This window comes from Mustela putorius, unplaced genomic scaffold (genome assembly GCF_011764305.1).
Source record: "Mustela putorius furo isolate JIRA1106 unplaced genomic scaffold, ASM1176430v1.1 tig00003987_pilon_pilon_pilon, whole genome shotgun sequence".
Taxonomy (NCBI): Eukaryota; Metazoa; Chordata; class Mammalia; order Carnivora; family Mustelidae; genus Mustela; species Mustela putorius.
In genome coordinates, this window is record NW_025422126.1 from 1,688,420 (window position 1) to 1,760,508 (window position 72,089).

General features: G+C 37.9%; 4 protein-coding genes and 1 pseudogene across 4 annotated transcripts; all 5 read left to right on the forward strand.

Annotated features, from left to right (window-relative positions):
- The first annotated feature begins 17,179 nt into the window (after positions 1-17,179).
- LOC101694444 lies at positions 17,180-18,111 on the forward strand (annotated as a pseudogene).
- Positions 18,112-24,203: 6,092 nt separating this feature from the next.
- LOC101694170 (olfactory receptor 51A7-like) lies at positions 24,204-25,132 on the forward strand (the record flags this gene model as incomplete). Its single annotated transcript, XM_013064264.2, is given in 2 exon segments — positions 24,204-24,696; positions 24,699-25,132. Coding segments are annotated over 2 exon segments (927 nt in total), but the record flags the coding sequence as incomplete, so codon positions are not given.
- Positions 25,133-32,649: 7,517 nt separating this feature from the next.
- Positions 32,650-33,597, forward strand: LOC101693897 (olfactory receptor 51A4). Its single transcript, XM_004768240.1, has one exon. The coding sequence runs from the start codon at positions 32,650-32,652 to the stop codon at positions 33,595-33,597; it is 948 nt and encodes a 315-aa protein (XP_004768297.1).
- Positions 33,598-54,042: 20,445 nt separating this feature from the next.
- On the forward strand, positions 54,043-54,930 carry LOC101693623 (olfactory receptor 51L1-like). The gene has a single exon (XM_004768239.1). The coding sequence runs from the start codon at positions 54,043-54,045 to the stop codon at positions 54,928-54,930; it is 888 nt and encodes a 295-aa protein (XP_004768296.1).
- An 8,425-nt stretch (positions 54,931-63,355) lies between these two features.
- Positions 63,356-64,294, forward strand: LOC101680125 (olfactory receptor 52J3-like). Its single transcript, XM_004768207.1, has one exon. The coding sequence runs from the start codon at positions 63,356-63,358 to the stop codon at positions 64,292-64,294; it is 939 nt and encodes a 312-aa protein (XP_004768264.1).
- Positions 64,295-72,089: the final 7,795 nt, after the last annotated feature.

Below are 72,089 nucleotides of genomic sequence, written 5' to 3' on the forward strand. Positions count from 1 at the left end.
GAACTTTAGATGTGTACCGCAATAGACGGTTTCCTCCCTATGTTGATGTTTGTCCAAGGCTTTCACAGCTGAGCCATTGATATACACCCTGCCTCCTGCAAAGGTAATTCCTTCTCGTTCTTACTTCTCTCCTATGTACTTAGTTTCTCCAGATAGCTTCCCATTTTCTATTAACCTGTATCCTGTTTTCCTGCAATTCATTACTATCTAGTTTAATCCTAAAGCTTCTCATTTTCCATTAACCTATATCCTTTTTTTCCTGCAGACCCCAGAATAAGTTACCAAAAAGCACGTATCTGTGCTACCTCCCATGGCTTTCTGAGGGACTTGATTACTCATGAAGCAAGACTCTGTCCCCCATCCCTTGTTCCAGTCTGTACCATTATAGCTTAACTAGAATAACATGTGCTGAACAAAGAGAAATTGTCTGATGAGTGCTTGAGTCTTTTGATGTCCTTTGCCTGAATGTAGCCCTCTATCACAAATAAACTGCTTATATAAGAAGCTCACTGAATAGTAATAAACCTGAGATGCCTGACTACTGACCAAAACTCACTGTGTGGCTCTCTCATTTCTCTCGCCAATGCCACCCTTTCTTCAGGGACACCTGGACATGTCGAGGCTGGACCCTGGCAATCTGTGGTTAAATGAGCATATATATAATTAAGTTGTATTTTTTTAATGTGAAAATACTATAAACTAGTTAACATTCTTAGAGAAGGAAGTTATAACCTAAAGATACGTGTAAATAAATAATGAATGATCCAACAGAAGAATTAATAAGATTGGAAGTATTTGTGGTAAACTTGGAGAAGAGAATATTCTAAATCTGGAAAAGAGAAGGTGGAGTTAAGATTGCATATAGACCAGAGGTGTGTATTGTTAGGCAGGTATAAAGGTATAATATAAAGACAGTTTATTTCCTTTTTTTTTTTTAGATTTTATTTATTTATTTGACAGACGGAGATCACAAGCACACAGAGAATCAGGCAGAGAGAGAGGAGGAAGCAGGCTCCATGCTGAGCAGAGAGCCCGATGAGGGGCTCAATCCCAGGACACTGGGATCATGACCTGAGCCAAAGGCAGAGGCTTTAACCCACTGAGCCACCCAGGTACCCTAAGACAGTTTATTTATTTATTTATTTTTTAATATATAAACATATAATTTATTTTTATTCCCAGGGGTAAGGTCTGTGAATCACCAGGTTTATATACTTCATAGCACTCACCATAGCACATACCCTCCCCAATGTCCATAACCCCACCCCCTTTCCCAAATCCCTCCCCCAAGCAACCCTCAGTTTGTTTTGTGAGATTAAGAGTCACTTATGGTTTGTCTCCCTTCCGATCCCATCTTGTTTCATTTATTCTTTTCCTACCCCTCAAACCTCCCATGTTGCATCTCTACTTCCTCATATCAGGGAGATCATATGATAGTTTTCTTTCTCCGATTGACTTATTTCACTAAGCATGATACCCTTTAGTTCCATCCATGTAGTCACAAATGGCAAGGTTTCATTTCTATTGATGGCTGCATAGTATTCCATTCTTCTTTATCTATTTATCTGTTGATGGACATCTAGGTTCTTTCCATAGTTTGGCTATTGAGGACATTGCTGCTATAAAAATTCTGGTGCACGTGCACCTGCAGATCAATACATTTGTGTCTTTAGGGTAAATATCCAGTATTGTGATTGCTGGGTCATAGGGTAGTTCTATTTTTAACTTTTTTAGGAACTTCTATGCTGTTTTCCAGAGTGGTTGCACAAGCTTGCATTCCCACCAACAGTGTAGGAAGGTTCTCCTTTCTCCGCATACTCCAGCATCTGTCATTTACTGACTTGTTAATTTTAGCCATTCTGACTGATGTGAGATGATATCTCATTGTGGTTTTGATTTGTATTTCCCTGATGCTGAGTGATGTGGAGCACTTTTTCATGTGTCTGTTGGCCATCTGGATGTCTTCCTTACAGAAATGTCTGTTCATGTCCTCTGCCCATTTCTTGATTGGATTATTTGTTCTTTGGGTGTTGAGTTTGCTAAGTTCTTGATAGATTTTGGACACTAGTCCTTTATCTGATAGGTCGTTTGCAAATATCTTATCCTATTCTGTCAGTTGTCTTTTGGTTTTGTTAACTGTTTTCTTTGTTGTGTAAAAGCTTTTGATCTTGATAAAATCCCAATAGTTCATTTTTGCCCTTGTTTCCCTTGCCTTTGGTGATGTTCTTAGGAAGATGTTGCTGCGGCTGAGGTCGAAGAGGTTGCTGCCTGTGTTCTCCTCAAGGATTTTGATGGATTCTTTTCTCACATTGAGGTCCTTCATCCATTTTGAGTATATTTTCATGTGTGGTGTAAGGAAATGGTCCAATTTCATTTTTCTGCATGTGGCTGTCCAATTTTCCCAGCACCATTTATTGAAGAGGCTGTCTTTTTTCCATTGGACATTCTTTCCTGCTTTGTTGAAAATTAGTTGACCATCGAGTTGAGGGTCTATTTCTGGGCTCTCTATTCTGTTCCATTGATCTATGTGTCTGTTTTTGTGCCAGTAGCATACTGTCTTGATGATGACAGCTTTGTAATAGAGCTTGAAGTCTGGAACTGTGATGCCACCAACTTTGGCTTTCTTTTTCAATATTCTTTTGGCTATTCGAGGTCTTTTTTGGTTCCATATAAATTTTAGCATTATTTGTTCAATTTCTTTGAAAAAAAAATGGGTGGGATTTTGATAGGGAATGCTTTAAATGTGTAGATTGCTTAAGGTAGCATAGACATTTTCACAATATTTATTCTTCCAATCCAGGAGCATGGAACATTTTTCCATTTCTTTGTGTCTTCCTCAATTTCTTTCATGAGTACTTTATAGTTTTCTGAGTATAGATTCTTAGCCTCTTTGGTTAGGTTTATTTTTATATATCTTATAGTTTGGGGTGCAATTGTAAATGGGATTGACTTCTTAATTTCTCTTTCTTCTGTGTTGCTGTTGGTGTAGAGAAATGCAACTGATTTCTGTGTATTGATTTTATATCCTGACACTTTACTAAATTCCTGTACGAGTTTTAGCAGTTTTGGTGTGGAGTCTTTTGGGTTTTCCACATGTAGTATCGTATCATCTGCAAAGAGTGATAGTTTGACTTCTTCTTTGCCGATTTGGATGCCTTTAATTTCTTTTTGTTGTCTGATTGCTGAGGCTAGGGTTTCTAATACTATGTTGAATAGCAGTGGTGATAATGGACATCCCTGTCGTGTTCCTGACCTTAGCAGAAAAGCTTTCAGTTTTTCTCCATTGAGAATATTTGCGGTGGGTTTTTCATAGATGGCTTTGATAATATTGAGGTATGTGCCCTCTATCCCTACGCTTTGAAGAGTTTTGATCAGGAAGGGGTGTGGTACTTTGTCAAATGCTTTTTCAGCATCTATGGAGAGTATCATATGGTTCTTGTTCTTTCTTTTAATAATGTGTTGTATCACAATGATTGATTTGTGGATGTTAAACCAACTTTGAAGCCCTGGAATAAATCCCATTTGGTTGTGGTGAACAATCCTTTTAATGTACTGTTGAATCCTATTGGCTAGTATTTTGGTGAGAATTTTTGCATCTGTGTTCATCAGGAATATTGGTCTGTAATTCTCTTTTTTGATGGGATCCTTGTCTGGTTTTGGGATCAAGGTGAGGCTGGCCTCATAAAATGAGTTTGGAAGTTTTCTTTCTGTTTCTATTTTTTGGAACAGTTTCAGGAGAATAGGAATTAATTCTTCTTTAAATGTTTGGTAGAATTCCTCTGGGAAGCTGGCTGACCCTGGACTCCTGGACTTTTGTTTGTTTGGAGATTTTTGATGACTGTTTCAATCTCCTTACTGGTTATGGGTCTGTTCAGGCTTTCTATTTCTTCCTGGTTCAGTTGTGGTCATTTATATGCCTCTAGGAATGCATCCATTTCTTCCAGATTGTCAAATTTGTTGGCATAGAGTTCTCATAGTATGTTCTTATAATTGTTTGTATTTCTTTGGTGTTGGTTGTGATCTCTCCTCTTTCATTCATGATTTTATTTATTTGGGTCCTTTTTCTTTTCTTTTTGATAAGTCTGGTCAGGAGTTTATCAATCTTATTAATTCCTTCAAAGAACCAGCTCCTAGTTTTGTTGATTTGTTCTATAGGTTTTTATTTGTTTGTTTGTTTGTTTTGTTTCTATTTAATTGATTTCTGCTCTGATATTTACTATTTCTCTTCTCCTTCTGGTTTTAGGCTTTCTTTCTTGTTTAATCTCCAGCTCCTTTATGTGTAGGGTTAGGTTGTGTATTTGAAACCTTTCTTGTTTCTTGAGAAAGGCTTTTACCACTATATACTTTCCTCTCAAGATTGCTTTTGCTGTGTCCCACAGATTTTTGCTCTGTAGCCAGCAGTCACCAAATAGGACTACCAGGTGATCAGGGCAAACTGAGAGGATAATCTAGGTCATGTAGCACTGACATATACTATATTGATTTTTTAGTTAACCTCATAAATAAAAGCAAAAATTTTAATTTTGAAGAGAAATAACAGAAGCTCTAGGTTCTTGGAATCCATTGAGGCATGTTACCCTACACCACACCTTCCTTAGCATCTACCTCATACCTCAATAAAGTATTTCATTGTTTCCTATTTATCTGTGCCTCAAGTGTCAGTAACTCGAGAGCCATAAGTCCTATGGTTCTAGGATTTTCTGGTAGCATCCAATGAAACCACACCAATGTCATCAATTATAATTGGCCAGTTGTTTCCTTGCTTCTGAGGTGGCTGACAGATTAAGTTTTCCTGAATATTTACTGCTTTCAAGTCTGCCCCAGCTAGTTCACTGGGTTAAAGAAGATATTCTTTTTATTATTACTACCATGCCTAGGAAATGGGTTCAGTTCTGTTTGACTCGCCCCAGGTACTGCTCCAGTCAGACCATGTCACCTGAGCACTCACACTTCCTTTCATTCAACTAGAGTGCTTAGCTAGAAAATGGAACTGGATTTAAAATAGGGAAGATCTGGAGTTACCTGGTTGGCTCTGGCAGTTGAGCGGCAGAGTATGGGTTTCAGCTCAAGTCAGGATCTCAGGGTGGAGAGATTGAACCCCACACTTGGCTCTGCACTCAGTGGGAAGTTTTCTTTAGATGCTCTCCCTCTCCTTCTTCCTCTGCCCCTTCAGCCTTTCTCTCTCTTGTTTGACCTTCACTGGGAATATGTGCATTAGGCAACTTAGTTTTTTGCTGTCCTGTTCAAGTCCATGAATTATCATGAAAGTGCTGTGGATATTGGTTTCTTGAACTGGTCGTAGGCCGGATGAGCTCAGAGCACAGCCAAAGACCAGGGAGATGGGAATGATTGGGTGCTTTTCTCTGAGGGTGCACAAGGAGTGGGGTCCTGAGCTCTCGGCTCTTCTGGGCCGGAGATTGGGAGGTTGCCATTTTCATTCCCCAAGACAGTTTATTTCTTATAGCCTCTTTCAAATGTGTAAAATATGACTTTGTTCACTGAAAGCTCACAGTGATATAGGCCTTAATCTTCATTTCCAAGATGAATAAACAAAGGTTTACGAAGTAATACAAACCTCTCCATAGAAATGGTAAATTCCACAAGAGTTACATCTCTATCTGGTTAACTCTAAAGCAAATTCTGTTAAATGGCATGATGTCTATCTTTTCTGGCAGATATCCATCATTATACCATCAACACATCCTTGTACTTTCAACCAGAATAAAGTCACAAACCATGGGGCCTATGCTCAGGGGAGTCACAATGTTAGAAATAATGCCTAACTGTGAAAAGTCACTAGAAGTTTTCCAAAATGCATGGCAACACTGAAAAGAGAAGCACAACATTTTTGAACCTCTTATGTCTCCCCGGTTGCTCTGAAATACCCCTTTTTTTAACCCATCGCACTCATCAATCCCTGAAGTGCTCCTGCACACACTCCTTGTCAGTTCTTCATCCCTAGTTTCTTCCTTACTTTCCTGCCCTTCAGAAGTGGCCAGTTTGAGGTTGGCTTCTCCATCTAAGTTAGATGTCTCCAGGAAGTGAGAAGTTGGGTCCTCCCTGAACCTTGACACAACATGATCAGAGTCCCCCATAAAGGGAAGTTATTCAGTTACTTTGAATTGTTCTTCAAATTCTGGCACAGGATTGTTAATAAATGAAATCCCCATATGTTTCCAGGTCTATAAACTACTCTGTAGACTCATTAAGGATAGACAGGGACTTTTCCAATTTGCACTGATAGATAGATGTACAGTGGTCTTTGGAACTGAGAAGGAACTCATTACTTATTAGATGAATAAATGTGCTCAGCGATAGAATATCATAGCTACTAATGAGACTAAGTTGTTTGTATCTATTTTTCTAGTGGCAAATGGGAGCACATAACTCAAGTTTCTCAACTCAGAGCAGATAAAAATTATAATAATTTATTATTATTTATATATGCCAAGTGTGTACTATCTTGTTTCATTGACAAAACCATTTGTGAAGTAGGAGTTTTATTACTTTCCTCTTAGAGTTAATGAAATGAGGTCTTCACATTATTTGGCCATCATTTGACAGCCATAATGCTCAAAAGTGATACATCAAGGTTATTAAAAAAAAAGAGTGTCTTGCTCTGATGGCAGAACAGTTCATCACTGAAGAGGATTGCCAATTTCATAGCTTCCTTACTTGTGGTGCTACACGTCACTACAAGATTTTCTGGTGACCTGGGGTACACCACGCAGTGTGGTAGGGTGGACTCAGATCAGTAGCCACCTGTAAGACTGATCCTGTACTCAAGTAAATGAGTGCTGGGTGCTGAGGCCTTGCTTACCTAAGAAAGTAAATGAGTGTCCTATTAACAATTCTGCCACAGTTTGAATTACAGCAGTGTTTCTCAAAATGTGATATAAATATGAATCATTTGAGGATGCTTATAAAGAGATAGATTCTGATTCACTAATCTTAGATGATCCTAATGTATTTAAAGTTCATATTTAAATCCAGTTAGGTAACATACAGTGTTATATTAGTTTCACGTGTACAGTATAGTGATTCAACAATTCAATGCAATACCCAGTGCTCATCACAAGTGCCTTCCTTAACCCCCATCACCTGTTTCATTCACCACCCCTCCACCTGTCCTCTGGTAGCCATCAGTTTGTTCTCTATAGTTAAGTGTCTGTTTCTTGATTTGTCTCTCTCTTTCTCCCTTTGCTCATTTGTTGCATTTTTTAAATTCCACATATGAGTGATATCATATGGAGTTTTCCCTTCTTTGACTGACTAATTTCACTTAGGATTATACTCTCTAGCCCCATCCATATTGTTACAAGAGGCAAGACTTCTTTTTTTATGGATGAATAATAGTCATATATATCTATATCCATATCTACATTTATATCTCTCTATCAATATAATGGTCACATATAGTATACCTTTATATATACATATATAAAATACATCTCCTTCATCCATTCATCAATTGATGAAGTCCCAATATTTTTCATTTCTAACAAGCTCTTAGGTAATGCCAATGCTGCTTATCTAAGGATCATACTTTCTGAGCAGTTAGAAGGCAAGAGGTTTTGAAAATATAGAGAGTATAGAGGCTGTGAATTCAATCAAAAATCTTTGAGAATGAATATTAGATTTTACATTTTATTTTAAAAATGAGAAGCTAAGAGAAACAGGAACCCCATTTCTCCTCCCTCCCTACCCATATTTTCACCCTCTTCATCATTCCAATTTTTTAGACTGGGGCTAAAAAATCTGGCTTATTCCCAAAACCTTTAGCAGACTATGGATTGTTTCCCAGCTCCTTCTGGGTAAACTATCTGTGTGGCAAGAGAAAAACCATTTTCAAGGTATAGGAATGCATGACCTCCATTTCTGTGATTAAGGTAATGAGGTGGTGGAGGGTAGAGCATTTTCCCAAGCTGGGAAATTGTCTTTGTTATGACACTGGCAACTCTCCTGGGAAAGAATGACTCAGTATCTCATTCATCTGGAGGTAGAAGAAATGTTTCCAGAACAAAACTAGACTTTGGCCTTAGACTGAGAAAAGAATTACTGGTAGAGAACATAGGGGACAATCAGAGGTGGGAACAAGGGAATTGTACAGGCTGTGAAGAGTCATCAGTATCCCTATGGCAGTACAGAGCAACAAAAATGTTTATTATCATGTTTAATTATTTAATAGTTATCACTGTATATTTTCTCTCCCATTTCTGTCCAAAGAATACCATGTCATTTGTGATGCAAATGTTATTAAGATACAGAGCCTTCCTTAAATTAGTTTCCCATCTCATAGGATGTTTTGTTAATTAAAAATATAATTGTGAAGCAGTGCTCAGCCTTGTAATAAATATACACAAGTTAAACTAGGGACAAACTGGAATGAGATGTTGACCTGGGTTATAACCTGGTTTGGTAAGAGGAAATAAACAGAGGTATAACCTAACTGTTGTATTTAAAATGTATTGTAGGAATAAAATAAAATATAAAATAGAATAAAATAAAGTAAACAAGATAAAATAATTAAATTACATTAAAATAATAAAGTAAAATGAATAAAATAAAATGAATAAAAGAAAATATTAAAAGTATTAAAGGAACTCAGGGGGAAAATCCTGGAACTTTATGTCAGTCCTTTTGGTTGGAGTATAGGTTTATACTGAGCAAATATCTTCATGGATATAAATATGTAGAGCAAGTGGGAAACAGACTATTCAGGGCTTTAAAAATGATATAAAATAATTTATATTATTTACATTTTATAAATGTACATTTATATTATGTGTTTATTCAAATAAATATTGTTGGGTCCCCCAATAATGGGTCCGTGATTAAAGGAGAAAGACTGATACAAAGCGAAAGTCAAGCAAAGCTTTATTTCATGCCAAACATCAAGAATGAAACCAACCATTTGGGGCCACACCTCTTACAGAGAGGGCGACCTCTCTCTGCTTCACAGACTAGCTTTTAAGGGCAAAGGCCATGTGGTTGGACCTAGCCACACTCAGGTGGCCAATGAAATTGTAACACACAGAGAAAGCTGCACAATCATATTAGGTCACACATAAGTGACCAATTGAATTACAACTTACCCTAGTAAATATTTGAACCAGCCTATCACCTTGGTCAGAATTGGAACTCAAAAGGTGCCCTAAGGGGTGGGGCCCATACTCCTTAGTAACTAGGGAGACAGTACGCACCCCCCTACTGATCAGATGTCTCCACCTGGCCTGACCAACCCTTATATTTGCTCTTTGTTACTTGGGACTGGTTTCCGGGACTTGTTTTTAAGTAAGTCCCCTGGGGAAAGGGGGCAGGGACAGTTTAAGGGTTAAACAACAAAATGGCAGTTCAACCGGGGTGCTGCTCTGGCTGAATAGGCCCTTACACAATAGGCCCTTATAATGATCAAAAAATAACCACAATAATAAGAGCAGCCAACTTATACTAATTGTTAAATGTCACAAGCTATTTATATGAATTAGATCATTTAACCCTATTTTATGGATTAGGGAATTAAAACTCAGAGAGTTAAACAATTTTCCCAGATTTGGAGAGCTTTAAGTGCCAAAACCTGCAATTTTTACCTATAAATATATACACACATACGTTCGTGCAAGCACATATACATCCATATACACAAACACACACATCTTTGTGTTATAAAAATTGTACATGCTTCACCAAACATACTGACCACAGACCCTGAGACAGCTCAGTGATGTGGCTCCAACCCTGTTCATCCATGGTTTCGGGCACTCCTGGCTGGCTGGGGATCTAGTAGGAATTATGACTGTCCACAACCCTAGTAAAAGGGCCATGAACCATAAACATGACTGGACTCAGAAGCAGTTTTATAACCTGGCTCTAGCCCCACTCAACCAAAGTCCCAGAGGCAGTCCTAAATGTCCAGGGACCTGGCAGAAAACCTTTACCTACAAAACCAGTCTATAAAGACCAGAGGAGGCGACAGCTTCTTAAAATACACAGACACTAATGTAAGGCTACATGAATCATGAAGAATCAAGCAAACAGGGGCGCCTGGGTGGCTCAGTGGGTTAGGCTGCTGCCTTCGGCTTGGGTCATGGTCCTGGGATCGAGCCCTGCATTGGGCTTTCTGCTCAGCGGGGAGCCTGCTTCCTCCTCTCTCTCTGCCTGCCTCTCTGCCTACTTGTGATCTCTCTCTCTGTCAAATAAATAAATAAAATCTTAAAAAAAAAAAAAGAATCAAGCAAACATGACACCAGCATAGGAAACCAGTAAAGCACTAGTAGCTAACCATAAAGAAATGAAGATCCATGAACTGCTTGAAAAAAAATTAAAAATAATTATCTTAAAGAAACTCAATTAGGTATAAAAGAAAACAGATAATTAAACAAAATCAGTAAAATAATACAAGAACAAAAAGAAATTCACTAAATAAATAGAAGCCATAAGAAAAGAATCAAAGAGAAATCCTGTGGCTGAAGAATACAATTACTGAGCTGAAAATTCAATAAAGAGCTTCAACAGCAGACTGTTTCTGACTCTCTGACAAGTGAAGACTTTGAGACCATTGATGTAAGATATTATATTTGCACTGCTCACAATCTCCAAGGGGAGACCACCGTTGCTACCACTGTTGAGTCTTCCTGACTTAGCAAATGAAGTACAAAGAATTGATGCAAAGTTCATTTGTGTCTATAACCCGCTTTGGGGTTCTTTTGACTAATGCTTTGCCAGAGGCTGATGTCAAGTTCCAGACCCCACCCCCTGCCCTGTGAGTCAGACCTAGACATCCAAACTAAAAGGAAGTCATCCGGTCTAATTATAGAAGTGTTAACTCCTCTGACAGAGAGCATGTTTTTTGATTGCTTACCTATCTCCATGCATTTCTACTTTTTATAATAAAAATAGCATCGATATTTAAAAAAAAAAACTCAAAGAGAACTCAAAGAGAAGTTATTTGAAATTATGCAATTAGAGGAACAAAAAGAAAAAGAAAAGTATGAAAATAGTGAAAAAGTCCTGAAAGAGTTATACACCACAAAGAAGCAAAATAGATACTATAAAAGTCCTAGGAGAGAAAGGGGCAGAAAGCTTTTTTAGATATAATGGCTGAACTTCTCAAATCTAAAAAAGTTACTGACATTCAGATTCATGAATCCCAAAGAACCATAATTACATTAAACCCAAAGAAGTTTACACTGAGATACGTTAATTATTGTTGGGGTCGGTGGTTCCGGGAATGCAGGAGGAACAATAGAAGTGACCGTTGGGGCCGCCATTTTCCAGTCCCCTCCCCACCCCTTTCCTTAACCCTAGACTCTCTTGCCAAAAGGGTGTACTTCCAGGTCACGTCTCCATAGGTAACCTGATACCTATGCAAGAAACAGGAGTATCAGGAGCCCTCACCCCATACCTTCTGATCACCAAATATGGATGTGAGCCCAAGCCCTGCCTTGACCTGATAAAAGATCCCCGCCAACTCCTTCTCAGTGCGACTTCCCCCACTCCTCTTTCCGGAGTTGAGGAACATCATCTGAGGGTGCCCACCTCCTCCCGGTGCGACTTTCCTGGCTCCCCTTCTCCTGAGCCCTGAAACTTCGCCGAAGAGTGCCTTTAATAAATCTTGCCTTGCGCCCACCTTGGCTGGTGTTATGTTTACCTCACCTGAGAAACTTTATAATTATCAAAAGTCAAAGACAAAGAGAAAATTTTAAAACAGCAGGAAAAAATGAATTATTGGTTTTTTTTTTGAATTATTATTATACAAGACAGCCCCCATAAGATTATCAGCAGATTTCTCACCTTACAGGCTAGGAGAGAGTAGGAGCTTATATTCTAAGAGAATATAATAATAATAATAATAATTCTGAGAGAGAGAGACAAGAGAATATAATAACAATAATAATTCTGAGAGAGAGAGACAAGACAAAACTTCAAGCTAGAATGCTTTGTCCAGAAAATCTGTCCATTAAGAATGAAAGAGAGATAAAGACTTTCCCAGGGGTGCCTGGGAGCCTCAGTGGGTTAAAGCCTCTGCCTTCGGCTCAGGTCATGATCCCAGGGTCCTGGGATCGAGCTCCACATCAGGCTCTCTGCTCAGCAGGGAGCCTGCTTCCTCCTTTCTCTCTGCTTGCCTCTCTGCCTACCTGCGATCTCTGTCTGTCAAATAAATAAATAAAATCTTTAAAAAAAAAAAAGACTTTCCCAAACAAGAACTAAGAGTTTGTCACCACTAAATCTGCCTTATAAGAATTGTTTCAAGTTGTTAAAAGTTGAAGAACTTCAAGTTGAAGAACAAGTTTTCCAAGTTGAAATTCAAGTAGAAGTGAAGAAGTTCTAGAATATATGTGAGGTTTGGTGGGGTGAGGTCCGGAGCCAATGACCAAGAAAGAATTCTTGAGACATCCTTGGTGCAAAATGGTGGTTTATTAAAGCATGGGGACAGGATTCCTGGGCAGGAAGAGCTGCTGCCCCTGGTTGTGAGGAATAGCAGGTTATGTTACATGGGGTGGGGGAAGTAAGGAAAAGGGAGGTTTCAATAGAATTTTCATATGCTAAAGAGGACCTAAAAAGATACTGGATACCAGAGGCCTAGCTACCAGAGGCCTTGCTCTAGGGTCAAGGTTGTTTTTCCCTTTTAGCAAGCCATTACCATTAAGATACTTGGGACATTCTTAAAAAATGCCACATTTGTCCCACCCAGGAGTGGTGGGGGTGAGGGGGAGATTGTGAGGTGTCTGTCTTTTGCTTTGTCCTCAGCCAGGCTTCTGCTCCCTCATCAGGAGGACTTCAAAGAGTTCCTCAATTTGAAGAAGGGGACATTAAACAAGTAAAAAAGTTAAGTAAAATACTTCAGTAATCTTACATATAAATAAACTCACTGCTGAAGATAAATATGAAGAGAAACAGAATACAGTAATGGTAGTGTATAAATCACTTTTAACACCAGAATACAAATTTAAGGACAAAAATAGTAAGAATAACTAATTCCACATTAGTTCTATTTCATTCTTTCCCCACAGGCTTTTAACCTCCTAGTGATGAGGGAGCAGGAGGTTGGCTGAAGACCAAGCAAAAGCTGGCGCCTTGCACCCCCTCTCCACCCGCTCTCCTCCATAATATGTGTAGCATTCCTCAGGCACCCCTGACTGCCATAAAACGATAAATAGTTAACTTGCAGAGATCACAATCCTGCAGGACAGGAATCTCCCTTGCTCTACAGATGTCCTAGAGATCACCAAACAGGGAAGTTACCTTATCAATAGCACAAATTTCCAGAGGCAAGTAACTTTCAGTTCCTCAAGCCCTAATGTCTCCCTCCCCATCATAAATGAATGTAATGATAGCAGGATCAGAACACCCCACCAAGAATCTCCCAACTATCTTGATGTTAATGCCTGACCTAAAGACGACATTGATCAGGCTATAAGGGCAAGGCCTCCCCCAGGCACCTTGTAGGCCCTCTTTAACATACGAAAGCTCCCCTTGAAACCTCCCTTCTCCTCACCTTCCCTCAACCACAAGGTATATAACATGCCTACCCTCACAACCCAGGGCAGCAGCTCTTCCTGCCCATGGGTCCTGTCCCATGCTTTAATAAACCTCCATTTTGCACCAAAGATGTCTCAAGAATTCTTTCTTGGTCATCGGCTCTGGACCTCAGCCCACCGAACCTCACCTAGGTTCTAGAACTTCATCACTAGCACTCTCCAAATAAACTCTGCCCCCAAATATTTACCTCAGTGTTTGATTCAGAGGACCCAGCCTACAACACTGTCACCAACAAAGACAAGTACCTGTGACCTAAGGGGAAAAACTATTTGCATACACATCACAATAGATGACTATATTCTTTAATATAAAAGGCACTGCCACAAAATAATATAACTTTTTTAAAGAGCATACTTGACTGGCTTCTAAAAACAAACAAGAATGCCAATATTATTTCCTTTACAAGGTACAAATTGCATTTATCTGCAGTAGCAAAACTGAATATGAAAACCCAATTATAGACACAAATATAAGGACATTGGGAAACAAAATGTGACACTCCTCCCAAAGAGGAGTCTGTATGTCTCCAACATATAGACTCTGTAATTGCAGGTGACAGAGGAATCAATTTTGCTTGATGCAATGGGAGAGGTCTCCTAGGGCAAGTCTCCTAGGGCATTAAACATAAATGGCTAATTCATATGCATAATGGGAATTCAGCTGAACACTGCTTGAATTAATTCATTTAAGGACTTTTATTCCTTCTGGGTAGTTTCCTGAGTTCTCTCCCCAGAGGCCTTTGTTATGCTAAAAGGGCAGCCCCTTAGAAGGACTAGAATCAGACAGTCCTGAATAACCTTGTGCCTAACAACTAGGACTGGGGTGGCTTCATCCTGCATTCATTTCCTTTTTAACCTTTAAGTATAAATGCAGTGGCCAACACCTTGGTAAGTACCTAAAAACCCTGTGATCTTATCAATCAATAACATTAAGATACATACCATTTTCCCCTGGCAAGCTATCATGATTTTCCTGTTTAATGCCTGCTTCAGTTTTAGAATATGCTTAGCATCTGAAGCTGTCCCAAGGACACCATCCGGACTACATTAACCATCGCTGCTCTACCTTTAACTTAAATAACATGACAAACAAGCTTATTTAACAACTTCCATATAAATAGTAAACTTTATTTAAACTCCATCCTTTAAGGACATTCTGTGTCTGTTCCTTAAATTGTATTCTTTACATTTTTGCAAAGCACAGAATTGGGTTGGGTAGGCCCTTCTGAGATGGAAACAACTTACTGGAAATGTTCCTGCACAGTGTTTTACTTACCTGCAGACTCTAAAAATGCTACAATTTAAGGTAAATATAATAGCCCTTCCAGAGAGGTATGTATTTTTTTTTTAAATATATCATCTCATTGAATTTTTTTTAATTTTATTTATTTATTTGACAGAAAGAGAGAGCATGCATATAAGCAGGGCTGTGGGAGAGGGAAAAGCAGGCTCCCCACTAAGCAGGGAGCCCAATGTGGGGCTGGGTCCCAGGACCCCTGAGTTCATGACCTGAGCCGAAGGCAGATGCTTCCCACTGAAACACCCAGGAGCCCCAGTATATTATATATATATATATATATATATATATATATATATATAAAGTAGAGGTTGATAGTGAAGAATAAATAAGGTGCTCATTGAAAAAGTTATTACTCCATTTTTCTTGATTTATCAATAAATATTTTTTATTACAGATTTTTAAACTGTATTGAAGTTTTAATGGAGAATTTTATTCAACATGTGGTAAGCTGAATCAGGTATGTCAATTTGTTTATGCCAAACATGCAGTAATAATAAATAAAATACAAAGATAATAAAAAGACGCTTGTCATGCTCCTTAGATAGACAAATAGATAGAAAATACATGATAGATAGATAACAGATACATAGACGATGAGGATAGATAGATAGATGATAGACAGATAATGAGATGCCATGTAAAAACATATAATTGTGTTGAAGTTGAATCCACAGACCTATGTGGCTGCTGGTCTAGAAGCATATTGGTGATTGGCAACTCAGCACCTGCATGGGACTCAGCATGATAGTGTTCTGTATTTGACAAGGGACCAATATAAGTTACCCTGCTTGGTACATGAAGCTGTTAATCCACGTGGGGAGTGGAAGTAGGTGTTGTCACAGCCCAAGTCTACTCCCCATAACAAGCCAAGCCTTGAGATAGTTGGTGAGTGTTGGTGGGTGGGAATGGGAAAGGCAAAACTGTACTCAGCTCTCATTTGGAACAATATCCTTTTACCATTTTACAAAGAACGGTTGACAAACAAGGAAGGAAGAGTCAACCACTACATCTAATCATGGAGCATAAACAAAATAAATCATTTAATGAACAAGGAAATTTTCACTCAAGTTGAGATTACAAGTAAAATTCTAAAACATATATGAAGACTAACACTGATAAAGAAACTACAATTTCAATACTCACTGATGAAAAGAGAAAAACTAAAACAATTTAAAAGGAGTTTTGAAGCAGGCATGCTTAAGATCCTCAAAACTTGAAGGCAGCATAATAACAATAAAATTAATGAAAAATTATGAGGGCATAGGTAGATATAAATTTAAAATAAAAATATAAATTGGAAAAGAAAAATAGAGTAATGAAATAAAACTCAATAGTAGAATACATTTCAGACCAGCCACAAATGAAAACAGAATTAGTAAATAAGAGAGTACTAGTGAAGAATGCATCAAAATGCAACAAAAACAAATAAGAGTTTGAAGTTATGAAGTAATCTAACTAGGAAGTTAGATTGAGAAGGTTCAACATGTTCCAGCTAGATAAATTGCCTAGTAGACAATGTTGAAAGTAATAATGGCAGAAGATATTCAAAATTGAAAAAAAAATACATAACTTTTCAGATTTAAAATGTTACAAGCAGAGTAAGTTCATTATGATCTCCACCCCTTTATTGCATGTGGCACTGCAGTACATCAGTGATAATAAGAACAGCCTAAAGACAAAAGAAGAACATGCTAAGAAAAGGGAATGAGAGAACATGTGCCAGCAAGATATAGATGCACATGAGGAAGTCAGTTGAGGAGTGTCTACTGAAGGATTTCTTTACAGAAATGCATACATGGTTAAGGGGGCAAAAGAAGATGATGAGGCACTCAGGGGTCATGGTAGGAAAGGAGGATACAAAAAGAGAATGGCCGGCACAGACAGGATCGTATGGGCTTCTATAACAAAAATCTACAGTATTCCTCTATTGTCTCTGAATTTTATGTAAATTAATTGAAATTTTAACAGTATGTCAGTTATAATATTTACATTAAAATATTTACATTAAAAAGTGAAAGTATCAAGTTATCAAATTGGAAGAGACACATGTATAATTATCTTAATTGACAAATCAGTCCTTGTATAGAGCTTATACCTATTATAACTTGTATCTGTTATAAGATTCAATTTTGATATAAATTTGTTTTCCTTTTCTCTCGGCTTTTGTTTTCAGTTGGATATTGATGACTTCTTTCCCTATCTTTTTCCATTTAGGCTTATACTTAAGAATTAATGTGCATATCACTTAGATTCACAAAGATCTCTATGACTGCAACTGGATAGTCAGGCGTCTGAGCCTCTCCCAAGCCTTTCATCTTGATTCCCTCATCTACCAGGCATGCACACCTTCAACACCTCTGAAACTGAAATCTCTACCTCCTACTTGATTGGGATCCCAGGGATGGCACGTGCCAACATTTGGGTCCCCATCCCTATTTGCTTCATGTACCTCGTTGCCATCCTGGGGAACTGTACCATTCTGATTTTCATAAAATCAAAGCCATCTCTGCATGAACCCATGTACTACTTTCTTTCCATGTTGGCTCTCTCTGACCTAGGACTGTCCCTCTCTTCTCTCCCTACCATTATTCTTGTTCAATGCTCCAGGAATTTCCCCCAATGCCTGCTTTGCCCAAAGATTTTCATTCATGAATTCTCAGTTATAGAGTCATCAATTCTTCTCATCACGTCCTTTGATCACTTTATTGCCATTGCCACCCTCAGAGATACACCTCCATCCTAACCAGTGCCAGAGTCACCAAAATTGGACTTGCTTTTTCTTTGAAAAATGTTTTGTTGATCCTCCCTTGCCCTTTTACTCTAAAACATCTAAGATACTGTAAGAAGAACTTCCTTTCCCATTCCTACTGCCTCCATCAAGATGTCATGAAGCTGGCCTGCTCTGACAATAAGATCAATGTGATCTATGGCTTATTTGTAACTGTCATAGGCATCCTAGACTTCACATTTATTTTCATGTCCTACGTGCTGTTACTGAAAGCTGTATTGAGCATAGCATCACAGAAGCAAAGGCTCAAGGTCCTCTACATCTGTGTTTCCCCCATCTGTGCTGAGCTCATTTTCTATGTTCCCATTATCTCCCTAGCTGTTATCTATCACTTTGCCAAACATAGGCTCCCAATCATTAAGATCCTCATGACTGCTGTTTTCCTGTTGGTACCACCATTGATGAACCCCATTGTATATGGCATGAAAAGCCAACAGATAAGAAATATAGTTTTAGGGAAGCTGTGTCAGAAATATAGCTGACAAGGATGCTTGACCACATTGAAAACTCAATAAGTACATGACACAGAACAAGCAGAACAAATCAGCAAGGAATCACACCATATATTAATTGCTTTACAATATCATCTTTCAACACACTAAGATTGAAGAATCAGTGTTACAAATATTTTGGTTTAGGATTTTGGATTAGGGCTCATATATAAACATAAAATGTATTCTAATGTTCCATTTCATCCAGCTTGCTTTAACCAGCCTTATGATCATAGTATATGCTTGCCATTGTCATACTTAAAGTTATTCTATACATTTACTTGAGAATTAACAGTGTACATTTACATGGATATTGATCAGAAATGATAGAGGATTTCCTCTTCATTTAAAATAGCCCTCTTCAACTCATAGTTTTCACTTTTATGAAATATGCTTACACTCTCAGGAATGAAAATTGAAATGGGCAGGAATATGTACATGCATGAGACCAATAAAAGAAATAAATATACACATATGCAGAATTTACAAAAACATAAGAGAATTTAAGTCATTTTTCCATTTCATTTATTTCAATATTTCCATCTTGAGCATTAAAATATCACTGTCTGTGTTATGCAGGATAGAAAGTTTCCTGTCTTCCAGGAGTTCTACCTAATGCCATTAACTCATTACACTATATATGATTTGTCTCTCTCCCATGGAAGAATATAAACCCTGATTAAGACTAATTTTCAAAAAAGTAAAATTACAACTCTCTCAAAGACATAAAATGAATATCTATTAGAGATCTAATTGAATTCATCATTTTTTGTAGTCTCAACACCCAGCATGGTACCCAGAGTGAGGCTTGAACTCATGAACCTGAGATCATGACCTTAACTGAGATCAAGAGTCAGACACTTAACCAACTGAGCCACCCAGAGGCCACAGATTTAACTCACTTTTAATGAAAAAACCAGGCAAATGACACAACCAGTTCAAAGGAGACCCCATATAAAAGATACCTTTATAGACAGGAATATTGACATTAATTTGCAAATGAGTACAGTCTCTTCTACTTCATGGGACACATGCCTATTGACAGTCTATCAGATAGAATTTATTTACAGGTCTACCTACATGAAATACTTTGGTTGCTACTAGTATCTAAAACTTTCAGAGTTGGAAAATAGCTCAAAGGGATTGAAAATGCCAAGTCTCAATACTCAGAATCAAATAACCCATAAGAATGTGTTCTAAACAATGTAGTTTTCCACTGAAACACAGATTTTCCCCTATAGTCTCCCCCATTTTAAATAAAGTACAATTTCAAAGAAAGATTATTCTTGATCACAAAATAAGGTTTTCACTCAATTTTACCTCATTATTTACACGGATGCAAAAAGAATGGTAATATACCAAATGAGCCTTCTGAAGTTTTCAGTGCTGGAGATTTCTATACAAAATCAGATTGGATATTCAAAAGCTGCTACCACATGCTATATCCAGGATAGGGAGTTGCAACTAAGAAATTGTCTTCATCAAATTATTCCATCAGGTATATATACATTTGGGCAATGTATTCTTTTGTCAGACTCCCCAAAACATTCCAGGATCCTGGTCTGTCATGGATGTGAACTCCCTTGCCAGCTTTAAGAGCTATGCCTATATGCTAACAAACAGGCTAATTTACCTCACAGGGCTTTGACAGCACATATTTTATACAGTCAGTTATAGTTCCCTAAAAGTCACTAGTCATACCTGATTAAATGAGCAAGATTTTCAAGTTTGACATTCTAGAAAAGGCCTTGGTTACAACCAGTTCTTCAAAGTATATCCTAGGTAAAGAGAAGACAGGTTCTTTTGGACCTAGGCAAGTACACATTGTCATGAAAAGAAACACATTTAGGGTGCCTGGGTGGCTCAGTCTATTGAGTGTCTGCCTTTTGCTCAGGTCATGATCTCAGGGTCCTGGGACCCAGCTCCACATCCAGCTCCCTGCTCGGCAGGGAGCCTGCTTCTCCCTTTTCCTCTGTCTGTCATTCCCCTTGCTTGTGCGCTCTCTCTCTCTCTCTCTCTCTCTGTTGAAATGCATAAATTAAAAAAAAAAAAAGAAAGAAAGAAACACACTAAATGGGAATTGTTGGACTCTGAGGATTCAATGACAATCAGCTACAACATCAAAATGTTTCATTTTACAAAAACAGAATCTACTGGATTAGATTGATTGGAAATATCTTAAGAGAAAAATCCCCTTTATTCAGAAAATAGAACATAAGACAACATCAACAATATTCTAAACAAACATAATAGGATGTTAACCATCAGTTCATTCAGTCCTATGCAATTAATTTTTGTTTCTTTGGATCTTGGGCTAACTGTCTCATGAAGATATCATCTATTGACTGAAAAGAGTCCTGAAAATCACCACTGGAATAGTCTGGAAGTTACCTAATAGTCTATTCTTTGAAGTTTGAAGTACTCGGTGCAGGCCTTTTCCACAAGCTCTGGCTGGGTCCTTTTCTACTAAAGACAAAATTCTGGCCTGTTGCTAATTGCACAGCTTTCATGAATGCATCAAACAAAAAACTTTAAGGACCTATTTAGCAAGAGGCTTCCATTAAGGTTAAACAATAACCTTGTTGTTTAACCCTTAAACTGTCCCTGCTCCCCTTCCCCCAGGGGACTTACTTAAAAACAAGTCCCGGAAACCAGCCCCAGGTAACAAAGCTCAGATACAAGGGTGGGTCAGGACAGGTGGAGACATCTGATCAGTAGGGGAATGCATACTGTCTCCCTAGTTACCAAGGAGTATGGGCCCCATCCTTTGGGCACCTTTTGGGTTCCAATTCTGACCAAGGTGATAGGCTGGTTCAAATATCTACTAGAGTAAATTGTAATTCAGTTGGTCACCTAGCATGATTGTGCAGCTTTCTCTGTGTGTTACAGTTTCATTGCAATTATAGTTTCATTGAAATTACAGTTTCATTGGCCACCTGTGCGTGTCCAGGCCCAACCGCATGGCCTTTGCCCTTAAAAGCTAGTCTGTGAAACAGAGAAAGGTCACCCTCTCTTGTAAGAGGTGCGTCCTCAAATGTTTGGTCTGATTTTTGATGCACAGAATAAAGCTTTGCTTGACCTTCGCTTTATATCAGTCTTGCTCCTTTAATCACGGACCCATTTTGGGGGGTACCTAACAAAACATCTATCATTTTAAGATCTTGAAGCTAAAGTAAAAGTGTTACATTAATCTTAAAATGGCCATTGTTAATTTTACTTACACTATTCAAATATAAAAATTCTAATGAAAGTTCATAATACATATAATGCAACTGACAAGTAAATTTGGTTGTTTCCATAATATGCAAAACAAGATAATAAAACTATTACCAAAAAAAAGTTTAAAAAAAATCTTTAAGGATGGTGATATATCCTTATACATAAGGAAAGTGCATGTTATAGCTATTGTATACAAATCAATAACTATAATTTTTATAGTGAAAACAATGCTGACATATAACATTGTAATCATGGGAAATAACTTATCCTTATACCATGAATATCAAGTAAAGAGATTCAGTGAATCTAGAGTAGGCCTAGAAATCTCTATGCTTATAAAATTCTACAGTGAAGCCTGAGTGCAGTTGAAACCTACCATCTTTCTGCAACCCTCAGTTTGTTGCAGCAAAAGAGATAGGTGGGGGGATGAGATAACTTGGCAATAGTCATTGAGGAGGGCAAGTGAATTGATGAGCACTGGGTATAACATGCAGCCAAAGAATCATTGAGCATAATATAAAAGACTGATGATGTACTATACACTAATTGAATTTAAATAAATAAATAAAATGAATATTCACTTTCTTAAAGAAAAACTACTATCTTTGTAAATGCTAGATGAAAATTAAATTTTAAAAAATTTGTCAATTTGTAGGGCGCCTGGGTGGCTCAGTGGGTTGGGCCGCTGCCTTCAGCTCAGGTCATGATCTCAGAGTCCTGGGATCGAGTCCCGCATCAGGCTCTCTGCTCAGCAGAGAGCCTGCTTCCCTCTCTCTCTCTCTGCCTGCCTCTCCATCTACTTGTGATTTCTCTCTGTCAAATAAATAAATAAAATCTTAAAAAAAAAATTTGTCAATTTGTAGAAGGAAACAAGTATAAGTTTAAGGGAGTAAAGTTCACTGGAAGAGACAGACACATAAAGGCATGGTTATCACACACTGTGAAATTGTTCTGATGATTCACATAATTCTCCTGATCTTTGAAGATAAGAGCATATTTTGCCAGAGGAAGCAAAGAAGGCTTAAGGGGTGTTTTGCTTAGAGGATTAGTTCTTCTCATTTATAAGGGCCTGAATGACTCTCCTGGGCTACAGTCCCCTTTGAGATTTCACCTACAGGGAGTTTTCTTTTTCTCTGGGTATAGCCTGTTGAGCTGAAACCCTCAACATTCTCTGGGCCAATAGGAAAGAAACAGAGAGGCAGGACTAGACTCTGCAGGTCAAGATAGACTGTTGTGCCTACCTAGGGGTGAAATTCTGGGGACTGCATGCCATCCCCATTTCCTACTTACCCTGACATGTGGCTCCAACAACTTACCAACTTACTGGTAAGCTTCCAGATGTTCATAGCTACCAGTTGCCTTTGCATCAGTTCAAGCAAAAAAGTTCACACAGTACTGGCCTGGTTGTGGTTGCTAAATGATTAGGATGGATGCCATTAGTCCTACCTTCTAAAAAGCCAAGCAATTTCATAAATGCATGGTATTAGTCCAGAGTCCTGCTAAATGATAACAGTCAAGTGCTAGGCCAGAATCAAGGACCAAGCACAGAGAAATTCAAAGCCAGGTGTTTGAACCTGGCTGGCCCTGGGGTGGTATATTTGCTGAATGGTTGAGTTATTGGTGTGCAGACATGAGAGACCTCTGAGTTTTCAGAGGGCATTGGTAAGGAGGCAAGAAGGATCACAGGGAGTTACTTTCTCCATAGTCTGTCCTAACTCCATATCCTTCTTCATAGTTTTAAATATCTACTTTACATTTTCACTCTCATGATGAATCGGAAGCAGTCTTATGATTCTAACAAAAAAACTATGAGTCCATGGATTTTAAGTAATAGTGTGAAGATGAGTTTTTATATAAATTTCATTTAATCATTTAATTTGTAAATAGTGGCCTCCATATTGAGGGTATAACTTTTCACTCATTTAGTTGTGCCAGTGTACATCAAATGATATCTGCTTATATACAATACTATGAAGCAGAAAAGAGGACAAAGAACATCAATGATATCTCAGAGCATACAACCTCAATTAACAAAAACTTATTACCTAAGTTTCCTTCTAAGACTTTCATTGTTTTAGCTATTTTTTGTTTCAGCTCTATAATATATTTTTTTGATAATTTTTATGCGAAATATGATACAAGTCTACCTTCATTCTTTCACGATGTGGATATTAAGCCTCGCTAGCCCCATATTTTGAAAAAATGTTGTTTTTAAAAACTAATACTCTTAGATAACTACAAATGCAATTGTATTAAGTGATGTCCTTCTTGGATCCTGTATTCTTCCAAACAGTCTTCAAACTAAAAGGCTGGACTATCTTTTAAAAAGTTGCTATAAGAAATAGAGGTTTTGAAATTTACTGCTTCCTTCATGCACGATGAGCTCAGAAAAAGCATTTAAAATATCTATTTGCTGGCAATTAATTGTGTAGATTAACATGCATTCATGTTTCTCTTGATATCCTATCTATATGGGTCATGCTATTACTCCTAATGATATAGTTTAAATATATTGCTTTAATCTAAGAATTCTTTTTTTTTTTAATTTTATTTTCTTATTTGACAGAGAGAGCGAGATCACAAATAGGCAGAGAAGCAGGCAGAGAGAGAGGGGGAAGCAGGCTCGCTGCTGAGCAGAGAGTCCAATGCGGGGTTTGATCCCAGGACCCTGAGATCATGACCTGAGCTGAAGGCAGAGGCTTAACACAATGTGCCCTTAGTCTAAGAATACTTATACAAAAAGCTGCAATCCCAAGATTTATACCAATGTTTAAAGCATACACTGAACTAATCCATTCATGCCATATTCTGATGCCCTCACATTCCTATACACAAATTAAATTATCTCCTCACATTCATTCCTTTATACCTTGGAATTGGAAATCTCTACCTTCTTTCTCATTGGGATTCCAAGGATGGAGCATGCTCACATTTGGGTCTCCATCCCCATTTGCTTCATGTACCTCCTTGCTATCTTGGGGAACTGCACCATCCTCTTTTTCATAAAAACAGAGACCTCTCTGCATGAGCCTATGTATTATTTTCTCTCCATGCTGGCCTTTTCTGACCTGGGGTTGTCCATCTCCTCCCTTCCAACCATGCTGAGAATCTTCTTGTTCAATGCCACTGGAATTTCTCCTGATGCCTGCTTTGCCCAAGAGTTCTTCATTCATGGATTCTCAGCTATGGAGTCATCAGTACTTTTCATCATGTCCATCGATTGCTTGATAGCCATCTACAGTCCTCTCAGATACACCTCCATCCTGACCAGTGCCAGAGTCACTAAAATTGGCCTCATATTTGCTGCTTTATGTATTATGTTTGTTCTCCCTTTCCCCTTTCTTCTAAAGAGACTGAAATTTGTAGGAAAAGCCTTCTATCCCACTCCTATTGCCTCCACCAGGATGTCATGAAGCTGGCCTGTTCTGACAACAAGGTCAATGTCATCTATGGACTGTCTGTAGCTCTTACATCTTTATTGTACTTATTATGCATTTCTGTGTCTTACATGTTGATCTTAAAAATTGTTCTGGGCATTGCCTCACACAAGGGCCACCTCAAGGTCCTCAACACTTGCATCTCCCATATCTGTGCTGTGTTCATCTTCTATGTGCCTATTGTCATCTTGGCCACCCTTCACCGCTTTGCCAAAAATGTTTCGCCAGTTGTTAGAGTTGTCATAGCTGATATCTTCCTTCTTGTTCCCCCTCTAATGAATCCCATTGTGTACTCTCTGAAGAGTCAGCAGATTAGAAATCTGATCCAGGCAAAACTATGTGAGAAACAATATTGACGAGCAATTTCTGTCACAATGAAAGCTCAACTCGGCAGTTTTGGAACAGCTATAGAAACCTGAAGATGGTAATGACAGGAAAGAGACCGAACACAAAGAGACACACTGCTTGTACTCAGTGGACCCAGCAAATATCTAGCTATTGATTTAATTAAACAGCAACACAATCTAGAGTAGATGTTTTAGGAGTCAGGATTGGGGTTCTTATCTTCCTGTAGCTAAGTGTCCCATCTCCTTTCTGATTTTTATCTCTCTGTACAACCAGCTGACTATCAATCTTAGCCATACAGGAGAAGTCCTAATTAGATTGAAAAGATTTTTAAAATATAGTTCTAAACAAAAATAGAAAAGAATAAAATAACATGTTCATGGCTTTCATTATCTTAGGCATGATTATGACTAAAATGTGCTAAGCACACATACTCACCCATACACAGACTCAGCATCTCCTGAACATCTAGTGTGTATATGTGTGTGTTCCTATCACCAACAATTTATGTAAACTATTAAAAATTCTTCTGTCTTATAGTAGTGTGAGATATGTTTGGAGATACAAGGTTCACACACATAAAATGATTTAAATTAAATGTAAAAATAGATATGTAAATATTTAATATTTTACTAATTTATATATTTTTTAAAGATTTTACTTTTTTATTTGACAGACAGATCACAAGTAGGCAGAGAGACGGGCAGAGAGAGAGGAGGAAGCAGGCTCCCCACAGAGCCGAGAGCCTGATTCCAGGCTCTATCCCAGATAGGATCATGACCTGAACTGAAGGCAGAGGCTTTAACCCACTGAGCCACCCAGGTGCCCCTACTCATTTATATTTTAAATGCTTTGCACAAATTACCTCCTTTGAATGTATATTGGGTTAGCTATTCTTTATCCAAATCTGTATAACATTATTTACTACTGCTGTGATGTTAAGCAACAGTATTTTTTTGTCTATATGCTTAATCAATGTGCAAGTGATTTAAGAAGCAATTTAACTTTTGTCTTTGTCAGTACTGAGCAAAGTACCTGGAATATCCTATTCATGTTCATGTAAGTATTTCATAATTATGAACAAATTTTCTATTTGACAAGGCTCTGCTGTGGGATCTAGATGGTTTATCTGCCCTAGATTGTTTTCATACGAATATATATGTTAGAAAAATATGCACACATTTTCAAGTAGAAGAGGGAGTATTTTTTAGCCTTAGAAACCACTATAATAAGAGATGTATGATAAATCATTAAAAAGCCAATGTAGATTTTTTTTATGTTTATCAGGGTTCTTATTTGGAAGTGTGTTTTCACCATTTCTAGGTATTTACAAAGGATATGCATGCTTGCTCTAGAGGTTCTAGTTCCATCCATGTCATTGCAAATGGCAAGATTTCATTCTTTTTGATGGCTAAGTAATATTCCATTATATATATATACATATATACCACATCCTCTAACAGACACATGAAAAAATGCTGAATACCATTCAGGATGAGGAAAATAAAAATCAAAACCACAGTGAGATATCTCACACCAATCAGAATGGCTAAAATTAACAACTCAGTAAATGACAGATGTTGGCGAGGATGTAGAGAAAGGAGAATCCTCTTACACTGTTGGTGGGAATGAAAAATGGTGCAGCCATTCTGGAAAACACTATGGAGGTTCCTCAGAATGTTGAAAACAGAGCTAATCTACAACCCAGCAATTGTTTATAGAAGCAATGTCCATGATAGCCATACCATGGAAACAGCTAGATGACCATAGAAGGGTAAATGGAAAAAGATGTGGTATATGTATGCAATCCATTTTTTTTAAACATTTTTCTTATTGAGAGAGAGACAGTGAGAGCATGAACGAGGAGAAGGTCAGAGGGAGAAGCAGAATCCCCGTGGATCTGGGAGCCCGATGTTGGACTCGATTCCGGGACTCCAGAATCATGACCTGAGCTGAAGGCAGTTGCTTAACCAACTGAACCACCCAGGCACCCCTATATGCAATCTATTTTTAATAAACTTTGTAAGTATATAAAAATATTCCATGATTTTAATCAGCCTTGGAAGATATGAATAAAATGTATGATAGTAAATCCAAAGAATTAACCTATGTCTGGGAAATCCTACTAATGTAGAGCTAGAAAAGAAAAAAAAAGCAAAGTAAATAGCTCTTGGAAATCATTTTAAAAATGAAGTAATCTAAAAAAAAAAGGGGGGGGGGAAGTAATCTAGGTATCACAATCCTAGATTCCAAGATATACTACAAAGCTCTGTGATAATCAGAACAGTATGGTACTGGCACACAAAAACATACACTTAAGTTAATGGAATGGAATAAAGAGCCCAGAAATAAACCCATGCTTCTATGGTCAGTTAATACAATAACAGGCAAGAATATGCAATGAGAAAAAGATAGTCTCTTCAACAAGTGGATGCTGGGAAAACCAAAAAGTGACATGCAAAAGAATGAAATTGGGCCATTTTCTTACACCAGGCACAAAAATAAACCCCAAATGCGTTAAAGACCTAAATGTCAGATGTGAAACCAAAAAATTCCAAGAAGAAAACATAGGCTGTAACTTCTTTGATATCAGTTGTAGAAACATTTTTCTAGATATGTCTTCTAGCAAGGGAAATAAAAGAAAATTAAACTAGTAGATCCTACTCCAAAATAAGAAGAGCTTTTACAGTGAAAGAAAATACCAATAAAATTAAAAGGAAATGTACTGAATAGGAGAAGATATTTGTAAATGACATATATTATAACAGCTTAATAGATAAAATCTATAAAGAACTCATACAACACAACTCCTAAAAAACAAGCAACCTAATTAAAAATGGCCAGAAAACCTGAAGAGACATTTTTCTAAAGAAGGCATACAAATGGTCAAGAAACATGCAAGAAGTGCAACATTACTAATAATCAGGAAAATGCAAATCAAAACCACCATCAGGCATCACCTTACATCCATCAAAATAACTAAAATCAAAAAGACAAGAAATGATAAGTGTTATGAGGATGTGGAGAAAAAGGAACCCTCAGGCACTATTAGTAGGAATGCAAACTGATGCAGCCACTGTGGAAACAGTACAAAGGTTCTTCAAGAAATTAAAAAATACAATTACCATATAACTCAGTAGTTCTGCTGCTGGATATTTATCCAAAGTAAACAAAAATACCAATGTGAAAAGATATATGTAACCCTATGTTTATTGCAGCATCATTTACAATATGATAAGCAAGAAATAGTGTGTATTTATATTTGCAACAAATACAATGCTATGTGAAATAAATCAGAGAAAGACAAATACCATATGATTCCATTCATAAGTGGAATTTAGGAAACAAAACAAATGAATAAATATTTTTTTAAAGAGATAAAACCAAAACAACACAACAACAGCATCAACAAAACCCCCAGATTCTTAAACACACAGAACAAACTGGTCATTACCAGAGGGGAGGTTGATAGGGGAATGACTAAAATAGAGAAAGGGCATTAAGAGTACACTTAGTTTGATGAGCATGGTTTTTTTTAGAATTTAGTTGTAAAAACGAGAGTAATCTCATGTGTATATAGGACTCTCATCAGATCTATGGGATCTCAGTGAAAGTTCCCTACTGAATTTAAACCTAATTCTAACGCTAATACCATTACTCCACACTCAACCAACCTTGAAAATCAAAAAGCTTGCTTTGATGAGATACACACTCCATTACAAGTGACAACAAACCAAATAATATTATTAAAACATTCTTAGATAAGATATTATAACATCCTACAGATACAGAGTGAAACCTGTTAGACTTTCGGGAGCTACAGCATATCTTAGGGCAGGAAAGAGGTTGTTAGCACCACCAACTCTCACTGTCTTCACTTCTCTTTTCTACTTTGTCAGTGTTCTCAATGGAGCTAACCCATATGCTATGGTAAATTGTCATGAGCTGAACGAACAGGCAGTGGGGACACTTCTTACATCTCATCTAACAGAGGAGAGAGAACTTTCACTATCAGCTCCATTTAAAGATACAGGGAGAGGATTGTATACAGCTTTCTTATTCTCCTAAAGTGCATGGACACTATATCCAAGGAGATGAGTTTAATGCCAATGGCAAAATTAATCATGGCAAATGTACTTAATAGTAATTGTGAATCATTATGGAAAAATAAAGTCATCTTTGGAAAGTTATGCTTTAGAGACAGGCAGCCAGGTATGTGCTATCTTAACTGACAGCACCTACACAAGACCCATGAAAGCACACTTCCTGAATATAACTGAAGTTATATTTGTTTTCAAATATTCTTTCCTAATAAATGAACTATACCTGTATGTTTCTGTTGAGCAATTGCTTAACCTGCAGTCCATCTGTTTGATATGCATATTTTTATTCACATTTGATGCATAGAACCAAGAGGAACTTCAACTAATCTGTCATGCCTTTTTATATACATATATATAAGAAAAAATGTTTCAGGGACACCTGGGTGGTTCAGTCAGTTAATCCTCTGCCTTCAACTCAGGTCATGATCCTAGAATCCTGGGATCAAGTGCCGCATTAAGCTCCTTGCTCAGCAGGAAGACTGCTTCTCCCTCCGGTTGCAGCTCCCTCTGCTTATGCTCTCTCTCTCTCTCAAATAAATAAAATGAAATCTTAAAAAAATGCTTCAAATCTGCATGATCAAATATTAATAATTATGATATATACACATAATTCACCCTATTGTGTCATAATATTCCATATTTGACATATTTTTATATGCAACTAAAACTTTCAAAATAATATATAAATGACACATGCAAAAATATAAATAATGCCAACTTACACAGTAAAAATTCATATGAATAGATGTTACATTTACCAAAGCACTATCCTTTTACTCCATAGCAAGCATAGCCAAATGGGAAAGATACTAAAGATACTAAAGTTAAAAATAGATTATGATTTAAGATGCCATTTTTTTTTACAATTCAATTCATTCATTCATTTATTCCACATTTATTAACCTATCACATGCCATTCAATGTGTTAGAGACTGCTCATACAAAAATAGCCATTATAGATATGACAACTGCCCTGTTGTAGCTTGTTAACATTGTCATAGGACAAATGGAATCTGTCTCCAAAGTTGGGCAATAATCCAAAAACACAGAACACCACCATTGCAATTCTGACACACACACATACACATACAATAATAATAAAAACCCAAATACATTCTACCATTTCCTTTATGAGAAGGAATCAGAAAGTGCAGAGAAAAAAGCAAGAGTCAAAGGTAGAGATTCTGACAACATAGCCAAGAGAACTTATTTCCAAGGAGGATGAAAACAATAGGACATGGGTAAAATTTAAAAAATCATAAAGTTCAAGAAAGATTATGATAGTGGATTATGGTAATATTCTGTTATACTTTCTCTCTTTGATCAACTCAGTATTACCTCCCATCCAAGACTATATATTAATGTATACATTATATATATTTATAATGGAGGTAAATAAATATATACATATGTGCGTGCGTGTGTGTGTGTGTGTGTGTTGCTTCAAGAACATTTTCTCTGGAATCCTTAAATATTTTTCCTTTTCTTTGATATAAAGGTCAATAAATGTGAGGTTACATGTTCATATAATTCCCCAGAATTGACGAATAGTTTAGAATGAATAAAAAACTGTAAGATTCTATCATCCATTCAAACCATAACTCCACAAATATTGATTGACCATCTTCATTGCATGAAATGTGTTCAGTTATCAGGCATCCAACATACCTGAGTTCCTACCTTACCTCTACCATACAACATTTATATGATCTAAGAGAGACAAGCTGACCTCCTTGAGAAATATTTTCTTCATCAGTAAAATGAAGATAATAACTGTATTTTTTTATCCAAAGATTCATGGACTCAAAATCACCATCCAGTGATGAATGAAAGTCAATAAGTGGAAGAAATTAAATTCTCAATAAATGTTGGCTATTACTATGAATAAGATGTGAGCCTGAAGAAATTATGGAGATAGGGCCCTAAGAAGAGGTCAGAAATGGAAAAGGAGAAATTGAAGTCTATTGGAAGTTGATTTTAATGGATATTTATATTCATTTCATTAAGTGAAGTTGATTTTAAGGGATATTTAGCTAGCGATGTCCGGGAATAAATAAGTAAAAGGGTGGATCCAGGCTTCAGGATTTAAGCCTAGGCTAAAAATGTATATCACAAGGTGTTTGTCTTATACCATATCCTTGAATGACAGATTCAACTCACAGCATTTCTGTTTTCACTCTGTTCAGAACAGAGGAGTAGTATCTGAGCCAAATAAATACCCAACGGAAGTGTCAGAGACTTTGCATGGGCTTTATCGTGTCTTTACCACCCCTCGTTGTTAAGAAACTCTTTCTAACCAAAAGGTCCCTAATTTAAAGTCTAGATACTTCTTTCATTTCTTTGGTATTAACCCTTTCTATGGATTTACTGCATCTGCACATGTTTATTCTTACTCTCAACAGATTCATCCTGGCTGCAATTCCCCCAGGGTTCAATGTCCCTTGGGATTTTGAGACAAGCCTTTGTATATAAGGAGGCACCTTTGGTGACAGACTAGGCATTGACTTCTAGGATCCTTCAGCTACTCTCAGAAGTACTCTCCAAAATGTCCAATTTCTGGTGAGTGCTCAGATATCGTCATCTAGTTTGCTTTCATTTTCTTTTTTGGCAATCAACTGCATACAACTTCATATACACCAAGAAGAGGCTTCTAGGAAATTTTTCCTTTCAGAGACTTATAAATGGGCTATTTATCTTTTAGGGAATCAATCTTCAACAGAATTCAGATTCTCCTAAATTGTGATACTGACTACTTCATTATTATTAATCTTTTGTCAACACGATCCATGTGGTCACAAATTCCAGGCCAGGAGAACAGAAGACATTACATGTCAGTAATCTCTGCAGTAACTGCCCTTACAAATATACACATGATTTGAAAATAGTGGGAATTTTTTAAAAGGATATTTCAATAACAATAAATTTGAGTTAGCAAGGAATAGAACCCAGGATAGTTTATGAAATCATACTTTTGTGGGAGTTCCAGGAGCTGGGAAGAAATAAAGTTGTGAGATTCCTTTGTTTTTACAGTGTCATTCTAGAAATCATATGTTCTGCCCAACATCTTATCTGGGATGTGAAAGCAAGGACTAGTAGAAAATTCCACATTAATTTATTACAGTTTACTAGTATTTCACAGGGAAAATGAAATTAGATTAATATCTGAATGAAAAATATATTTCCAGTTTCTCAATAAGAAAACCATGGTCAAAAGGAGTTTTCTTCATCTATTATATAGGTAGATATCAGTCTAAATTGACACCCACTTCTCACTATATGATAGTTTCATAAATATTTTATTCTGCTGAAAAAGAGCTAAAAAGAGCCAAATTTCAACAACTGCATTTTTCTGCCAAATTTCCAGATATCCATATTTACTAACTCAAGAATCTCTATTTCATTGTGTAGAGCCCTCTAAATGCACCATGTCCATTATTAACAAATCGAATGTTGAAATCACCACTTTCTTCTTGGTTGGAATGCCAGGGCTGGAATATGCACACATCTGGATCTCTATCCCCATCTGCAGCATGTATCTTTTTGCTATTCTGGGAAACTGCACCATCCTTTTTGTCATCAAGACAGAGCCCTCCTTGCATGAGCCCATGTACTACTTCCTTTCCATGTTGGCCATGTCTGACCTGGGCTTGTCCTTCTCTTCTCTACCCACCATGGGGAGGATCTTCTTATTCAACATCCCTGAAATTTCTGCTAATGCCTGTTTTGCCCAGGAATTCTTCATCCATGGATTCACAGCAGTGGAATCTTCAGTGCTCCTGATCATGTCATTTGACCGCTTCCTAGCCATCCACAGCCCTCTCAGATACAGTTCCATTCTGACTCCTGTCAGAGTTGCAAAAATAGGAATAGTATTATTCCTTAAGAGTGTCCTTCTAGTCCTGCCCTTCCCCTTCACTCTCAGAAGTTTGAAATATTGTAGTAAAAGCCAATTATCCCATTCCTACTGTCTCCACCAGGATGTCATGAAGTTAGCCTGCTCTGACAACCGAATTGATGTCATCTATGGCTTTTTTGGAGCACTCTGCCTTATGGTAGACTTTATGCTCATTGCTGTGTCTTATGTCCTGATCCTCAAGACTGTGCTGGGAATTGCATCCCGAAAGGAGCAACTCAAGGCCCTCAATACTTGTGTTTCACACATCTGTGCAGTGATCATCTTCTATCTGCCCATCATCAACCTGGCCATTGTCCATCGCTTTGTCAGACATGTCTCACCTCTCTTCAATGTTCTCATGGCAAATATTCTTTTACTTGTGCCTCCAATGATGAATCCCATTGTGTACTGTGTAAAAACCAGGCAAATTAGAGTGAGAGTTCTCGCAAAATTGTGTCAGAAGCAGATACAACAGTGATGTGTAATAGGAAACATAATGGCCAGTTGTTTGGGGAAAGATTTCTAAGATAAGTTGCAGAGAACCATTATTTGACATGAAGAGGAATCAGTATCACTTTTCGTTGTTTTGTAAGATTTATTTCATTCACAAGGAATACTGGTCATGGGTATAAATAGCAGAAAGTGCATATCTTGAGATCTCCCCCTTAAGGCATCTAGGGAAATCTATGACCAGGATGAAAATAGATATATTATAATGTGATCTATGATAAAAACACACAAAAAAAATGCTAATACAGAAAAATGATCATGTATATCCTTCCAAGGGATATATAGAAGTGGATTCCTCATCCCTCAAATGCAATTCATCTGTATTAATTTCTTTCAGGTCTAAACTCAAATTACAACCTAGTATCTCTTTCTCCCACTATTTCTATTTTAGTCATATCAGTATAAGTCATTGATATCACTTTAATGAAATACTGCAATAACCTCACAAGTTCCTAAACATCTACTTTTTCTAATTTCTAATTGATTCTTTATGTAAGGCAAGACTTATGTCTTTAAAATGAAAATTGGATAATGTGATGATGACTATTTTAAATATGAAGTTTATTTTTCTTTGAGAATAGAATTAAAGCAATGAAGTTCATACTATCAGAGCATACATTGACTGGGTCTTCTCTACTTCTCCAACATCTTCAGGTAATCATTAAACTCCAACCATTTTGGACTTCTAAATATTTGTAGAATTTACAGAGATTCTGCTTCTTATAAGTTATCACATCTGACCTTCAATTTTAGAATATTCTTGATCCCAATTTCATATATTTATTTCTATTCAATTTTCAGTTATATTCTGACTTAATTTCACTCTAATTTCTTCTAATACTTCTTCTAATATTCTCTAATACTTCTAATTTAGAAGTATTTCTAAAATACTTCCCTAAACCCTCAGTCCAAAACAGGACCTTCTTTTTGAATTTTCTTTCATAACTTGTTTATCCTCTGTTTATTATTATTTGCAATCACAGATATAATTTTGTTCTTTTCTTTTTACTTTCTGAATAAAGTGTGCTTTCAAAGAAAGGCAAATCATATCCATTTTGTTTCTATGTCCCTAATGTGTAGCATATTTTCTGATGGTGAGTAAATCTGCAATAAATAATTATTGAATGAATATGCAACTGAGCCCACATTTGGAGAAAGGAGAATTACTTTGGAAGAGCTCCGTAACACTCCACCCAGATGTGATATAATTGTCTTCAGTTGTGTACTACAAAGACAGATATATCGCAGATGCTCAAAAATGCTAAATATATATATATATATGATTAAGGAGGAATTTATTGTTTTGGTTGCGCTAAGTGACAAACAGTCCAACTTACTTTCCTAACATGACCACAAAACTCAGATCATTAAATAGAGTTTTCATCCTTTCTCATGCCCGCTCATTAACTCAAGTCTTATCCACAAATCACAACAATTCTTGTCTCCTACATTTGTATCCTCAGATGAATCAAGAAACAAAGTCCATAAATGTCAAATGCTTAGTGAATAATAATGAACTCATACTTAGAAGGTACCTCTGAATTAATGAAAAGTTTTTACAGCCATAAACATTATTTTTGAACCTCTTATGTGTGCAACATGTGCTTCCAGGCATTTTCAGGCATATATTTTATTTGATTTTCATAATACCCTGTCTTTATATAAAACATTCCTGTCTATTTTTTTCAGTCGAAGATAGTGAGGCTCTGAGAAACTGATTTCGTGAAATTCACATGGACAGGAAATTAAAAGCTTTAATTCAAATGTTTTATACCCCAGGATAGTACTATCTTGGCTACATATTAGCTTTCACATACATTCAGGATTGCACCTGTTTCCACAATGTGTCCCAGAATAGGAAATCCCATGATCAGATCAGAGCAAGAAATTTTTCTGTTTCTTGGGTGTCTGAATCTACCCCAAAGTTTCACAGTGCACCTGTGAAAGCAGCTAATATGTTATCAGCTTCAAAAATAGAGTAGTGGGGCAGCTATAGGATAGAGAGCTCCATTCCAAGTAAGATACATTGAAAAGTAGTTGGGTGGTGAGCATTAAGGAAGGCATGTCATGTGATAAGCCCTGGATATTATACAGAACTGATAAGTTATTGAACACTACATCTGAAACTAATGTTGTACTATATGTTGACTAACTGAATTAAAATAATTTTTTTTTTAAAAGAGAATTAAAGGATCACTGGTAGCAAGTAAATTGAGAACTTAGCAGGGCAAATCCCATTACACTTAAAGTTTTGAGAATAATTCTCTTTTGCTTTATGTTCTGTCCTCTAGGTCTTCCAGGGTAGCATCCTTGCATTTTTAGACCATCTGAGTTTTGGCCTTGTCATTTCCACCTGGGTATTGGCAGTCTGTTCCATTGGAATCAAAGCTGTGGCTCCATCCTTTGAACCCAAAGAGAAAATAGCCTTGTCTCCCAAGCCTTTGACTCTCTGGGTCCAGGGTAGTCTTGGCAGCCCTGCTGAAGTCTGAACCACCACTGGGGTCATTCCTCCTTTTTCTTGAAGGCTAATGCATTTTTGTAGCTTAAAATGGGACTAGTGGCCAGTCCCTTAGCCTCTCAAAAGTCTGACACATTTCCTTCATTTCATCTTATTTATGTCCCCATCAGTAAAAACTGCGAACATTTCTGTTTGTGTATAATGCTCTAAAACCTTTTGGCTTCCCATACAATTAGCAAGGTCATCACAGATTTTTCTTCAGAAGCTACCATAGAGGAAAGATACCTCAGTATACAGCTGAGTTCATCTCCTCTGAAACAAAAGGCTTTTTAAATGTTGAAGTGTGCTAAAGGAAAGTATCTAAGGATGTGGGGAGGGAGAGTGTGGCCACTGTGATTAGGTAATTCGTATTTGATTAATAGAGTTTGTTCAAATTAGGCTTCTAAATTAGCACAGAGACTAGGTGGCCGGGGTCCTATCTTTCTTGATTATTTAATTTCAAAGGGATGGCTCCCATGTCCTTGAGAAAAAAAGACATTCCTGATTATAGAAGATACTATAGAAGTTTATAGAAGATACTGTAATCTTCTATATAGAAGATACTATAGAAGATTATAGAAGATACAAAGAGACAGAGAAAGGATTTACCATTGTAAATTTTCTAAAGTAAATGCTATAAGAAAAGGCAGATCAGGGGCTTATCTCAGGTTTTAATTGAAACAACCAGTAAATTCTTTGGGCAGGTCTCATGACCTCAGGAGAGGTCATGGACACCTGGGTGGCCTACCCGGTAAGCCATCTCCCTTCAGATCAGGGTCCTGGGATTGAGCCTTAAGTGGGACTCTGTGTTCAGCAGAGAGTCTGTTTTCTCCCTCTGCTCTTCCCCTGCTTGTGCTCTCTCTCATATAAATAAATAAAATATTTAAAATATTTAATGTATATTTGGATGTCCTCAAACATGGATTGTTTTTAGTAATTAGTACCTGCCATTTACGAAATTGTAATGTAGCACAAAGACACAATAAGGCACAAAGCCACCAATAACCAGGATCAGAAAACTCAGAAGTGCTCTAAACAACGCATAGTTTTCTACTGAAGCACAATTTTTCCCTTTAGTGTCCCCCATTTAAGTAAAATATAATCTCAAAGAATAATTACTCTTTTTTAAAAGATTTTATTTATTTATTTGACAAAGATCACAAGTAAGCAGAGAGGCAGGCGGGTGGGGGGGGAATCAGGCTCCCTGCTGAGCAGAGACCACCGCCCATCCCCCAGATACAGGACTTAATTCCAGGATCCTGGGATCATGACCTGAGCTGAAGGTAGAGGCTTTAACCCACTGAGCCACCCAGGTACCCCGAATAATTACTCTTAATTGCACAAGGATGCTAACTCATTAGATTTGGGGGCTTATATATATATAAAGGCAGGAAGGATGTTAAATTGTCATAAAGGTCTTGCTAAATTCGCAGTGCTAGAGATTTTCATAAGAAATCTCAGTTGAGGGGTGCCTGGGTGGCTCAGTCAATTAGGCATCATCCTTCTGCTCCAGTCATGATCCCAGGACAAGGGATCCAACCCAGGGGCTATCTCCCTACTCAGCAAGGGGTCTGTTTCTCCCTCTCCCTCTGCCCCTCCACCTTCTTGTGCTCTCTCTCTCTCTTTCTTAAAATAAATAAATAAATAAATAGGACTAAAAAAAAAAAAAAGAAATCTCAGAATGGAAAGCTGCTAGTATTTGATGTATTGAGAGTAGGAAACCAGTCCAAGAAATTTTCTCCATCAGATTTCTCCTATAGTCCCTATATATTTCAAATTCTTCTCTTCTTGAAGTCATCAAAACATCTCTAGGCTTCTTGCTTGCCACAGAAGTGACCTCTCTGAACTGTTTGAAGGCTGAACTATATAACCAATTGCCAGGTCTGTTTTTCTCAGAGGACTTTGTCAGCACTAGATCTATAAGGTCAACTTTAGATCCTTTACAGTTGTTGATAATACCTGATTACATGAACAATGTTCTCAAGTATGTCATCCCCAGCCATGCTCTGGTTGCATAACCAATTTTTCCAATCACTTCTTGCTAAAAATGCAAACCAGCTTTTATTGAACCTATAGAAATAACTGCATTGCCGTGAAAAGTAAGGATACTCAGTAAGAATTTTTGAACTTGAAGAACTCAGTTAGAAATAGGTAACATTTTGGAGCTCCTGGGTAGTTCAATCTGTTAAGCATGTTGCCTTTCAGCTCTGGGCATGATCTCAAGGTCCTGGGATCTGGCCCTGAGTTGGGCTCCCTGCTCAGCAGTGAGTCTGTGTCTCCTTCTCCCTCTGCCCCTCTGCCTGCTTGGACATGCACTCTCTCTCTCAAATGAACAAATAAAATCTTTTGTAAAAAGCATGTAATGTTTTTAAATGTTTCATTTCAGTTTATAAAAGCAGTGTCTCATAGATTATTATAATTGCTGATAGCTTAATAAGACTTTTATATATCCAAAAATAAAACATTAAAAAAATTAAACAAGGGGCACCTAGGTGGCTCAGTTGGTTAAGCAGCTGCCTTTGGCTTGGGCCATGATCCCAGCATCCTGGGATGGAGTCCCACATCGGGCTTCTTGCTCAGCGGGAAACCTGTTTATCCCTCTGCCTCTGACTGTGCTCACTCTCTCTGACAAATAAATAAAAATCTTTAAAATTTTTTTTTAAATAATAAAATAAAATAAATTAAACAATATTCAAAACAATAAAATGTACACAATAAAATGTACCTCATCAGTGCAATCAGAGTTGTCTAATTCCTATGCTAGATCCAGGATTAGTAGTCTCCCAAAAGGGTCTCTCTCTCAACTATGAACAGTCCTGGCTAACATGACTCATTCCGATGGCACAGACTGATAGTTACCTAAGAATCCGGTTTTGAAATGTGGAGTACTACTACAGTCCTTTTCCCTGGGCACTGAGACCAGCCTTCCATGTTGAAGACCCAAAACTCTGGCCTATTGAAGATTGCAGAGCTGTCAGATAAGCATCAGAACAACAAAAAAATATTATCTACAGTTTTAAGATAGCTAAGATAGCTAAAATTACTTAAAATGATTATAATTAATATTTTTCTGATGATTTTCACATGGCAAAGTTTCAAGGAGAGTTGATAAAAGAATAATACAACTGACAAGAAAATTTTGTTGGATTCTCTGATAGGCAAAACAGGATAATTAAGTCATTACAAAGAACAAAGTTCTGGATAATCATCTCTAAGGATAATGATAAAGCAGATTTTCAAGGACAATAGATGTTGCATTTTTGTATAAAAATTGATAAATAGAAATTTTTCAGAGGAAAGTACCTTGACTCACATTAGTCACAAGAAACAATATATATAATGTAAAAAGCAAGTATCAAAACTACACCAAAAACATCAAGGAAAGAGATCCAGTGAGTCTAGAATAGGACCTAGACATCTGCATTTTTATAAAACACCATAGTGAACTCTATCTGTATCTCCATTTAAAACCCTTTGATCTTGAAGATGCTCAATTCCAATTAAAATTTCAAAACCTCTTAACTTGTACAAGAAAAACTCTGTAACTTTCAGGAAGTAAATCTAGAGGAGGAGGCAGACTCAGAAAGTTTTAAGTACATAATCTGAAACTGCTCTCATATTCACATGGCACTCTGGGATCATGGGTGGGGCAACCATAATTGTACCAGAAGGAGCAGAGGAGGCTTCAGAGTGTTCTCCACAAATGACTAATTCTGACATTCTCGTGGTCTCTGGTCTCCTCTGAAGGTTCACCTATGGGGAATTTTTTCTTTTTCTTCTGAGTACATCCTGTTAAGCTGGACTGTCCAGAGGTTTCTGGGCCCCTGGGAAAACATTGAGGATGGCTAGATTGTGTGAGTCAGCATATATCAGTGTGTTTATACATCAGCACAACTCTAGTAACTGTGTGCCACCTCTAGTTCCTCTTTATTGTGACATGTGGTACAATGATGTGCCTACCCACTTGCTGTTAAGTTTCCTGAGAGACACAGGTGTCAGTCCCTTTTGATCAACTCAAGCAAGCCAGGTCTGTATTATGAGTTCATGTGCTTCCCCAGTGCTTAGCATGAATGCCAGCAGTCCAATTTTCTAAAAAGTGCAATACATGTGAATGCATAGGTGGAAATTCATGATCCTGCCAACCATGAGGATCAACTTGTTGATAGGTGCAGGTCACCTATTTCTGGGTATGGGTATGTGTGTTTACTGAGCTTCGGGTGGGCATCAGAGAAAAAATGGTGGCCTCCATCAGTCTTTCTCCACCTGCCCTAACCCTGCTTGCTTCTGGTTAGATTTAAAAATCCTTGCTTTACATTTCCCTCCTGATAAATAAGAAAGCAACCTTATGATTCTAACAAAAATGGTAACTATGAGCTCATAGTTTTAAAATCATCTTTTAAGGGTGTTTTTTTTGCATAAATTTTATTTAATTTGAAGGCACAGCCCTGCAAGATGAGGTTATAAATTTTTCATTCATTCAGTGTTTGTCAGTACATATTGAACATTCGCTGACCTGGGATCTATGCAGCCAGAGAGAGGAGGCCAAACAGTACTGTCATCAGTGGGACCCAATGTGACCTGAGTTACTGTTAATCTCTGACTGAGAATTTGAGGATTAATTTGGGCGCACTAGGTATAAAGGATTAAAAGAAAACAAAACAACAAAACATCATTTCCAAGCTGTAGGAATTATAGGTATTGCTTAAATTTTACAACATTGAAATTGTCATATTCTGTCTTAAGCTCACCTAACACAAAGAAAAGAATCTACACTATCATTTGGAAATATGTATCCTTTAAACAAGTGACTGCTGCCCGTTGATCAAGCAATCTTGCATTTCAAATCATCTTATAAAGAAAGAGTATGCAGCATGAAGCTCTAAAAACATGAAATATTTAGAGGCTAATAAACTCAGCTGGTAGAACAAAGGACTTAAGTGGAGGAGTGAGGTGGGAAAGAGGCTGGAAATGTGTGTAGCCAAACTAGGGAGAGGGCAAGGTCAGACAAGGAATTGGACATTGGAGCGCACTTCTGAGTTTTTTTAGGGGAAGATGGACTGATCAAATTAATGATAGAGGAAGGCAACTCTGAAACCTGGCACAAAGGCAATTGTAACAATTGTGTACCTATATTGTGCCCCCCCACTTTTGACAGTTTTTATTTTAAATCAGTTAGTGAACATACAGGGTAATATTAGTTTCAGGTGTACAATTTAGTGATCTGGCAATTCTATATACCCCCAGAGCTCATCACAGCGAGTACCCTCCTTAGCCTCCATAATCTGTTTCACCCTCCCCCCCACTAACCTCCCCTCTGGTGACCATAAGTTTGCTCTCTAGTGTTGAGACTGTTTTCTGGTTTGCCTCTCTCTTTCTTTTTCCTCACTAAGCTTCTTTGTTTTCTTAAATTTCACACGTGAGTGAAATCATTAGGTATTTGCCTTTCTCTGACTAACTTATTTAACTTAGCATAATATTCTCTAGCTCCATACACATTGCTACAAGTGGCAAGATTTCATTATCTCTTATACCTGATATATATATATAGATATATTACTAAGATTATATGAAAAGGCAACACCTTGAAGAGGGATGAGGGAAAGTGAGGGCAAGAACAAAGAACAAAGCAGTATAAGGTGACATTGCTAGATGCCTCTTGGAGGAAGAATATAAATTCTCTAATGACTGTGTATTGTTGTGAATGCAAAACAGTTTAATTTTATATTTATCCTTTAACAATTTGGAATATAGATGGTTTGTTTATAATGCAAATACTCTTCTTCAATATAATTGCCTTTTTGTTGTCAGAGGAAAACAATAGTCAGACACTGGTTATGGTAAAATATACATCTATAAATATGTTCCTCATGTTTTCCACTTGTAAACTAACATTGACTGTCTTGAGATTAATTATTCCTTCAAGAACACAAACCTGGAGCGCCTGGGTGGCTCAGTGGGTTAAAGCCTCTGCCTTAGGCTCAGGTCATGATCCCAGGGTCCTGGGATTGAGCCCCACATCTGGCTCTCTGCTCAGCAGGGAGCCTACTTCCTCCTCTCTCTCTCTCTGCCTGCCTCTCTACTTACTTGTGGTCTCTGTCAAATAAACGAATAAAATATTTAAAAAAAAATACAAATCTGATAAAAAGCCAATGTTTGGAGCACAGAATTTGTGCCCGTGTGTATTCTTATTTGTTTTGGTTTTGTCCTACATTTCTTTAGCCTCTTTGTGACAAAGATAGATTGTCCAACAAACGTTGAACAAGAAGCAAATGTATCACAAGATTGAGTGACCATGAGATAAATAGAAGACATCCTCTGCTCTCAAAGAAAGCAGTGAGGCTGGAGGAAGAGATGTTGATCAAATGAACCATAATTAGTAGGATAATCTTGAAAGTCTCCTGAAGAGGTTATAGATCAAACCATCTGTCATCTTGCAGTGGAAAGTAGGGGATAGTTCTAGAGGTTTTCTAAAATGATGCCTGTCTTGGGATATGAGCAAAGATAGACATGGAGGGGCGCCTGGGTGGCTCAGTGGGTTAAAGCCTCTGCCTTTGGCTCAGGTCATGATCTCAGGGTCCTGGGATCGAGCTCCGCATCGGCTCTCTGCTCAGCAGGGAGCCTGCTTCCTCCTCTCTCTCTGCCTGTTTCTCTGCCTACTTGTGACCTCCGTCTCTCTAGTAAATAAATAAAATCTTAAAAAAAAATAGGCATGGAAAAAAATAAGGATAGTACAGAGCACTTGTAGCATTTGCAAAGGAAAGAGATATGAGACAACATGATATTCTGAAAATTAAAAATGCAATGGCCAGAACATAAGAAGTTTAGCTGGCCATGAAGAGAGAGAAGGTTGGCAGTTAACTTCCCTCTCTGGCCAGGATTATACTAAAATCACATTAAGATAACTATGATAAGGGATTAGTCCCTATTTTCTTTATTTCTTGTTCAGTATATAGAAAAAAATGTACATTACTTTCTTAAAAGAATTCAATGATGTGTTTTATAAAAAGCAAACTTCCTCTTGATCTAGTACAATTATGCCCTTACCGTATCAGAAAAAGTACTCCACAATTCTGATATTTAAATTCCCAATTGTGGCCTCATTTGTTTTGTTTCTTAAATTCCACGTATGAGTGGAATCATATGGCATTTGTCTTTCTTTGACTTATTTGAGTAAATACCTAATAAGTAGTGCAATTGCTGGATTATAGGGTAGTTCCATTTTTAATCTTTTGAAGAACCTCCATACTGTTTTCCTGAGGCTGCACCAATTTGTAGTCCCACCAACAGTGCATTAGGGTTCTCCACCAACATCTGTTGTTTCCTGTGTTGTTGATTTTCACCATTCTGACTGGTATGAGGTAACATCTCATTGTGGTTTTGATTTTTATTTCCCTGATGATGGGTTTTGTTGAGCAAGAAAACTCAGTGGTAGCGTCTTTTGTGAGTAGAGTATTGATTTTTACCTCAAGGGAGGTAGAGAAATATATAGAAGCAGAACAACACATAAAGAGAAAGACACTAAAACAGAAGGAAGATAGAAAAGAGCATGATTAAGGGACAAAACAATGAGAGAATGTCATGGGAAAACAATGGATATACCCAATACTCGAAATCTGGGGGAAAGAGGAAAGGACTTCAAAGAGATGGAAGCAGACAGGAGTAAAAAGAAATGGGTAAAGTAGTGAAAATACAGTGAAGGCCCTACAGGAGAGAAAAAAGGACAAAGACTGTAAAATGGGAGTCAGGGAATCAAAGTAGGAAACACATAGACACATACAAAGGAGTTTTATTCAAGGAGGTATGGGTACAGAAAAAGGAGATGAAAATAAGCAGAAAGGGAGATAGAAAAGGATAGTAAGACTTTCATACCCTTGGAAAGAACCCACTTTTGTAAAACCTTATACTTAACCTTATTCTTCCTCTACTCTTTTCTGCTAGTAAGGCCTACCTGACTCCCATTGTCTGTCCACACTGGAAAGAGAGTATACCGTAGTGATGAAGAGCACAGAGTCTGGAGCCCTATTAGCAAGTCCTGAAACCCTACTTCACTATATCCTATTTCTATGACTGGGCAAAATGGTTTATTGCTGCATGCCTTGATTTCCTTTTATGTTACATGAGAATAATAACAATATACTTGTATGGTTGACAGATATGTATTTGCAAGGTGACAAAGCAGTACCTGGAATACAACAAGTTCTTTGTAAGCTTCAGAAGGAAAAAAAAAAAAAAAGAAAAGGAAGGAAGGGGCATTTTTGATCATGAGGAGGAAAACTGGAGCACATTATACTTTGCAACAAAATTGAAAACATTAGCTCAGCTCTGCATACTCCTCCAATGTTATAGGGTTTACAGATGGAGGAAGGAATTTAAAGGGAATCCTTCAATACTAAAAAATTTGGTAAGGTTCTTTTTCAGGTCATGGGTGATATATCATTGCTTATTACATTGCACAGAAAACCCAGGATTGAGTAAGTGAGTATCAGTGAGAGATGGAATCAGAAATCAATTGAGAGACACACTACAGAGACAAGGAGATGTAAAGAGACAGGGACTCAAATGGTCAGAAGAATCACAGAAATAGAGACAGAGAAACAAGGACAGAGAGCTTGAAAAAGAGAACATGATGGGGACTGATGGACATGGCCCAAGAGTAGTGAGAAAGGATGGTGCTAGAGGTAGGGACTTCTGGTAGGTATTCCTACCTGAGGCAGGTAGTAGGTATTCCTAGTGGTAGGTATTCCTAGAATCCAGCATGGGAGAAAACAGACTACTTAATGGAACTTAAGTGCATCTTTCATTCTCCATCTCCACCAGGAGTGAGTGAAACATGAGTTCAAAAAGTCATAAAGAAACTCCTTGTAGTGAGTAGAAATAACTGCTCTTTCTCTGTAGACACAGAGAAAACTTAGACTTTCTGGGATGCATGAGAGAGGTGCATAGATTAAGCAGTACAGCAAGGTAGACAGGACAAGGTTTTACTGGTGAAGAAGGAGAAAACAATGTTGAAAGTTGATATCATCAGACCATAAGACGTAAAGAATTGCTGTTTAGCAATTATGACAGAAAATTCTTTGGGTGAGGGTCGTGGGTGTTTGTGTTTGTTTAGGATAGACCATGGGAGGTTAATGAGCAGCTCTCTCTTGATATGGGTCTTAGGAAGAGATTTCAGATTAGACTGGTGAGTAGAATATCCAGAAGAGTCAACATATCAGTCCCTTAAGGAACAGGATGAGAACATATGGATCAGGAATTGTTGGACTTGGGAACTAGACATTTTTCCTGGAGGCTCTGGTTCCCTGTTACTTCTGAGCCTTTCAATTGTTATGTGGGACAAGGCACACTTTATATCAGAAGGATATAAAACTTGAACCCTCGTGCTCCAAACCCTGCATTAAAAATTCAGTTTCCTCTTCCAGGAAAGAAATCCACACACGAAAGTGCAAACAGCTGAAACTTAAAAGAAAACTCAAAATCTTTGCTGGGAAGTTCTCACCCTGGTCTGGACAAATACCAGGGATTTTTAAGAGTTTGTAGATATAGGCATTGCTGAGGAGAAGGGTAAGATCTTGGTATTTTCTGCAGATTTTTGAAGAAGAGATAATTTGAGAAATGATAAGGAAGGTTAGAATTTAGTAATTATAAACATCTAATGATATTGTTCTTTATACAATTATCTTCCTTGCACACACATACACATACAGCATCTTGACAGATAAAAGCAAAAACTTTATAGACCAAACAAACAAACAAAAAAATCAAAGAAGATACTATTCAATACTTACCAAATGCTGTAAAACAGAATGCTTTCCCATGTTTTCAAGGAACAGTTAAGCAAAAGAAAAGTTTGGTTTAATTTACTGCCTAAAATTGAATACTACAGCACAATGACCACGGAATAAGAAAATTATAAGAAACTATTTAAAAAATGGGTTAATTGTTCTTGATTAATCATTAATTTTGTATAATTCAGTAAACAAATATAATTGACATATTAAAAAGCCTAAGAAGACAATTCATAGAAAAATGAAAATAAATAATCATTTATGTGAAAGAATGACCTACCAGGAAATGAAAGAGAATAGTTTTTTTTTTTTGAGGGAAAAGGGACTTAGAAATAACATTTATTAATAGCCAGAGAGAATTTTTTATATCATTTAGACATGAGCTGATGGTAGAGAGACTCATGAATTTCTGGCTATTCTACTTAATGGTTGCATAACCTTAGACAAATAACTAGATACCCCAGCGTTTTAGTTACTATTTTTATATGGTTACTACAATAACTAAATAAGATAAGGTATATATACTTAACAGAGGGACCAGTACCATATTATTTAGGAAAAGATTTATAACTTTAAATATTATTTTTAAATTTGTATTGGGAAATATATATTAATATATATTAAATGTTATGTTATTTGATTCAGTGAACCCCTTTCTTAAAATCCATGCTGAAGAAAACCTTAAGATATGATAAAAAATTGATTTACATGAAGATATTCATATAATGTTAGGTACAAAAATAGGGGCCTAGAACATTAGTAAATAGTATAGAGATATCAAATTATATGAAATAAAAAAATATATAATTTATACAGTGAGGTCAACAACTACATAGACAAATAAATTATAATTGGTAAATAATATAGAAGTCAAAATAAAGAACATAAAGCAGCATATCCTCTCTATCTATTTCAACTAGGTAAAGTCTTGGAATGTCAAATAATTTATATTTTGTATACACCAATTCAAATTTATCTGAGAGTAATTAAAAAAATTCATTTGGGGACTGGTCTAAGTAAGTTTGATAATAAACAGAAAAGTGTAACAAATTATCATTACCAAGTATTAAGAAACATAAATAAATTGAGAGACAAACGTTCTGACTTAAAATTTAATTCTACAATTATTAATATTAAATAAAAGACAAGTGCATAAGAAGGTCTATTGTTGTGTGTTTTGGAACCACATATGCAGATTCCTAGAAAAATAAGTAAAAGAATTAGAAATGGAAATCATTTGATATGTAGATGAAAGAACTAATCAATTAAATCATTTTATTTAATTGAGACGTGTTCATATATATGAACAACTTTTTTTAAACAGGAAAACATTATGAAGTAAAGAATGGTAAATAAATAAAAATGTTATATGTCATTATTCTTATTAGTAGATAAATAGGCCACTAACATTTTTTCCTTTACTGTTAATTTTTAATATGCAAACATATATTTAAAGAGACTTCAGAGGTTCATTTATGATCAGTTCCCCGAATGAGCTTTCCTCTTAAATTTAACAAATCATTCAGTCACAACTTCTGCTGTAATTGGAGATTCCATGTTTTGCAGAATTTTGAAAAACTAAAAGGCATCAAAAATATTAAAATTAATTTGTTCTATCACATTGATTGATTTGCGAATGTTGAACCATCCTTGTAGCCCAGAGATGAATCCCACCTGGTCATGGTGGATAATCTTTTTAATGTGTTGGCTAGGATCTTGTTGAGAATCTTAGCATCCATACTCATCAGTGATACTGGTCTGAAATTCTCCTTTTTGGTAGGGTCTTTGCCTGGTTTGGGGATCAGGGTAATGCTGGCTTCATAGGAAGGGTCCATCAGGTCCTGAGCTCTTGTTTTTTGGGAAGTTTTTGATCACTGCTTCAATCTCGTTACTAGATATTGGTCTATTCAGGTTGGCTATTTCTTCTTGGTTCCATTTTGGGAGTTTATAGTTTTCCAGGAATGCATCCATTTCATCTAGGTTGCTAAGCTTATTGGCATATAACTGTTGATAATAACTTCTGAAGATTGTTTCTACTTCCTTGGTGTTAGTAGTGATCTCTCCCTTTTCACTCATAATTTTATGAATTTGGGTTTTCTCTCTTTTCTTTTGGATTAGTGTGGCCAATGGTTTATCTATCTTATTGATTCTTTCAAAAAGCCAGCTTCTAGTTTCATTGATACTTTCTACTGTATCTCTGGTTTCTACCTCATTGATCTCAGCTCTAATCTTGATTATTTCCCTTCTTATGTGCAGAGTTGGTTTGATTTGTTGTCGATTCTCCAGTTCTTTAAGGTGTAGAGACAGCTGCTGTGTTCTGGATTTTTCTATTTCTTTGAGAGAGGTTTGGATGGCTATGTATTTCCCCCTTAGCACCGCCTTTGCTGTGTCCCATAGGTTTTGGAATGAAGTGTCTTCATTGTCATTGGTTTCCATTAATTGTTTCAGTTCTTCTTTGATCTCCTGGTCGATCCAAGCATTCTTAAGCAAGGTGGTCTTTAGCTTCCAGGTGTTTGAGTTCCTTCTGAACTTTTCCTTGTGATTGAGCTCCACTTTCAAAGCATTGTGATCTGAGAATATGCAGGGAATAATCTCAGTGTTTTGGTATCTGTTGAGTCCTTATTTATGACCCAGTATGTGGTCTATTCTTGAGAAGGTTCCATGTGCACTTGAGAAGAATGAGTATTCTGTTGTTTTAGGGTGGAATGATCTGTATATATCTATGAGGTCCATCTGGTCCAATGTGTCATTCAATGCTCTTGTTCCTTTATTGATTTTCTGCCTCAATGGTCTGTCTATTTCTGAGAGAGGCATGTTAAGATCTCCTACTATTAATGTATTCATATCAATATGACTCTTTATCTTGATTAACAGTTTTCTTATGTAATTGGCTGCTCCCATATTGGGGGCATAGATATTTACAATTGTTAGATCATCTTGGTGGATAGTCCCTTTAAGAATGATGTAGTGCCCTTCTGTATCTCTGACTACAGTCTTTAGTTTAAAATCTAATTTATCTGATAGGAGAATCGCTACCCCAGCCTTCTGGCATGAAAGATGCTTCTCCATCCCTTCACTTTCAGTCTGGGTGTATCTTTAGGTTCAAATGGGTCTCTTGTAGACAACATATGGATGGGTCCTGTCGTTTTATCCAATCTACAACCCTGTGCCGTTTTATGGGCACATTTAGGCCATTCACATTGAGAGTGATTTTTGATAGATACATTTTTATTGACATCGTGTTACCTTTGAAGTCTTTCTTTCTGTAGATTGTCTCTATATTTCTGTTCAATGCTATTCTTAGGATTTTTCCTCTTTTATAGAACCCCCACTTAATATTTCCTGTAGTGTCGGCTTGGTGGTTGCATAGTCTTTTAAGCCTTGCCGGTCTTGGAAACTCTTTATCTCTCCATCCATTTTGAATGTCAGTCTTGCTGGATAAAGTATTCTTGGCTGCATGCTCTTCTCATTTAATGCCCTGAATATATCTTGCCAGCCTTTTCTGGCTTGCCAGGTCTCTGTGGACAGGTCTTACATTATTCTGATGGACTTTCCTCTGTAAGTAAGGAGCCTATTTGTCCTAGAGGCTTTCAAGAGATTATACCTACAATTATGATTCCTCAATTTGACTATCAGGTGCCTTGATTTTTTTTGGAATGTATAATCTTGGGTGGAGACCTTTCGGCCTCTAGTACATGAACGCTGGTTCCATTCACGAGATTAGGAAAATTTTCATGAAGAACTTGTTCCACTATATATTCTAGACTTCTTTCTTTCTCCTCCCCTTCAGGGATTCCAATAATTCTGACGTTAGAATGTTTCATGGCATCATTTATTTCCCTGATTCGGTTTTCATGAAACATGAAACATGGGCTTCATGAAACTCAGTTTTCATGGTTTCTAAGCTGTTTGTTCCAGGCTTCCTCCTGATCCTTTCTCTCTACCTGTTTGTCCTCCAGATCACTAATTCTATCTGCTGCCTCAGTTACCCTAGCTTTGAGAGAATTTAGATTAGATTGGAACTCATTGAGAGCATTATGAACCTCAGCCCTGGTAGCTTTTAACTCCACCCTAACATTGTGAACATCATCTCTGGTCGCTTTCCGCTCGGCCCTAATCATCATGGTCATCCATGGCTTTCACCAAGCTAGCTATTCCCTGGATAATTGTTAGCCTGAATTCTCTTTCTGGCATATTGTCTTTGTTGATGGCCTTTAGCTCTGTTGCAGAAGGTCCATCCTCTGGATTTTTCTTCTGTTGGGCATTGCTCCTCCTAGTCATTTTGGTGAGAGATGACTGAACAGATGTAGCTGGATGTATCGACCATGGTGCAGTCAAGGTGCACCTTGGAACACTTCTGAGTAATCAGGATTCCCCACCCATACAAGAGACAAAAGAAAAGAAAAAAAAAAAGAGGAGAAAAAAAATAGAAAGAGAGAGAGACAGGAAAGAAAGGAAAGATGAAAGAGAAGGTTCAGCCCAAACGGGCCCCAAGGTAAGATTTATGAAGTCTACAAACAAAACCAGAGAAACACAAAGACTAATAAAAGTATATGACAAGAGAAAAAAAATACATATATATATATATATATATATATATATATATATATATGCAAATAAAGGAAGAACCTCATCAAAAAGAACCCCAAGTGTAAGATTTATATACTATCAGGACAAACACAAAAACACAGAAACAATGGTGGGAGAAAAAGATGGGAGAGTGGTTATAAATTCTCAGTGTGGGCGAGGAAGGTTGTTTTCATTCTTCCTGGATGTATCTTGATACCTTTGTTAAATGACAACTTTCCTAAGATAAAGGGGGATTAAAAATTGGTTTACCTATAGGGGTAGCATTGATTGGGGAAAGTTTAACTCTATATGACTATTAGAAAATTTAAAAAAAGGAATAAACTAGACTAAACTAAACTAAATTTTTTTAAAAAATTCAAAAAATAGAAATCCAAAAGAAAAACAGAGGTGTATGTATCAAAAAGTTCAGGTTAGAAGGTTATTATGGAACTTGCTGTATCGGACATCTCACTGTGTTGGTAAATAGGTTAAAAAAATATCTATATATAAAAAAAAAAAATGAACCAGAATAGTGGGAACGAGTTAAAAGTAAAAGTTGTCCTATGAAGTAGTGGTGGTTGTTCTCTTGTTGTCTTTTTTTTTTCCCTTTCTTGGTTGGTTTTCTGGGGGAGGGACCTGCCACATGGGTTTTCAGTCAATGATGCTCCCTGAGTTAATTCCCCCCGCCCCCCTCAAGGAGGTGGGCTCTGAGGAAACTGTTTTTTTTTTTTTTTTTTTTTTTTCAGGCTTTTGTTCTCTGGTGGCTTTTATGTTTGTTCACTTTTTTTTTCTCTCACCCTGATTAATATGAGAAGAGATTAATATGAAAAGAGAGAAGAACCACATGGTCCTCTCAATCGATGCAGAAAAAGCATTTACAAAATCCAGCATCCGTTCCTGATTAAAGCGCTTCAAAGTATAGGGATAGAGGGAACACTCCTGAACTTCATCAAATCTATCTATGAAAGACCCACAGCAAGTATCATCCTCAATGGGAAAAAGCTTGCAGCCTTCCTGCTGAGATCAGGAACACGACAAGGATGCCCACTCTCACCACTCTTGTTCAACATGGTATTAGAGGTCCTAGCAACAGCAATCAGACAACAAAGAGAAATAAAAGGTATCCAAATTGGCAATGAAGAAGTCCAACTCTCTCTCTTCGCAGATGACATGATTCTTTATATGGAAAACCCAAAAGACTACACCCACAAACTACTAGAACTCATACAACAATTCAGCAATGTGGCAGGATACAAAGTCAATTTGTATCAGAAATCAGTTGCTTTCTTATACACTAATAATGAAAATACAGAAAGGGAAATTGGAGAATTGATTCCATTTACTATAGCACCAAGAACCATAAGATACCTGGGAATAAACCTAACCAAAGATGTAAAGGAACTGTACTTGAGGAACTACAGAACACTCATGAAAGAAATTGAAGAAGACACAAAAAGATGGAAGACCATTCCATGCTCTTGGATCAGAAGAATAAACATTGTTAAAATGTCTATACTTCCTAGAGCAATCTATACTTTTAATGCCATTCCATTCAAAATTCCACTGGTATTCTTCAAATAGCTGGAGCAAATAATCCAAAAATTTGTATGGAATCAGAAGAGACCCTGAATCGCTAAGGAAATGTTGAAAAACAAAAATAGAACTGGGGGCATCACGTTACCTGATTTCAAGCTTTACTACAAAGCTGTGATCACCAAGACAGCATGGTACTGGCATAGACCAGTGGAAACCAGAGTAGAGAGCCCAGATATGGACCTTCAACTCTATGGTCAAATAATCTTCGACAAAACAGGAAAAAATATACAGTGGAAAAAAGACAGTCTCTTCAATAAATGGTACTGGGAAAACTGGGCAGCTATATGTAGAAGAATGAAACACGACCATTCTCTTACACAGTACACAAATATAAACTCAAAATGGATAAAAGACCTCAATGTGAGACAGGAATCCATCAGAATCCTAGAGGAGAACATAGGCAGTAATCTCTTCGATATCAGCCACAGCAACTTCTTTCAAGATATGTCTCCAAAGGCAAAGGAAACAAAAGTGAAAATAAACTTTTGGGACTTCATCAAAATCAAAAGCTTCTGCACAGCAAAGGAAACAGTCAAGAAAACAAAGAGGCAACCCACGGGATGGGAGAAGATATTTGCAAATGTCAGTACATACAAACATATCAAAAAATGGGCAGAAGATATGAACAGAGACTTCTCCAATGAAGACATACAAATGGCTATCAGACACATGAAAAAATGTTCATCATCACTAGCCATCAGGGAGATTCAAATTAAAACCACATTGAGATACCACCTTGTACGAGTTAGAATGGCCAAAATTAGCACAGGAAGCAACATGTGTTGGAGAGGATGTGGAGAAAGGGGAACCCTCTTCCACTGTTGGTGGGAATGCAAGTTGGTGCAGCCTCTTTGAAGAACAGTGTGGAGATTCCTCAAGAAATTAAAAATAGAACTTCCCTATGACCCTGCAATTGCACTATTGGGTATTCATCCAAAGATACAGATGGAGTGAAAAGAAGGGCCATCTGTACCCCAATGTTTATAGCAGCAATTGCCACGGTTACCAAACTGTGGAAAGAACCAAGATGCCCTTCAACAGATGAATGGATAAGGAAGATGTGGTCCATATACACTATGGAGTACTATGCCTCCATCAGAAAGGACGAATACCCAACTTTTGTAACAACAAGGACGGGACTGGAAGAGATTGTGCTGAGTGAAATCGGTCAAGCAGAGAGAGTCAATTATCATATGGTTTCACTTATTTGTGGAGCATAACAAATACCAAGGAGGCCATGGGGAGTTAGAGAGGAGAAGGGATTTGAGGGAAATTGGAAGGGTAGGTGAACCATGAGAGACTATGGACTCTGAAAAACAATCTGAGCGTTTTGAAGGGGTGGGGGGTGGGAGGTCGGTACCAGGTGGTGGGTATTATAATGAATACTGTTATGCTGAAAATAAAAATAAATTAAAAAACATATTAAAATTATACATCATGACCTTTCCTTTCTCATCATTTTGCATTTTCACAGAACATGCATGTTAATTTTTAGAAAAACAGAAAAATGTGTTAAAACGATGAGATTAAGGCTATAAGTGTACTCTCAAAAACGTAAATAAGAATGAGAATTGATCTATAGGCTAATTTGAAGAAGATCAATGCAGCTTTATTATTTTCACTTAAATTTTGTTGTGTTAATGTACACAACTTATCTAAAGGTTTACGTTTCTCTATTTTGCATGTAGTTTAATTTTTCAAGGCTGTGACGTATACCTGAGAGCATCCTAGCAAAGATCACAGGTCCCTGTATACAGATGCGACCATACTGAATATTTTACAAGCTGTTCCTGACCTGATGATTCAGCTGCCTCAGATGTCTTTCTTCCTACTTTTTTTTGTGTAAGTCATTTGAAGAACACTAACAATTGATTTTACATGAATATAGTAGAATTTGCTAACCAGTCTGAATAGTCTGTGACTTTCTCAGCATCTGTCACACCCAAAGCGCTTCTGAAGCACCACCATGGTGGTCTGGAATAACAGTGGTACTATGGAACCCACCTTTCTCTTAGAGGGCTTCCGTGGGCTGAAGTCTGTTCATGCTTGGCTCTCAATTCCATTTTGTCTTGCATACCTGGAGGCCTTTCTAGGCAACATCACCATCCTCTCTGTTATCTGGAATGAGTGTTCACTCCACCAGCCCATGTATTATCTGCTGTCCATCCTGGCAATAACTGACCTGGGCATGTCCATGTCTACACTCCCCATGATATTGGCCATGTTATGGTGGGAAGCCCAGGAAATCAAAGTAGGAGCCTGTTTTACTCAGCTCTTCTTCATCCACACCTTCACGTTCCTGGAATCTTCAGTGCTGCTGGCCATGGCCTTTGACCGATTCATGGCTATATGTCATCCACTGCACTACTCAAGCATCCTCACCAATGATATGATTGGTAAGACTGGTTTGGGTTGCTTGCTACGAAGTGCAGGAGTCGTGATGCCCACCCCCATATTACTAAGGTGTTATCATTATTGCCACACTAATGTCCTCAGCCACCCCTTTTGCCTGCATCAGGATATTCTGAAATTATCCTGCTCTGATGCCAGTGTCAACAACATCTATGGGTTGTGTGTGGTCATTATCACACTGGGAACAGACTCAGTCCTCATCCTCCTCTCCTATGTCCTAATTCTCCATGCTGTACTAGGCATTGCATCTCGTGAAGAGCGACTAAAGGCACTCAACACTTATTTTTCCCATGTATGTGTGGTGCTTATCTTCTTTGTACCTCTAATAGGGGTATGCATGGACTATCACTTTGGGAAACACCTGCCTCCCATAGTCCACATTCTCATGTCAGACGTTTACCTGCTTCTTCCACCAGTACTCAATCCCAACATCTATATCTGACATCTGACATCTGCTTGGTGTCAGGACCAAGCAGATTCGTCTTGGAATTTTCCACATATTTAGGCAAAGTCCGAGTCTTTAGAAAGCATATGGCATTGGTCTGGAGGAAAATTTTCTCCATCAGATTCTTAAAGGTGCAGCTTTCTAGATAGGTGATTTTTTGGAGAATTCCTTGAATCTCTTTCAGTTCTAAGTTTCTTGTTTGTAAATTTGAAATTTTGTCATTGTTCTGATGATGTCTCTGCATTATGTGAACATCTTTGTGTCCTCATACATTATGAGGATTTTAATATAACAAAATAATCTTTTTAATGACATACTGTATTGTTTTCAAAAATAATAATACAACTTAGATCTCTTAATAATTCAAAGACCCAGATAAGGTTATCTTTGGTAGTCTGTGATCCACACACAAAACCCCAGTGCCCAACTGTTGTGGAAAAATTTATTTCAAGAAAGTAGTCTTGTCTTGGGGGAACCTGGGTGGCTCAGTGGGTTAAAGCCTCTGTCTTTGGCTAGGATCATGATCCCAGGGTCCTGGGCTCAACCCCCATGTCAGGCTTTCTGCTTAGCAGGGAGCCTGCTTCCTTCTCTCTCTCTCTCTCTCTCTGCTTGCCTCTCTGCCTACTTGTGATCTCTGTCAAATAAATAAATAAAATCTTTTAAAAAAGAAAGAAAGAAAGAAAGAAAGAAAGAAAGAAAGAAAGAAGGCTTGTCCTGTAGTGGTCCTGAAATTTTGAAGACCCTACCAAACCCAGTCAAATATCATCCCTATAACTGACTTCTTAACCTTATCCTTTTATACTTACCTGTGTATCCTCTTCATTTAGCCCTTTTACAGCTATTAGAAATCATAATCACCTGCTGGTGTTGAGATAAGCACCTAGGTCATGATTGCTCACCCAAAGTCAACATATAGTCAGTGGGAAAATTAAGCAGGAGTGCACTCACCACACTGAGATCAAGAGGATATCACTAAATCTGGAATGTAGATGGTTTCGGAGAACGTTTACCCACACAATCAGGTTATAACTTGGGCAAAAACAATTAAGCAATCAAACATTAAATACAAGACAAACATTTCATTTATGTTTATTGTTATGATGGAGTAGCAGGGATCAGATTTATTCCCTCACCTTCAACAACTAAGTAACAGTCAGAAAGTTTATAAAATAATAGTTCTCAAAACTGGATAAAAAGGAAACAAAGGAAATGATCTCTAAAAGAAGGGGAAAATAACATGAGCCCAAACACTGACCTGATCTTACTTACTTACTGGAAATTTATCAAGTCACAGATAGGGGCAGAGAACCCAAACTGAGTCTGATGGTCTCCCTGAATGACAATGTAGAATACCAGAGAGGAGAGAGAGCTGTGTGTAGACAAATACATGACCTCAGGACATTCCTCAGAAGCCTTCAGTTGTGCACTGGTCAGTGTATGTCTGTGAAGAAATTACCATGGCAAGGAAAGAGCCACCAGAAAGGAGCAGAGGGAGCAGAGATAAGACCTGAGACCAGTCATATCTCAGGTCTCATATATGACTGAGAGGAGTTCCTATGCTTACAGGCAGTGTGAAGAAACCTTGTAATGAACAGAATATTTGGCTATGTACATGGAAGGGTGTTACCTTTAGTAATGACCCCATTATCTCACCCAATTACCATACCAGTTCCTGTGGACCAAAAGCTATATTTGGTCTTTCCTAACAAAGCCTGAAGAAAAGTCTTGAAGGGGTTAAAGCCATTTCCTTTTAACTTTATGACACACAGGAATAAAGGTAAAATATATATTTAGAGAAGGACAAAACAGTGAGCACAATTTATTTTGTGTCTTTTCTTTTGGAAACCAACAGCCTGGAAGAAGCATACATTATGCCTCCTAATATACTTTATAGGAATAGATGGCATGTTCTAGTCCTATAAAGGCCTGTTCTCAGACCATGATGGGACCAGTAGGCCCACCTAATTCAATGGATCTGTGTCAGGAATTTCACTGTAGAACACATTTAAACAAGATTCTCAACTGACAGCTTGCCAATGATAAAGTTGAAGCTCTTTGTATTCATTTGTTTGACATTAAAAAAAAAAAAAAATCCCTCCATTTGATTCAGAACTCAGGGCTCAGATAGGACAAAAAGTTTTTAAATCTTGGAGTGCTTCTTAAATAGCCACACATATTTTTATAAAAATCAGTACAAGCATAGGAAAAAATGTTTAACAAAATATCTCATAATATTAGGAAGGAGGGAAATCATGACTAAAATATGAAATAATGAAAAATATACATAGACAATCAATCCAGAAAACCATTTGTCAACAAAGAAGAGTTATAAAGAGAAAGGGGGAAAAAAAAGGGAGATACTAAATTAAAACTAATTTCCAACTTTTACTGTCATAGATCTGTACCTTAGAAAGGTCCAATTCACTTAGTAAATGAGGATGAATTTTCAGAAATTTAAGAAGATGATACTATATATTTCAAATAGGAAAGAAAAATCAAAAGAGCTTACCTGCAAGAAAAGGAATTACAGTGGTATCAGAACCCTTGAATTCCACATGGAGGATAGATCATAAATGTAATCATGCTTATAAAATCATCTTCAACCAATATAACTGCATTAGTTCACTAGGGTTGTGGCAACAAAGTGCCACAGGCTGGGTGGCTTAAACAACAGACATTTCTTGTTTCCCAATTCCTGAGGCTGTAAGTCTGAGAGGGAGGGATCTGCAGTGCTGTTTCTTCCTCAGAACTCAGAAAAAGTGTCTATTCCAGGCCTCAGGCCTAGATTACATGGCGCCTTCCTGATGTACTTGTGTTTTCTTACAGAGCTTTTTTGTTTTAATAAGAATACCAGTCAGGTTAAATCAGGGGCCCACCCTACTCTAGTATGATCTAATTTTGACTTAAATTATTACATGTGTAATGACCCTATTCCTGAATAAGGTCATATTCTAAGGTACTGGGTATTAGTATGTCAACATATAAATTTATGGCAGAAGGGACACAGTTTAACCAGTAATGACTAAACCCAAAATATCAATCAGAGTTGAGGGCAAAATATTTCACGCATACAGAGATGTTGAAATTCTAAGTCCCATTCATTCTGTTTTTGGAACTTAATATAAGGATGTGTTCCACAAAAAGTAAGGAGCTGTCTGTGAAATGGGAAGACATGTGTTAAGAAAAAAGGGGATTCCAAACAGGAGAGTAGAATAGGGAATTCCCAGCTAGGCACATGAAAAGCAAACAGATCAGACTAGAGCTAAAGAGCTGAGGCCACTCAGAAGGAGGTCTTTCAGGGAAGAAAACAGGAAGAAGAAAAAGGCAGTGGCAGAAGAGGAGGAGGAGGAGAATTAAATCTGTATCTGTTGAGATATTTCACATTTTAAGTTTCTGAAAAGATAATCCAAACTGTCTTAGTCATTAAAAAGAATTTATTGGTTTTTACAACAAACAGATGTTGGTCTTTTTTAATATAACAGTTATTTGAATAAATAAACTGCATCAGTTGGGACTAAGTTTGTTTTAATATTTGCTGATGAGATTCTGTGTCTCACTTTGCTCCTAAAATTAGCTGCCTTCATAGATCCAAGATATCTCTCAGCATCTCTCAAGATTCGATGTGTCCTACCTCATACTCAAGAAGGAAGAAATGTACCATTAAGAAAATGTCTTAAAATTGATTTCAATTTTGTACAAAGACCTTATTGGATCCAAGAGAATATTTCACTGTATATGTACAGGTGAAAAAAACTATAAGTTTGCAGGAAGTAGCTTGAATGTTTGTAGAGAATGATGGAGAAGATTGGTAATGGTCAAATGAGAGAAAGATATTCCTTCTCATACGTTGTAGTCAGTGTTTTATTTCATAAGCCTAAATGCCATTTTAGGAAGGTTCCCAGAAACTTCAGCTGCGTGATAAAGGGATATAATTTCTTCAATCCAAAAAGATCACATTCTAATAAAATCCACTTGATTTTTGCAAGATTTTTTTTAAAGATTTTATTTATTAATTTATTTGACACAGAGAGAGAGATCACAAGTAGGCAGAGAGGCAGGCAGAGAGAGAGGGGGAAGCAGACTCCCCGCTGAGCAGAGAGCCCAATACGGGGTTCTATCCCAGGATCCTGAGATCAAGACCTGAGTCAAAGGCAGTGGCTTAACCCACTGAGCCATCCAGGTGCCCCTGCAAGATTGATTCTAATATTTGAAAAGAAAATTTTTTTAAAGATTTTATTTATTTCACAGACAGATGTCGCAAGTGGGCACAGAGGCAGGCAGAGAGAGGGGGGAAGCAGGCTCCCTACTGAGCAGAGAGCCCAATGTGGGGCTCCAACCCAGGACCCTGAGATCATGACCTGAGCTAAAGGCAGAGGCTTTAACCCACTGAGCCACCCAAGCACCCTGAAAAAAAAATTTTTTTTAAAGATTTTATTTATTTATTTGAGAAAGAGAAAGAAAGCCTGAGCCCATTGTGGGGAGGGGCAGAGAGGGAAGGAGAAGCAGGCTCAGCAGGGAAACTGATTGCTTGATCTCAGGACCCTAGGATCAGGACCTCAGTCTTAGGCAGTGCATAACTGACTGAGCCACCCAGATGCCCCTGAAAAGAAAATATTTAATGTTATTAGAGATTTCAGAAGAAAAATGGCTACAGAGTTGGCAGTGATTGGTGATTCCTAAACTTTCTCTGCATGAACAATATCTATGCATCTGTTCTTGTGAGCTGAAATTTAGAAGATGAAGAAGAAACAAATTATGACTGACCAGTACTTTGTATATGACACTGACCTAAATGCTTCAGATGTTATGCCTGAGTTTTCATGCCTGAGAGACCACCAAGGAGCCAAGCACCGATGCAATCACAGGATGGTTTATTTGACAAGCTTAAGCTTGGGCCCAAGTATACCTGACACAGCAAAGTAGGGACTTGGACCCCGAACCAGATTATAGTCAGAGTTTTTAAAGGCAGGGGAGGGGTGGACTCGGGGGTGGGTGAGGACAAAGGGGATTAGGGATGGTGTAAGTCTCTAAGGAATTTTGGAAGCAAGGTCTCCAGGACCTTGAGGGGCTAACTATTGTTGGGAGAAAGGTTATTTATTACCAGTAATAAAAATCTTCTCGTGAAACTCTTTAGATGTATATCAGTGGACCATATGCTTGGGAATGATTCTCGACACTATCTTGGAGGTTTAGAGATAAAGTTTCCTAAAGGAATTGTTAAAGTAGACTTACAGGATCATGGTTGGATCTGTTGGAGAAGTGGTCGGTCAGGCTAGGATTGTCCTTAGCAAAACCTCAAGGTGAGGGCAGTTGAGTCCCCAGAGGAGAGCCACTCTGTCTGTTTCAAGTGCTTTTCAGTAGGTAAGGAATTTTAATGATTTTCTTCTGCCTCTGTTTCCCACATCAGCTAAACTTGAGGTGGAATGACCTTAATTTTCTTGGCTTCCACACAGAGAGATCTAATTTGTATCAAATGTACCCAGTGAGAAAGACATTATTTTGATCCCCATTTTACAGAAAAGGAAACAGGCACAGAAATGATACATAAGTCATCCAAAGTCAAGCAGCTAATGTGGCAGAGCCAGAACCTGAATCAGCACTCTGATACCAGTATTGAAATTTTGGCACTAATCAATAGGACTTTTGAAATTTGAAATCGTGCTTATGAATTCATGTACAGAAAACAATGTGGAAAAAAGATCATGGATCTCTGCCCTGGGTGCTACTTGGGGAAACTCAAAACAGCTTTATGAGAGGAGGTTGGAAAAAACTTAGTGAAAAGAAATAGTAAAATGAAAAAAAAAAGGATTCTATACTAGTTCAAATATTTGAACTTAAATTACCTAGTTCTATTAAATAAATAAATGAAAAAATGGACAAATAAATAAGCCAGTTTCTTCTCTATGTAGGTCAGCAAGCCCTTGAATTGGACCACAGAGCTACATTCACACGGAGAGACAGTCTGTTTTCACAAGTGTAAAGTATAGATGACAAAAACCATGTGCTTTATCCCTACTTTTCAACTTTTGCTTCCATATCCTTCAGTTTGCTTTTATGTTCCTTGGGATTTTTGGTCTGGGGAATAGAATCTGGAGGTCTGTGCGCAGTCTCCAAGGACTCAATCCCAGAGCTTCACATAAAGCTGGGATTAAAATGGGATGTTTTCTTAGGAATATCCCTTAGGTGCTAGGAGCCTAACATAAAGGCACTCCGTATGAAGTCCTCAGAGAGAGGTATAAGGGCCGCCCTGCTCGATGCTGTGTGAAAGTCTCGATTCCTGTGGAAGGAAAATGTGACTCAGCGGCTGGTGTCTGGTGAACAGGTGTGGTGGGAAATGCAGAGATCCATCCATGGGCAGAGCAGCCTGAGAGCTGGACCAAGCAGCCAACTGAAACAGGCAGGAAAAAAACCAAAATTGTATCTTTAAATGGGGATGAGATTATCTTTAAATGGGGATTATATTATGTTTAAAAGTCTCTGGGAGATGCAATGCCCTTAATATCATCCTGTCAGTTGCATTAGATGAAATTAATTTCCATGTCAGTAGGAAGGGATGAGGCCAGTGGAGAGCTGCTGTTGTGAGTGGGCTCCTAGTGTTGTTCTGTATTAAACAACAGGGACTCTCCAGCTTAACCTTGGGCATCACCCTTCTAGGCAATAGTTTCTTTCTTGACCAGGTATTTATGTTTTTACAGAGAAAGAAGAGTTTGTGCACTTTGAAGAACTGTTCTTTCTTCATTGGACTGAACTTACAAATGATAGTTTATTTTTTTTTACCTTGATATGTTTTCTATATTGAAAAAGATAAAAACAATAAAGTGAAAGTATGACAAAGACAAAAATAAATATCTCTGCTTTTTAAAAATTTTCTTTATTTATTGAGCGTGAGAGGGCATGTGTGAACAGGAGAGGGGCAGAGGTAGAAAGAGAGAGAGACCTCAAGCGGACTCCATGCTGAGCATGGAGTCCACTGCAAGACTCATTCTCTTGATGCTGAAGTCATGAACTGAGCTGAAATCAAGAGTCGGATGCTTAACAGAGCCACCCAGGTGCTCCTATCTCTGCTTTATTTTTTATTACAACTGCTGAACCATACATTCCAGGGCAAGTTCCTTTACCTCATTCTGAGTGGTTTGATGCATTCTGTAGTATTTTGAAGGCATTACTTAAGTGTCTTTCTCCATACCCTTCAGATCATTGCAGAACTAGATTCTTCTCTATTAAAACATGATTGTCCCAGAAAGGTGCAAAAAATATCTTTTCTAGTACCAAAATCATTTGAGGCTTTTTACCCAACTCACCTCTCTTCCCAGGGTCTTGGATTGGTAAGGGAAGTATCTGAGTGTTGGCTCCCTAGCAGTGGTAAAATGAACACCGAGAAGATAACAGGTGCTCTGAGAGTACTGGATATGCTGTGAGGGTGAACAGGTGTGATATGGCATTAGACAACCCTCCTTTCCCCTTTCCCACCTGATAATTGGTGCTACCTGTGAATCATAAGAGTTCCTGTTTCTATACCTGGCCAGGCATCCCAAGGGGTCGCCCTTATTATCTGATCTGGTGTGTATAAGAGGCTGCTAGGCCAGGGTCAGAATTTTTACAGATCAGTCAGAAGAATTCAGATTTTTTTTTAAAGATTTATTTATTTATTTATTTATTTGACAGGCAGAGATTACAAGTTGGCAGAGAGGCAGGCAGAGAGAGAGAGGAGGAAGCAGGCTCCCTGCTGAGCAGAGAGCCCGATGCGGGGCTCCATCCCAGGACCCTGGGATCATGACCTGAGCCGAAGGCAGAGGCTTTAACCCACTGAGCCACCCAGGCGCCCAAGAATTCAGATTTTAATTGTGTAAGTACCTAGACTCCTGGATCTAGAATTTATTTTCATTATGAATTTTTAAAGGTATTATCTATCTATTTCTTTCTTTCTTTCTTTCTTTCTTTCTTTCTTTCAAACTCTTTTTTTTTGCTTAAAGACATTTTTGACTGCCTCTGTAGTATATTAACTTGACCTCATCTGTAGTCTTGGTGTTGCCAATGTCAGTCATCAGAGTGATATTTCCCAGAGTGGAATCACATCCATTCTCCTTCAAAGTGAATGATAAGCTCTAATTATTAGAAATCTTCACTGAGCTTGCTGCAAGCCTCCATATTTGGGATTAGAACTCAATCCTCAGGCAGGGTGGAAACTCTGAATATGACCTCGACTTGCCTTATCAAATGGCTGTGAGGTATCTCTTATATGTCCTTCATTGGCACTCTTACTATGTATTAAGCTTGACATCAACTCTATCCCGAAACACTGAGCCAGCAAGTGACATGACATCCCCTTCAGACCTTGATCTCTCTTCTGATCTCCTTGACTTGATCTCTCTCATTTTTCCCCTAGAAGAGGAGAGTTTCACCTCCTTTGGCCAGTGACAGCATGACATACCAGAACAGGAGTATTTTTCACCCAACCACATTCTTCCTCGTTGGAATCCCGGGTCTGGAAGGGGTCCATGCCTGGATCTCCCTGCCTTTCTGCTCAGTTTACCTTGTGACCTTACTGGGCAATGCCACAATTCTGCTGGTCATCAAGATGGAGCAGAGCCTTCAGAGGGAGCCCATGTTCTACTTCCTGGCCCTTCTTTCAACTATCGATTTGGCCCTTTCCACAACCTCTGTGCCCCGCATGCTGGGTATCTTCTGGTTTGATGCTCATGAGATTAACTTTGGGACTTGTGTGGCCCAGATGTTTTTGATCCATGCCCTCACTGGAATGGAGGCTGAGGTCTTGCTGGCCATGGCCTTTGACCGCTATGTGGCCATCTGTGCTCCACTCCACTATACGACCATCTTGACATCCCGGGTGTTGGTGGGTATCAGTGTGTTCATTGTGTTTCGTCCAGTTCTGTTTACACTTCCCATAATCTATCTCATCTACCGCCTGCCCTTCTGTCAAGCTCGTGTAATACCTCATTCCTACTGTGAACACATGGGCGTTGCAAAACTGTCCTGTGGAAACATCCGTATCAATGCCATCTATGGGCTTTTCATGGTCTCTCTCTTTCTGCTGAACGTGGTCCTTATTGGCATCTCTTACATCTACATTCTGCGAGCTGTCTTCCGCCTCCCATCACAGGATGCTCGGCTAAAAGCGCTCAGCACGTGTGGCTCTCACGTTGGGGTCATCTGTGTTTTCTATATCCCCTCAGTGTTCTCCTTCCCCACTCATCGATTTGGACACAACATACCACGCTACATTCACATTCTTGTTGCCAACCTCTATTTGGTTATCCCACCTTCACTCAAACACATCATTTATGGTGTAAGGACCAAACAGATTCGAGAGCGAGTGCGCCATGTCTTTGCTAAAAAGTAGGTACTCTTGCCTTTGTTTACCAAGAATTTTGACCTAGCAGGGGAAATGTGGGCCCATTTGATGTTTTTTTTCTGTCTAAATTTAGTGCTGCCAAATTATATTCTGGAGCATTTGATCTTGTCCCATTGTTGATACTATGATTTGAATAATCTTTAAAATATTTCAAGTTCAAGGACCAAATAATGCAGTTGTTGAAATTTAGCCTCTTTTTAGTTCTTTTTCAGTAGAATACAATATTTATAGGACTAACATAGTAAGAAGTGGATGTCAATTTAGACTAATATCTATCTATATAATAAATGAAGAAAATTCCTTTCAACCATGTTTTTCCTAGAGAGAAACTAGAAATATATTTTGGATTCAGATATTAATCTAATTTCATTTTTTCTGTGAAATATGAGTAAAATGTAATCAATTAATGTGCAATTTTTTAAATTAATCCTTGCTTTTTCATCCTAGATAAGATGTGGGGTAGGATATATGATTTCTAGAATGACACTGTGAAGGCAAAGGAATCTCACAACTCAATTTTGTCCTACCTCTTGGAACTTGCACAGAAGTATGATTTCACAACTACCTTTAGTTCTATCCCCTGCCAACTCACCTCTCTTCAATGCTAATGTTTTTTTTACTTGTTCCTCCAGTGATGAATCTTATTGTGTACTATGTGAAAACCAGGCAAATTAGAGTAAAGAGTTCTAGCAAAATTATGACAGAAGCAGATATAATAGTCATATATTATAGAAAACATATCTTGGGAATGTCTTGGAGTTTAAAGGTGAGTTGAGGAAACCTAGTATTTGCCACAAATAATTGTCAATGTATTTTTCTTGTTATTATCATCAGATTTATCTAATTCAAACTGGATACTAAACAAGGACATAAAACAAAAAAAATGGGAAGTGTGTTTTCTGAGGTCTCTATCCCAGTTAAAAAAAAATGAAAATATCAAATGTCATCTCTCTATAAATTCCAGTCAAGATGGGATATGGTACCTCATCTTTCTACCAGAAATGTATTTTTAATCCTATTCAATCTATCTATACTAAATTCTTTTGATTCTAGACCCAAATTATATCATAATTCATCTCCTCACTATCTCCTTTTTAAGCCCCCTAATGTGTCACCAGCATGTCTGTAGCAAATCATTGCAATAACCTCCATGGTCTCTAAATGGTTACTTTTGCTGCTTTCTAAATGGTTTTCTATGTAAGATGAAAGTTCTCTTTTTATTTTTTTTTATTTTTTTTAAAGATTTTATTTATTTATTTGACAGAGAGAGATCACAAGTAGGCAGAGAGGCAGGCAGAGAGAGAGAGGAGGAAGCAGGCTCCCTGCTGAGCAGAGAGCCCGATGCGGGACTCGATCCCAGGACCCTGAGATAATGACCTGAGCCGAAGGCAGCGGCTTAACCCACTGAGCCACCCAGGCGCCCCAAAAGTTCTCTTTTTAAAAGAAAATTTGAGGAGGAGTCAAGATGGCGGAGAAGTAGCAAGCTGAGACTGCTTCAGCTAGCCGGAGATCAGCTAGATAGCTTATCTAAAGATTGCAAACACCTGAAAATCCATCGGCAGATCAAAGAGAAGAAGAACAGCAATTCTGGAAACAGAAAAACAACCACTTTCTGAAAGGTAGGACCGGCAGAGAAGTGAATCCAAAGCTACGGGAAGATAGACCCCGGAGGGAGGGGCCGGCTCCCGGCAAGCGGCGGAGCAACCGCGCACAAAATCAGGACTTTTAAAAGTCTGTTCCGCTGAGGGACATCGCTCCAGAGGCTAAACCGGGGCGAAGCCCACGCGGGGTCAGCGTGGCCTCAGGTCCCGCAGGGTCACAGAAGGATCGGGGGTGTCTGAGTGTCGCAGAGCTTGCGGGTATTGGAACGGGAAAGCCGGCTACAGAGACAGAGCTGACAGTAAGCTCGCAGCAGCTCCGTGTTACCTTGAACCGGTCGCAGGCTCGGTGAGCTCGGAGCGCGGCCGGAGGTCAGGCAGACGGGAGTAACTGGGCGCTGTTCTCTGAGGGCGCACTGAGGAGTGGGGCCCTGGGCTGTCGGCTCCTCCGGGCCGGAGACCAGGAGGCCGCCATTTGTATTCCCGTCCTCTGGAACTCTACGGAAAGCGCTCAGGGAACAAAAGCTCCTGAAAGCAAACCCGAGCGGATTACTCACCCCGGCCCCGGGTAAGGGCGGTGTAATTCCGCCTGGGGCAAAGACACTTGAGAATCACTACAACAGGCCCCTCCCCCAGAAGATCAACAAGAAATCCAGCCGAGACCAAGTTCACCTACCAAGGAGTGCGGTTTCAATACCAAGGAGAGCAGCAGAATTCCAGAGGAGGAGAAAGCCAAGCACGGAACTCATGGCTTTTTTTCCTGTGATTTTTTTTTTAGTCTTGCAGTTAATTTAATTTTTTCTTTTTCATTTTTTTTTTTTTTTCTCGCCTTCGGGTAAAATTTTTTTTTTAACTGTTACCTTTTTCTTTTTTTTAACGATTTTTTTACTAGTTTATCTAATATATATATATATATTTTTTTACATTTTTCTTAGGTGTTTTCTTTTTTTTTAAAAATTCTTTTCTTTTCTTTTCTTTTTTTTTTTTTTTTTTTTTCTTTTTTTTTTTTTTCTTTCTTTCTTCCTTTTTGAACCTCTTTTTATCCCCTTTTCTCCCCACTCACGATTTTGGATCTCTTCTAATTTGGTTAAAGCATATTTTCCTGGGGTTGTTGCCACCCTTTTAGTATTTTACTTGCCCCTTCATTTACTCTTATCTGGACAAAATGACAAGACGTAAAAATTCAACACAAAAAAAAGAACAAGAGGCAGTACCGAAGGCTAGGGACCTAATCAATACAGACATCGGTAATATGTCAGATCTAGAGTTCAGAATGACAATTCTCAAGGTTCTAGCCGGGCTCGAAAAAGGCATGGAAGATATTAGAGAAACCCTCTCGAGAGATATAAAAGCCCTTTCTGGAGAAATAAAAGAACTAAAATCTAACCAAGGTGAAATCAAAAAAGCTATTAATGAGGTGCAATCAAAAATGGAGGCTCTAACTGCTAGGATAAATGAGGCAGAAGAAAGAATTAGTGATATAGAAGACCAAATGACAGAGAATAAAGAAGCTGAGCAAAAGAGGGACAAACAGCTACTGGACCACGAGGGGAGAATTCGAGAGATAAGTGACACCATAAGACGAAACAACATTAGAATAATTGGGATTCCAGAAGAAGAAGAAAGTGAGAGGGGAGCAGAAGGTATACTGGAGAGAATTATTGGGGAGAATTTCCCCAATATGGCAAAGGGAACGAGCATCAAAATTCAGGAGGTTCAGAGAATGCCCCTCAAAATCAATAAGAATAGGCCCACACCCCGTCACCTAATAGTAAAATTTACAAGTCTCAATGACAAAGAGAAAATCCTGAAAGCAGCCCGGGAAAAGAAGTCTGTAACATACAATGGTAAAAATATTAGATTGGCAGCTGACTTATCCACAGAGACCTGGCAGGCCAGAAAGAGCTGGCATGATATTTTCAGAGCACTAAACGAGAAAAACATGCAGCCAAGAATACTATATCCAGCTAGGCTATCATTGAAAATAGAAGGAGAGATTAAAAGCTTCCAGGACAAACAACAACTGAAAGAATTTGCAAATACCAAACCAGCTCTACAGGAAATATTGAAAGGGGTCCTCTAAGCAAAGAGAGAGCCTACAAGTGGTAGATCAGAAAGGAACAGAGACCATATACAGTAACAGTCACCTTACAGGCAATACAATGGCACTAAATTCATATCTCTCAATAGTTACCCTGAATGTGAATGGGCTAAATGCCCCTGTCAAAAGACACAGGGTATCAGAATGGATAAAAAAACAAAACCCATCTATATGTTGCCTCCAAGAAACACATTTTAAGCCCGAAGACACCTCCAGATTTAAAGTGAGGGGGTGGAAAAGAATTTACCATGCTAATGGACATCAGAAGAAAGCAGGAGTGGCAATCCTTATATCAGATCAATTAGATTTTAAGCCAAAGACTATAATAAGAGATGAGGAAGGACACTATATCATACTCAAAGGGTCTGTCCAACAAGAAGATTTAACAATTTTAAATATCTATGCCCCCAATGTGGGAGCAGCCAACTATATAAACCAATTAATAACAAAATCAAAGAAACACATCAACAATAATACAATGATAGTAGGGGACTTTAACACTCCCCTCACTGAAATGGACAGGTTATCCAAGCAAAAGATCAGCAAGGAAATAAAGGCCTTAAATGACACACTGGACCAGATGGACATCACAGATATATTCAGAATATTTCATCCCAAAGCAACAGAATACACATTCTTCTCTAGTGCACATGGAACATTCTCCAGAATAGATCACATCCTCGGTCCTAAATCAGGACTCAACCAGTATCAAAAGATTGGGATCATTCCCTGCATATTTTCAGACCACAATGCTCTAAAGCTAGAACTCAACCACAAAAGGAAGTTTGGAACGAACCCAAATACATGGAGACTAAACAGTATCCTTCTAAAGAATGAATGGGTCAACCGGGAAATTAAAGAAGAATTGAAAAAAATCATGGAAACAAATGATAATGAAAATACAACGGTTCAAAATCTGTGGGACACAACAAAGGCAGTCCTGAGAGGAAAATATATAGCGGTACAAGCCTTTCTCAAGAAACAAGAAAGGTCTCAGGTACACAACCTAACCCTACACCTAAAGGAGCTGGAGAAAGAACAAGAAAGAAACCCTAAGCCCAGCAGGAGAAGAGAAATCATAAAGATCAGAGCAGAAATCAATGAAATAGAAACCAAAAAAACAATAGAACAAATCAACGAAACTAGGAGCTGGTTCTTTGAAAGAATTAATAAAATTGATAAACCCCTGGCCCGACTTATCAAAAAGAAAAGAGAAAGGACCCAAATAAATAAAATCATGAATGAAAGAGGAGAGATCACAACTAACACCAAAGAAATACAAACTATTATAAGAAACATACTATGAGCAACTCTACGGCAATAAATTTGACAATCTGGAAGAAATGGATGCATTCCTAGAAACATATGAACTACCACAACTGAACCAGGAAGAAATAGAAAGCCTGAACAGACCCATAACCAGTAAGGAGATTGAAACAGTCATTAAAAATCTCCAAACAAACAAAAGCCCAGGGCCAGACGGCTTCCCGGGGGAATTCTACCAAACATTTAAAGAAGAACTAATTCCTATTCTCCTGAAACTGTTCCAAAAAATAGAAATGGAAGGAAAACTTCCAAACTCATTTTATGAGGCCAGCATCACCTTGATCCCAAAACCAGACAAGGATCCCACCAAAAAAGAGAGCTATAGACCGATATCCTTGATGAACACAGATGCGAAAATACTCAACAAAATACTAGCCAATAGGATTCAACAGTACATTAAAAGGATTATTCACCACGACCAAGTGGGATTTATTCCAGGGCTGCAAGGTTGGTTCAACATCCGCAAATCAGTCAATGTGATACAACACATCAATAAAAGAAAGAACAAGAACCATATGATACTCTCAATAGATGCTGAAAAAGCATTTGACAAAGTACAACATCCCTTCCTGATCAAAACTCTTCAAAGTGTAGGGATAGAGGGCACATACCTCAATATCATCAAAGCCATCTATGAAAAACCCACCGCAAATATCATTCTCAATGGAGAAAAACTGAAAGCTTTTCCGCTAAGGTCAGGAACACGGCAGGGATGTCCATTATCACCACTGCTATTCAACATCGTACTAGAGGTCCTAGCCTCAGCAATCAGACAACAAAAGGAAATTAAAGGCATCCAAATCGGCAAAGAAGAAGTCAAATTATCACTCTTTGCAGATGATATGATACTATATGTGGAAAACCCAAAAGACTCCACTCCAAAACTGCTAGAACTTATACAGGAATTCAGTAAAGTGTCAGGATATAAAATCAATGCACAGAGATCAGTTGCATTTCTCTACACCAACAGCAAGACAGAAGAAAGAGATATTAAGGAGTCAATCCCATTTACAATTGCATCCAAAACCATAAGATACCTAGGAATAAACCTAACCAAAGAGACACAGAATCTATACTCAGAAAACTATAAAGTACTCATGAAAGAAATTGAGGAAGACACAAAGAAATGGAAAAATGTTCCATGCTCCTGGATTGGAAGAATAAATATTGTGAAAATGTCTATGCTACCTAAAGCAATCTACACATTTAATGCAATTCCTATCAAAGTACCATCCATCTTTTTCAAAGAAATGGAACAAATAATTCTAAAATTTATATGGAACCAGAAAAGACCTCGAATAGCCAAAGGGATATTGAAAAAGAAAGCCAACGTTGGTGGCATCACAATTCCGGACTTCAAGCTCTATTACAAAGCTGTCATCATCAAGACAACATGGTACTGGCACAAAAACAGACACATAGATCAATGGAACAGAATAGAGAGCCCAGAAATAGACCCTCAAATCTATGGTCAACTAATCTTCGACAAAGCAGGAAAGAATGTCCAATGGAAAAAAGACAGCCTTTTCAATAAATGGTGCTGGGAAAATTGGACAGCCACATGCAGAAAAATGAAATTGGACCATTTCCTTACACCACACACAAAAATAGACTCAAAATGGATGAAGGACCTCAATGTACGAAAGGAATCCATCAAAATCCTTGAGGAGAACACGGGCAGCAACCTCTTCGACCTCTGCCGCAGCAATAACTTCCTAGGAACAACGCAAAAGGCAAGGGAAGCAAGGGAAAAAATGAACTACTGGGATTTCATCAAGATCAAAAGCTTTTGCACAGCAAAGGAAACAGTGAACAAAATCAAAAGACAACTGACAGAATGGGAGAAGATATTTGCAAATGACATATCAGATAAAGGACTAGTGTCCAGAATCTATAAAGAACTTAGCAAACTCAACACCCAAAGAACAAATAATCCAATCAAGAAATGGGCAGAAGACATGAACAGACATTTCTGCAAAGAAGACATCCAGATGGCGAACAGACACATGAAAAAGTGCTCCATATCACTCGGCATCAGGGAAATACAAATCAAAACCACAATGAGATATCACCTCACACCAGTCAGAATGGCTAAAATCAACAAGTCAGGAAATGACAGATGCTGGCGAGGATGCGGAGAAAGGGGAACCCTCCTACACTGTTGGTGGGAATGCAAGCTGGTGCAGCCACTCTGGAAAACAGCATGGAGGTTCCTCAAAATGTTGAAAATAGAACTGCCCTATGACCCAGCAATTGCACTATTGGGTATTTACCCTAAAGATACAAATGTAGTGATCCAAAGGGACACATGCACCCGAATGTTTATAGCAGCAATGTCCACAATAGCCAAACTATGGAAAGAACCTAGATGTCCATCAACAGATGAATGGATCAAGAAGATGTGGTATATATACACAATGGAATACTATGCAGCCATCAAAAGAAATGAAATCTTGCCATTTGCAACAACATGGATGGAACTAGAGCGTATCATGCTTAGCGAAATAAGTCAAGCAGAGAAAGACAACTATCATATGATCTCCCTGATATGAGGAAGTGGTGATGCAACATGGAGGCTTAAGTGGGTAGAAGAAGAATAAATGAAACAAGATGGGATTGGGAGGGAGACAAACCATAAGTGACTCTTAATCTCACAAAACAAACTGAGGGTTGCCGGGGGGAGGGGGTTTGGGAGAAGGGGGTGGGATTATGGACATTGGGGAGGGTATGTGCTTTGGTGAGTGCTGTGAAGTGTGTA

What these genes read in the sequence shown, in the direction of transcription:
- LOC101693897 (XM_004768240.1), top strand. Translation starts at nt 32,650, where the DNA reads ATGTCCATTATTAACAAATCGAATGTTGAAATCACCACTTTCTTCTTG.
- LOC101693623 (XM_004768239.1), top strand. Translation starts at nt 54,043, where the DNA reads ATGGTGGTCTGGAATAACAGTGGTACTATGGAACCCACCTTTCTCTTA.
- LOC101680125 (XM_004768207.1), top strand. Translation starts at nt 63,356, where the DNA reads ATGACATACCAGAACAGGAGTATTTTTCACCCAACCACATTCTTCCTC.